The sequence below is a fragment of the Nesoenas mayeri genome (assembly GCF_963082525.1).
Source record: "Nesoenas mayeri genome assembly, chromosome: 1".
NCBI classification, from domain to species: domain Eukaryota; kingdom Metazoa; phylum Chordata; class Aves; order Columbiformes; family Columbidae; genus Nesoenas; species Nesoenas mayeri.
In genome coordinates this window covers 130,150,725-130,222,813 of record NC_137541.1, presented here as the reverse complement: position 1 = coordinate 130,222,813, position 72,089 = coordinate 130,150,725, and the positions used below count along the sequence as shown (strand labels likewise).

General features: G+C 41.8%; 3 protein-coding genes across 3 annotated transcripts; 1 reads left to right on the top strand and 2 right to left on the bottom strand.

Moving 5' to 3' along the window:
* Positions 1 to 22,343: 22,343 nt before the first annotated feature.
* Positions 22,344 to 29,089, top strand: PDZK1 (PDZ domain containing 1; the record flags this gene model as incomplete). The annotated part of the gene is made up of 8 exons (XM_080363651.1): positions 22,344 to 22,553; positions 22,859 to 23,108; positions 24,167 to 24,303; positions 25,603 to 25,798; positions 26,055 to 26,251; positions 26,732 to 26,926; positions 27,729 to 28,028; positions 29,015 to 29,089. The coding sequence occupies 8 exons, from the start codon at positions 22,344 to 22,346 to the stop codon at positions 29,087 to 29,089; spliced, it is 1,560 nt and encodes a 519-aa protein (XP_080219777.1).
* Positions 29,090 to 30,134: 1,045 nt separating this feature from the next.
* Positions 30,135 to 48,779, bottom strand: GPR89B (G protein-coupled receptor 89B). The gene is made up of 14 exons (XM_080363904.1): positions 48,693 to 48,779; positions 45,475 to 45,534; positions 44,501 to 44,604; positions 42,805 to 42,911; positions 41,858 to 41,959; positions 38,619 to 38,739; positions 38,297 to 38,377; positions 34,952 to 35,061; positions 33,587 to 33,675; positions 32,925 to 33,017; positions 32,475 to 32,570; positions 31,822 to 31,911; positions 31,178 to 31,243; positions 30,135 to 31,016 (listed from the first exon to the last, which is right to left on the bottom strand). The coding sequence occupies exons 1-14, from the start codon at positions 48,732 to 48,734 to the stop codon at positions 30,810 to 30,812; spliced, it is 1,368 nt and encodes a 455-aa protein (XP_080220030.1). The 5' UTR covers positions 48,735 to 48,779; the 3' UTR covers positions 30,135 to 30,809.
* Positions 48,780 to 58,092: 9,313 nt separating this feature from the next.
* Positions 58,093 to 59,295, bottom strand: GJA8 (gap junction protein alpha 8; the record flags this gene model as incomplete). The annotated part of the gene is made up of 1 exon (XM_080363806.1): positions 58,093 to 59,295. One exon carries the CDS (start codon positions 59,293 to 59,295, stop codon positions 58,093 to 58,095), a length of 1,203 nt encoding a protein of 400 aa, XP_080219932.1.
* Between the last annotated feature and the right edge of the window lie 12,794 nt (positions 59,296 to 72,089).

Sequence of the window (72,089 nt, the reverse complement as noted above, 5' to 3'; positions counted from 1 at the left end):
ACAAGTATTCAAATATGAACAGAAAAGAGATGGTTTACAGGTGAACACTTAACTCCCAAAAGGCTTCATTAAGAATTGGTACACATCTCAAGACTCCCCAGATGAAAGTTTCTTCCCCATCTTTCAGCTAGAGGTATTGGCCTCCCACTCCATAGCCAAATGTGACTGAGTTGCACCACACACCCCAAACTGCACCTAAAGCAGCTGCAAATCCCAATTCCTGCTTTAAAAAGAGCAGAAATAACAGAAGGATTGGTATATGGCAGAAATAAAACCTCAGGTTGTCCTTCCTCACCCATCAGTCAATCTTACATGTAGCCACAATAACCATGGTTTAAGCAGTGCCAAGTAGGGGTAGAGACATAGGACTACCAGGTCTCTCTCCTTTAGCTGTTCATTGCTCCTCTTCCTTCACACCCCAGGGAAGCTAATGCCGTCTGAAAGCCACAGCTTCCTCCTCTCATGGAGAGCTGTGGACATCCTGCAAGAAGTCCCAGGAACCTCCAACAGGCTCAGCTGTGAGTCAGCTACTCCAGCCTCAATGAGCTGCATACTCAGCGCTCCTCAGACATCCCATAGAAGCAGATGGAGTTTGTTTGGTTGGATTTGTGTGTGCTTGTTTGCTTGTTTGTTTGTAGAAGAGAAAACCTTTTCTGCTGTGTTTATAGATCAGTTAGATCAACACTTCCAAATATGAAATCCATACTGTTATCACACGGCAAAGGGAAAGACTCAATAGTTTTCTTTCAATGGCTTGCATTTCTATGATTTTTACATTAAGTGGAACAAATCAGTTGTATAACACAGCATACCTGAAATAGAAACCCAAATTGATAATGGAAAAAACTACACATCCCAGCTCTCAAATGCAAACTAAAGTCGTGACACCAGTGTCAGGATGACATTTATCACTGCCTACAATCTTCTGATGCGGTATGATAAACCAAAGGGGATGCTTCTGCTTTACTTGTTTCCTTCCTCACCAAGTAGGCTTCAGTGTCATAAACTCCCTTTCTTATGAGCCAGCTCAACACCTATAGACCTGCATCACTTCGGTTTAGAAAAATTCTCCACAGTGGTTTCCAGTCAAACTTCTCACCCCATTTCTTTCCTGTATTGCAGCTGGTTAGCAACACTTCTACCAGATTTTATGCTCAATGTGAGGGAGTATGATACGGAAGGGTGGAGTTGCCAGGGGAAGCCCAGTCCTACAGCGTGGTGTTATTCAGGTTTGTGCTGTCTGAACTGCCTGCCCTTTTTGTAGACCAATGGTCTGCAGCTGCAAAATGTGACATGGAGTCAGGTCAGCTCCCACAAATGTTGATGCTATCATGGAATTGTGTGCATTGCTATTAAAAGGTCTTCATTTTTCTCCTCTTCCCATAGTGGCTCAAAATATAGCCCAGAGCGGAAGCTCCTGAGAACAGGGGTGGCAAAGCAATGTCTGCTTCAGGCCTGGAGAACGTGCACATCAGGATTTTTGGCTCCTTATTCAGTGTTCTAAGGTAGTATGTGAAAAGTTCAGACAAGGCACTGTAGAACAAGCAAGAGAGAGAGAAATAAGATGCACAGAAAGAGTCATCTAGCACAGAGAGTGCAGGAAGTGTCAAGAGGCAGACTCAGGAAGCCTCCTGCTCCCCACCGCGAGGCCTTTGCTGCGTTCATTCATTCTGCAGACCACATGAGCCTTCTTCCCACACCCTGCCCCCAGGCCTGCACAGCCCCTCCCATGGTGTACAGATATGGACCCACTTAAAATACACGTCAAACATCTTAACTTGCTAAAAGTATCTGCGGTGTGGCTGTGTCTACGCACGCATGTTGCAACATGTACGTGTTTATTAGTATAAAAATGAATATATAGAGACACAACTTTATGTTCACATTTTTAGAGCTGTTGCATTTAAGAGACAAGGGATGCTCAGCTAATGAGGTTGCACCACTGATTATGCACCTTTTTCCCTTTTAACTCTCTTATTAAAGTGGACCCTTTCAATAGAGCAGCTGCCAGGGAAGCACTCCCGAAAAGCCCAGCTTGCACAGGCAGGCACAGCAGTCCCTCAGCACTGACAGCCCCCCACATACAGCAATAGGCAGCCATTAAAACTCACCCCATAGCAGGGCATCCAGCCCCATGGTGTGGCCTACACTCAGTCCTCCTCCACCACCTTCCTCCTCTCCTGAAAATGGGATGCCTCCTGCCCTGGGGCCCATAGTCAAGTAGGTATCTTCAAAACAGAGATAGGAGAGCAAAACAGCGCTGGCAATCCTGTCTCACCAGTTTTCTTCACCTCTCTTCCTCCTCAGTCTCCTGCTTGGAGAGCCAAGAGCTGCATGTCTCACAGCATCCCTACACAACAGAAAACGTTATTTGGCCTGTTTGCATAGTCTCCATCACTAGAAAACTGGGTTGCACATTGCTTCTGTATGGTTTATTGCCAGAGCTATTTTGTGACTTCTGTAATGATAAATAGCCTCCGGCTAAAGGAATTAAAAAATGCATCCAAAGGGATACACCAGAGGCACCTCTGAACTGTATCAGCTTCCAACAAGCCCCTTTGAACAAGATGATGTTCCCAAGTGAGGCAATGAATCATGTAAAAGAAGACAAGCTGTGGATCCTGACTGCAGCTTCCATGCGAACCCCTGCAACTGAACAACGACGAAAACAACCTCATTCAAAAGCCAGATTCAATACTTCGGAGTCCAGCACCTCTACACAACCAGGCTTATGTATATGTGCTACAAAACTTCTCCAAACTAGCTTTAATGCAGTTAACAAGGACAGAAGCAACAGGGATCTCATTATGTTTTTAAGGGATTCTGGCTGCATTCATACTTGGACAGTTATCTTGAAAATCAGTTTTCACTGAAAAAGACATTTTCATCTGGAAGTTTTGGTCTAGCAGTGTATATTTCTTTATATGTTCTATAAATATGTTTTTCACTATCTATTCAAACTTGTGTTCTTCCTGTTCACAGAGGGCAGTTCTGAGATGACTACCCAAAGGACTTTTGGTGTTTGCTGCAAAACAGGCAGATGGCATTGACCAAGTAAAGAACAAGAAACAGGCACTATAGGTTTCTGATCATCTCCTGAAAGAAAACACAGCTCTGGCCATACTGTTTTCAGGGAGAGGTCAACCTGACTTGTGAAAGGTATTTTTATTTGTGAAAATTAACATTTTCTTATTACTAAAAGTCACCTCACAGAATGCCCACAGTCTCAATTGTGTGTCCTCCATAGCAGTATGTTCCTCTACAATAATTGTTGTCCTTAATAGAACAAATGTATAGGTATTTTAGAGACTGGAGTTTCACTAAGTGTGTTCATGTCCCCACTTACCATAAACATACACTCATGCTCCCTGCCTCAATACAAAATGTCTGTCTGGTGTCTTTATTACTTACACTCCTGCTGCAAGCACCTTGTATTTATGACTTTTCAGCTCAAGCATTCATTTTCACAGTAGTTACAAAGCAAACTATTTGGAAACAGCTTCTGTGTTTTTACATAGCATAGAGCACTGAACTTCGAAGAGTTAAAAATCTCTTTGAGCTCAAGAGAAGTACCTCTTTAAAATTCCTACTTCATCTTCTAGTGTCTAGGAAAAATAAAAACATAATTCTCCTTAGTCTCTTCTCAGCTATTCCTTATAGTTGCCAGGAGGTGGAAACATAGCTACACCAACCTACAAGAGAAGCATCATGTTGATGTGTAATTGTACAGCATGCTGCCTGCTGAAGAATAGTGCTAAAAATATCTGCAGTCTGATTTGCCTCAGTGGAGCCCAAAACATAGGATCATACTATGCTCTTCCTGGCACCCCTACCTCTCCCTTCTTCCAGGCTAGTGAGACATCTATACTGCTTGTTACTGCTTTTCAGCATCGAGGATGCCCTTTAAGCAGCTGGTTCTGTCAGATGTGACATACTCATTTATGTCAACAAGAATCCAAAATCAGGCTGCTTTTGATGGAAAGGCTCACAAAGCAGCAGTGATTGCAGCCCTTCAGAGCTGATAAACAGATACCTGGCAAAGTGATGAGGAGATAAATGATCACTTATTTATTTATTTAGAAGATATATGTCTGCTTTGAAATTCAAAAACCTTACACACATGCCCAATTATCAAAAACATGGCAGAGGTCAGAAGCATTCATCAGACAAGCTTTGGTAACCACAGAAACAGATACAGATGTAACCATCCTGTCATTTGGTACCAAATTTTAAGTCCTAAGAGAGAACCCCTTATGCAAAAGGCAATTTTACATAAACACTTGGAAAAGAGGAGTGGGGACCCACAATGTTAAGAGACTGTAGACAAAATAGCCTTTCAAAACATCCCACAGTTAGGGTAAAACACTGTGCCTGTTTCTGGTTTTTGTTTGCAGGACAGTGAGTTTGACACTGAACTCATTTCTGCTTCCTGTGCATCCCCCCATTTGAGCTCATATTGCTGAGAGTTGAAGCTTCAGGCTTCTTCAAAGCAATTTGAAGAGCACAGAGGATAGACTAGAAATACGTCAGATGACATTTCAGAGGGGAGAAAAACCCAGGAAATCCTTTGCATAGAGAGTTGTAGCAGAAAAGGAAAACCTCCCTGCACAGGAGACAGGACCCAGAAAGTACAGCTGGAAAGAAGCCATCTCTTCATTTTAAAGAGCACAACAACTGTCACCTCAATGCCGGCAAAACCTGAAACAATTTCCATTAGATGCAAGAGAATTTCAATTCTAGGACTAGAAAAGGCATGAAGAAATTCTTCTCTGCCTAGGAGGTAGATGGAGTGAACGGGTAAAGTGAATAATCCAAATGAACCAATACCAAGAAATCCAGAAATAAGTCCTCCAAAAATCTGAACTGTGCCATGAAACACAACGTGAATCACAGGCATTCATCATGAGCAATAAAATGAAGCTGCTTAGACTTCACAAACAGTGTCTTCATGGTATGAGTTCTTGGATGAATAAAAAGACAAACACATACACAAAATATATATAAATAGGTAGATAAATAAATATAATCTTTTTTTTAAACATAATTGTGTTTAGGAGCAAAATATACCAATCCAAATTAATGAAACATTAGCTTATTAAAAAAGTGACTAATGCAAGACCACATCTCAGAGGTTATATTGGGGGTCACCTGGCCAAGAAGAGAGATTTTCACACATCTAAATCAACTGCCCGATCTCAGGCTCAGTATTTAATTTGCAAGATACCTTGTGTTACGTTATCACACAACTACATATTCCCAAAAGGCCATACAGGAGGCACCTGAAGTCCATAAAACAATGGTCCTGTACTCATTTGGTGCACTCGGTTTTGGCACAACCAGGAATTGGACACTGAGCCAGGTGACTTCTGTGAATGTTGGCCAGAATCCAGCTCAGCTGCAGCTTCTGCAAAATCACTCAAAATCAAAACCAATGCAAGTTAGTTGGGTCATTTTAGACTGCTAATCTCTATGGAATTATTACAGTGGGAAATGGGGAGTCATTAAATAAATATAAGGGCCACTCCAGAAATCCACCTGTGAAACTTGTGATTTTATAAAATCAAACGTAAGCACGGTCTTCAGAAAACATGTCTATGAGAGATATCTATCTTCTTACTTCTGACATGCACAATTATCCAGGATATCAGGACCACAGCCCACATCTTCTCCAGCTCAGAATCCACCCTCAGAGCTTTGTTCTGTTCCTGGTCACCCTCTGTCCTCTCTGTGGCACTGGCAATGCTCACACCTGATGTAATGATGACCAACATGCAAATGAAAGTCTGCAGAACTGCATCTTTCCTTACCTAAAACTTAATGGCAAAAAGGGTATATTTTTTGTTTTATTTTTATTCAAAATATGTTGGAGAAAACTTTAAGAAGTCAAAAGATTAATATAATCCCTATGTCTTAACAAAGTTGGGAGAACAGCTTGGAAGGATTATGAGCTGGTTTCTCAGCCTGCCCCTGATCAGAACCATTCTACAAAGCTTTAGTAGCTCACCATCATCACAACCACCAGTTGAGAACCTCAGCTAATCAAGCCAAATAGATAGTCCCTTCTGCTGGAAGCCTGGCATTGAAATCACTTGGCACAAGTAGAAGACACCATACTATATGATCAGTTAAGACTTGTATAGAAATGATTGCACTAGCGCACTGCCACTTTATGTTTCAGCCCTCCCAGACTTTCTGAACAATATTTTTTCTCTTCTAAGTAATGAAGCAAGAAAAAAAAATCACCTCAATAAGAACAAAATAATTCATAGTGGCAGCTACCGTATCTCAAGTCCCACTCCTTCTAAGCTCTAATCATCCCTGAGGTCCACATACACTACAGTGAATTCAAGAGGCGATAAGGCCAGACTGTTTGCATACACATAGGTCTCCATTTAAGAAAATGCATAGGCCTCTGGTTTAGAGAAAATAACTTTACCACCTGTGAATCTAGCTCTGGCTATAAACCCAGAACAGATGCTAGGTGAACTGGCGCAGACCTGTGTCTAACCCAGGATGAACAAACATTTTCCCACACTACTTTTCCCACTCAATTCCTTTCAGCTCTGGTAACAGTGTTCAGAGTAGAAATCCTATGGGAAACTATTCCTATTAGCTCAGAGAGATCCAAAGCTAATAAAAAAAAAATCCTTAACATTTTTCACAAGCCAGTCTTGCATTTCACATGCACAGACAAGGGGACAGAGAAGCATGAAACTTACTCCACGTCACAGTGTGGCAGCAATCATTTTTAGTTCCGCACCCTAGGAGGAGGTAAAAAAAGAAAAAATAGCTGTTTTTACTAATGTTACTGTTACTATGTTTGTACTCCAAGTAGGAGAATTTTGATGTGTCTATCAGGAAATCGTAGAGAAATTGTGAAGAAATAAAGCAATGCTTACCACAACATCCTTCCCTTTCAGACTAGTGCTAAGAGGCAGGAGAGCTTCTTTCTTTACCTTAGAATATAGGTTTTTCCTTTTCCCTAGGAAACAAAGCTGTCTTTTAGAAATGCCTCTGAGTGCCAGACCAAGAAGTGGAGCTTGGCACACTGTTGGGAAGAAGAAAAGCAAGAATGATTTTCTTGGTCTCAATTTTCCAAATGGATAAGTGCCCTGAAAGATTCTGTGGTTAAATAAATAACCAAAAATAAGAAACTTTGGTTTTGTTTGTTTGGGGTTTGCCTTTTCCCCCTCTTACCAACCAGCTTAAACCAAGACATGGAAGAAAGCCATGGCAGAACTTCCGGTTGTTCCACATTGTGTAGTGGTTGTAATTTGTGTACTTGTGTGAGTCAGATCCGTCATCTGTGCTCTGATCTTCCTGTTGGTAGGGTAGGACAGCAAAATGGTGGGGGCAAAAACAACAACCAAGCATTTATCTGCAGTTTTCTATACAGAAATAAATTTCTGTGTAGGGTATACTTGCAATAATTTGAATGTTCAGTTAGTTTTTGTGTTATTTTAACTACAATATCTATTCTTCACTTGTTCTTATTTTTCAGCTCTTTATTGTCTTTCTAAAAGGAATCTCCGTACATGTTCTGGTGTCAAGCTTTCAAATATGGGTCAGCTAACCAGAACCAGGAGATTTTATTGACTTTTACCAGCTAAGGCCAGCTCAGCTAACTTTTGCTCTCCCAGATGACCCAGTAATTTTTGGACACAAAAGTCTCAGAAGATGTTTCATTTTCAGAGCGCAGACAAGAAGCATGGGGTTCAGTTGCTCTTTTAACAGCTTTTGGGATGCATAGAACATAGTGGTTAACGTAAGAGGAATAATCAGAGCTGTGTGACAACCTTGAAGTGCTCCCCCCCTCCTTCACAGAACAAAGGGCTATGTTATTCCTTAAATGTCTGGGGTTTTGTTACTTTGGGAGGAAAAGATAGATGGCTGTGGAGGTTGACACATTGTAAGATAAAGGCAATTAAGAGTGTTGCTGTGAAAGGCCTCATGGCCTAATTGGGACGATAGAGACGAACCATCTGTTGGACAACCAACTACCAGAAAAAAACATGAACCAACAGCTATCCCTGATGGGCAAAACAACTCACTTCTGGACAGTACCATGAGCTTTCCCCTAGTTTGAAGACCCCAGACCCATTTCCAGAAGAGTCTTCCTAATTAGCATGAAGAGCAAACAGAGGGAGGAGACGAACCGCCTTCTCCTATCTCACATGTAAATGAGCTGGGTTATAAAACAATCTCATGCATGATACAGGTTGGTGGCGTGTAAATCTTCAACACGCGCCTTCCACCCCAGAGGACATTGCAGGATCGATTGTCCTGTGGAGGGCTGATATCTTTCTCTCTCTGATATCTTAGTTTGCCCTCTCTCACTCTTCCTTTTCCTTTTTCTTGAACATATAAAGGTAATATCATTGTAAGCTCTGCCGCTAAACTCCTGTTAAGTTGTGCATTATAGTTACTAATTGTTGTCAATCCACCGTTTTTAGAAGGGTTTTTGCTGTCAATGTATTGATAAGTTTTGTGATATTATAACATACTTTTGCCAAGTCACTAATCACTGAAATTTGTATTCCACCAAGTGCTTTTAGTAAAGTCATTATCGAATTGGACCTCTGGAGTGATTGTCTGTCATTCACTTCACATTACTGTGCAGAAATACCCAGAGTTAACTCACACCTGATCTCATCTGCTGGGACAGGGCGCATGTTGCATTCAGAGTTAACTCATCCCTTATCTCATCCGTTGAGATGAGACAAGCTGCCAGTTCACAGCTTCTGCAACTCATTAAAGCAATCAAAACTTTTGCTATTAGCAATGTAGTTCAATGTCTTGGGCATGTTTTCAAAACCTGCCTGGACGCCTTCCTGTGTAACCTCATCTAGGTGTTCCTGCTCCGGCAGGGGGATTGGACTAGATGATCTTTTGAGGTCCCTTCCAATCCCTGGCATTCTGTGATATTTACTAAAACTGTACCTTCTCCATGTGGCAAAGCCATTCATTTTCAGACTTGGCTCCAAGCTTCCTTAAGATGACACTGCATCAGTGACAGGTCAGACACAAATGTCAGTCATTCACAAAGTATGCACAATTCAGAAAGCAAAGCAAGATTCTTTTTTTTCTTTTTTTTCTCCTTCCACTTTCTCGTGTATCTCAGGCCAATCCCAAAGCAATGACTTCTCCCATGGAGCACGCAACTTGTTGTTTGAAGTCCATTCAACATCAGGTCTGTCAGTGGAGCATAATCCCAGTTACTCAGCTGTCACAGTGGAGCCTGTGGATACATATTCACTAGCAGACCAAACATGTCTCTGAGGTTTCTCCTCAGAAACAGGGCAGGGAACAGACTTTTTATTTGAGAAAAGCCTAGGGAGATTTCAAGCCAGGACCATGAACTGCACCTACATTCTCAACAGACATCTGAGCTGAGCAACATAGGAAAATACCAAGGGTGCAATAGAACACCCTCTGGCATACCCAGCGTACCCACCATGTTACTTCAACAGGGCTTAAGAGAAGAAAATATTCCCTATTTCAACCATACAAAAAATATATATATATGTATATATAAAAGCAAGTAGCAAAGTTCTACTTGCTGAGTAAATCTGAATAAGTGTCCATTTGTTTTAAGGTAAGTGAAATCTTGTCAGATGTCTCAGCATTAGTAAATCCATCAGATTCAATACAACAGCTAACAAATTTTCATTACAAGATTGTAAGGCAAGGATATATTAGGGCTGGGAAAAGCATAGATCACAAGATCAGAAAACATATTCTCCAGTGGTCTCATGTATCCCCTATGTATTCCCTGCTTTAGGAAACTGCCTCCTCATGAAAGCAAAAAAAATGCTTTCAGCTCTTTTGTGTGTTTATATTAAATCAAAAGATAAAATCAGTGATAGATTATAGCTATTGCAATCCTGATATTTTCATACTTCATTTAAAAAAAAAAAAAAAAAAAGAAGGCAACATGGGAGAAACACATAAACATGTTCTAAGGCTGCTTTGGACTACCATCTTCACATATACAGACCTATAGTAAGGAAAGAAAGATTGCAAATAAGGCAAATTCCAGGATTCTATACTGAATTAAAACATAAGGCTTATTTCCATAGTGATCATTATTTTTATTAATCATGCTGTGAAGCAATTTAGAACTAATTTAGAACTGAACACAAAGATCTTACAAATTTTGTATCTCAACATGTACTTTTTGTAACTGTAAAGAGAATGGATCAAGGTACCAGTTAGTGAAAAGATGCACCTTTCTTCATTTTTCAAAAATCAAAATAATAAAATGAATAATATCAATCAAATTACACAAAAGCAAGCAAACCTTGAAAAATCAACATTCCACTGTTTTCTAAGCTGATTAAATATTTAACTTCACAGTATTACAGTGAATCAACAGACTAACATAGTCAAGTGATTAAACCCACCAAACAATATAAGATTATCACCACTCACGAAGTTGACCCTAGGAGAATTTAAGTCAGTTACAACATCCTTCAGTTTCAATTCCTTTACTTAATATAAATGCCTACTTGATTTAAGTGTCCATTAGCTACTTTTTCCTTACACCTTACTGTCACTAAACACAATTACAAAAGGTACATCATCATCCTCTTCTTCAAAAAGAACACAGTGGGCTTTAAAGAAGATATGACAATTAAATTATATAGCAGCCGCTTAAAATGCAATCATTAACACAAGAGAATATGACCCTGTGACAAGCTGTGGTTTAAGTTTAGGGAATCATTAAAGGACTCTGTTAAGAATCTCTCACGTGCAGAGAGAAATGAAAAACAAGAGATAACAGTACAACTGCCCCCACAAAGGTGAAACAAAAAGCACAAGAAAGCAGAATAAAGTGCTGCTTAACTTCTTGGGAACTTATCATTGACTGTATGGAGTCAAATACTGTGGACGTTACTGCCACACACACAAGTTTCATTGCTGCCTACCCCAGTGACATAAGTCTTTGAATTCTTCCTCCCCTGGATGACCCACCTAAGGAAACAGCTTAATGTAACTTCAGCTGTGGCTGTGGATAACAGAATTTTTCTCTTTCCTTCTCTGGTCTTTAGAAGGCATGTCCCACTTGCTTCAGCTCCCAATCCAATTCAGCATTTCAGGATAACTTAGCCATTTAGGCCCAGATATAGTCACATCACTCAGGATGATCTTCAAGACAGGCAATAAGCTAAGATCTAGGTGGGTATTTCCTAGAAAGTTTGAATGTCTTCTTCCAGCTGAAATCAGGGACACAAGCTCTGTTGCCACCAAAACCAGTTTTACTCTTACAATCAAGCCAATGTTATTTCCATGTATGAGTTTTAAGGAGATTTATTCTGGCCTTTGTACTTAGGCACAGATTTCTGGTAGGATCTGTTGTTTGTTTGAAGGGGATTTTAAGTAAATAAATATAAGCTCATAACCAACTCTACTGGCTTTTACGCCACATTTAAATAATTTTTTACTAATTTTTTTTTCTCATATTAAAATAATCTTGGGTTTACATAGTGTCTAGATTTATATTCCTCCCAATGCTTACAATAACAGTTTTCAGTAGTTACCCAGGAAAAGAGCTGCATTCTGCATTTCTTCAGTGCCAAGCATACCGGTAGCTGTTTCCTTTTTGTGATAACACAGGACAAGCCTTTCAAAGCCACAAAGTGACAAGAACTAATAAAGAGCAGGCATTACCCATCTCCACGTTTCTGTTAACAGTTCTATAAGTATCATATAAGCCTCATCAGAGCAGAACACAATAGTTCCCCCAACACAAAACCAAATATACAGTGACTGAGAAGATGGAAACTTCTGCAGGAAGGTTGTATTTCTCTTTGCCTTCAAGGTGGCATTCATACTTTCCATTATGATCACTTATCTCAGAGAGAAGGGTAAATGAATGCTATTCCAATTTAAAGCCTTCCTGTATCAAGAGTGGATGCACTGAGGAGGCAATCTGAAGCAAAAGTTTCATTCCTAGAATACAGAAAAGAGTCAAAATTATTCTCCCGTATTCCATGAAGCAACATAATTTATATTTGTTGAGGTCAAATATCGTACCCCTCCAGGATGAGCTGAAAAGGATCTTTAATGACAAAGTGAAATAAACTACTCAATAATGCAGAGGTTAATGCAGAAATTAGGGATCTTTCCTGATGGATTACAGACTGGGGATCATGACACAAGATGGGATACAGGCAGCAGAGAAAGGAATGGAAAATGGGAAGAGAAAGAGACTCACATCTGCTGTTGTCAAAACCTTAGGTCTGGATACTTCCTGTCCCACAGAGCTGTATTTTGGATGAAGACTATATGCTTTCTATAGTGATCGTGTAAGCATCTCTTCCTCATGCTCCTTGAAGAAAATATTGAAGTTGACATAGTACTTATTATTTATACATTTGAAAAGCTTAAAAGAAAGGGAAAAGAAACAGAAAAGGAACAGCATCTACTGTCAGATTCAGAAATCCATCTCCAGAGGGCAAGAAATGAACATTCAACTGAAATCTAAGTAACTTATTCTGTTCTTTCGCAGATGAGAAAAAAACAGTTTTATATGGATACATATCCTAGGAAACAGAAGGTTGCATGTGCTGAATGGAAAAAGCCAGACTTGTAGATTTATGACACTCTTTTTTGTGTCTCAGCATTTTGCATGTCCAAAGCCTATTGAATGATACGGCAATTAAAAGGCATAACTGAAGAAATGCAAGTCCAGAAAATGCCCAACAGAAGCAACTGGAAAGAAAAGTCTTCCCACATGTTAAAAGTGCCAGATGAAAGAAAATTCCAAAAGGTGCTGCCATTTGAGCAGCATTAATCAAATCGGCTTCAGCTGGTGATACTCAAACAGTCCTGCAGATAGCCTGATTTCTGTGTGTGCATGTGAGTATACATACACATGTACAGCTATTTACTATGAACAAACACATAGCTCCACTGAAGAGCCTACTCATCTCACATAATTCCTCGTTCTTTAAGACCTTGTGAGACACAGTGGTTCTGAGCATGTGAATTATTTCCTCAAAGCTTGCTTGCTGAAATAATATGAATTATTGTCTCAAGGCCTGCTTGTTCTGGATAACAAGACAGGAAAATGCTTACTCATGGTGCTTGCTTGTTGGGCTTGCTGTAAATGCTTAACTACAGTGAGTTGAGGCAGAAAATGCATGATCACTGTGAGCTGCTAAAATTCAAAAAATGCTTAAAGCCTGTGTAAGCTCAAGTGATATCAGCCATCAACATCTGGGACCAGGCTGGCAGTTTGTCCAGGCAACACCTGCCACCAACTGCAATAAAAGCCTCATGACAAAAGACCTGAGTGTGGCCACCCACCACCAGGACCCAAAACCTGAAGACTGAGACCAGAGCGCTGCCAGAACTACCAGAACCTGAGAGCTGAGACCTGACCAGCAGAAGACAGCGACTGGACCCAGGTGTTGTCTATCTCTTGCTTATCTTCTTGCATACTTGTTTAATTTTTCTCCTATTTTTTCCCACTTATTCTATCACTCTATTTTCAGGCATAAAAATAAAACAGTCTGAGGTCATTTGTGTCTTAATTTCACTCCTGCGATCATTTTGAAACCTTCCCAAGACCAAAATTGGACCAGGACCCCACAGACCTTCAAATTTTTGCTTCAACAGAAATTTCCAACTTTTAACATTGATTTTGGCCTGACATGATAGCAAAAGAAGCCACACAGACACATCTCACAGTTAATTCAGTAAAAAATTCTGCATCTAAAAGCTCAAATTCATGATCAATACAGAATAGTTGTTGAATAGCTAAAGAAGAAAGCATTGTTTATAGTTTATACTCTCAAGTAAAAAGGACACTAGGGAAGAGAAATCAATATTTAAAGCACAAAGAGCAAAGCCTGGGGGAAGAGGACTTCCACTATAATTCCTCACTGGCAGATCCAGGCGATAACAGAATACCTTTCTTTGCTGAAAACAGAGAGACAGCAACTGATTTTTCTTTCTCCCTCATTTTTTAGGAAGACACAAGGCCAAAACACAAGAAGGATGGACGTTCTTGCCTTCCTCTGCAAACCAGCAGGATTGCATTGTCATTCCTGTTTGCTTCCCCTTTATTTCCCTGACTGTCTTTATCGCATCAGGAGCATGTGGTCACCAGAAGAGAAAGAATTAATTACCACTTGGCTATGTGGGGGATGGCTGATGAATATTCATTTGGTAGCACAAATGGACTTTGCGTCATGATTAAGGAGGACTTCAGTGAACCAAATATTCCTGTTACCAAATCACACAGGGTTTTACATAATACTTGCTGAACTAGAGTGGAAAACCTGTCACTGGCAAAATTATGGGAAAGGGCCATACTGATTTTCAACAGCTTAGATACAAGAATAAAAGATGCCTTCATATTACTCTACTGAAAGAGACTTTCAGTCCAAATCTCTGCTTCACAGTCCCTATCAGACTTAGCTATGGAAGGAAAGGCTTCGCTGAAGAGGTCACTGACCCTCGTATGGGAACAGCAACTTCTTCAGGGAGCATCTCTCTACCTGACAGAGGTTGCAAATCACAGCCTTCGGCCATCACAGTTCACAGCCTTGCAGTTAATATAAATTGAAAGCGAAGTTACTTCTTGTTAATACATTGTGATATGGTGATTAGACCAGGCGTAACACCTTTCCAGAACTCAGCTGCAGGGGCATTATTTTCTGCAGGGAGGAGGGGACAAATTTACAAATTGTCCCAGCTGGAGTCAGCTGAGAACAGGAATAAGAGCCTGTATTCTCCCAAAATGCTGCATTTGAAAATGAACTTTCATTAACTAGTTTGTGTCTTATGAATCCAAGTAAAGTGCGGCACTGCAAGGAGACCAGTGAGCTTGTGGTCAGTGAGTGTATACTAAGCAACATCAGTAAACAAGCACTATGTAGAAATCCTCATTACATAGATTTTTAAGGGCTGCGCATGCTCCCAAGCAAGAAAGTCCAGCTGTGAACAGTATAATTGCCACCATAAAGATTTAAAGAGAGGGAATATTTTTACAGCAGAACATCCATATAACCCTTCTGTCAACAGGACATTGCTGGCAGTGAGACATATCATTTGAGCCTCGAATCAAAGAACCTTCCCCTCATCATTCATATTTACTAACGTTTCATAATTCACTATACCAGAAGCTTAAGTATTCTGTTGCCTGTTAGACCTTTCTCCCTCAACTTTATTTCCAAAACCTTTTGAAACTGCTGCACAGTCTCCACAGGCTCCATTTGGAGCATGACCATGATTCCCCCTCTAGAAAGACAGAATGTTTCTGTGTTTCACTAACATTTCATATTTGTGTAGCACCTTATTCTTGAAAAATCTTGTCTGGATCCGAAATGACCTCAAGTGATTTCCACAGGGGCTCTACAATTTTAAAAAATACATCTTGCTTCAAATGCTGTATTTTTTCCTTGTATAGTGACCTGAGATCCTTGTATGCATTCCCATCCACATTGTGCTGAGCTGAAAAACTATGAGCCACTGCCATTCTCTATGTCCCTCATTATAAAGTCTTTGCCTTACTTGTCTGAAAGATTGCAAGCAGAGGACAGGGCAAGGTCTGACTCCTCTGGTGCTTAAAACATTGGGGTCACCCACTTAGTTTTTTAGATTGTATATTATACAAAGAGGAACAACTCCAAGTCACAACAGGCTTGCAAATCCACTTAGAGTAAGTGTATTACACTAATGTTTTTATAACATTAGTGACTGTTCTGTTGCAGGATATTTCAGTTATGCGTATTTCTATTACCTTTCCTTTGAATTAAACAGTTGGAGCAGACAGCCAAGGAAAACACGGGCATTATTTCCAATAATCCAATTCCACCACAACTTAATGAGGGAAATAAGTAATTTTAAAGCTTTCTAAAACCAAATGAGATTTTTTTTAACATGAACTTCACATAGCAAATTGATTAAGTATTTTGGTATACCAAGATCTCAAATTTGGAGGCTTCTCTCAACACCATCAGTTCAGTCTGTGTATGTAAGCATATCCTGCACATGCCTGTGGCCAGTGGATAAGATTTGCCCTTGCAGTGGGTTGACCCCAAGCAACAGCCGAATACCCACAGTGACTTCCTCTCACTCTTCTCCTGCAGGACGAGGCAAAAAATAAAAAGAAGGCAAAAAGACTCATGGATTGAGATAATGACAGTTTGATACAGGAAGAAAAGCTGCACATGTAAGCAAAGAAAAACAGGAACTCATTCACTATTTCCCATCAGCAGACAGATCTTTAGCTACTTCACGGGAAGCAGCACCTCAACATGCACAACAGCTGCTTGGGAAGACTGCCATAACCACAAACATCTGCCCTTCCTCCTCCTTTCACCCAGGTTTTAATGCAGAGCACAACATCAAATGGTATGGAATATCCCTTTGGTTAGTTTGGGTCAGCTGTCTCAGCTCTATTCCCCCCAAAAATCTTGCTCATCGCCAGCTCACTTGCTCAGGAGGACATGGAGGGAAAGGCTTAAAAGAAAGCAAACACTCTTCAACAACAGCCAAAAGAGTGGTGGTTTATCAACACTATCTTAATCACAAATGGGAAGCACAGTACCATGTGGTCTGCCATGAAGAAAGTTAACTCCATCCTAGCCAGACTCAGTACAATCTCAACTTCTTATTCCATACCATTCACATCATGCTCAGGTCACACATTATCTGATACATCTAAATATCCTCTGTCCCATTCATAGTCTTTAATTGCTATACCCTACTCAAGCCTTTCCATTCTGTCTCTCATTCCTGAGATTCCTTCTTACCAACACTTACAACTTATACTACATATTGAATGATCTTTACATCCAACAGTCAGGTTTATAAATCCTAATTAACCACTATAACTTGTCCCTTGACATACATACAGATATTATTCCCCTCATTCCATGCTCCCTCTCCCCCAAATATCCATCAGAAGAGCTGATGACTTCGGTCTAAACTGTCAAGAAGATCAATCAGGACAGGAGCAGCAGCATGTTGGATTGTTGAGCACCAGGACCACTTGGACTGGGTCAGCGCTGCACTCATGTGGTTTCTTGTGAGGCCCATTCTCCCTTGGTTCAGGTGATTCCTGCTGTATTTGTTCCTATATCATACAAGTCAAACCATGGATTAATTTCCCCTAAGGATAAATCTCTTTGAGCTACACACCAGATTTCCACTTCCTTCTGCACTACCCACTAAAATGCACCTGTGTCCTTGAGCAAAGACAATCCCACAAAGGGGCTTTCATTTTCCTAAGGAAGAGCAACCCACACTGCCTTCCTCATCCACTTACCTATGTATACTACGGAGACTTCATCTCCTCCTACAGTACGTAGGGGCTTTGTTTGGGCAGAACCAGGGCAGTTGGTAGGTCATCCGGTCTTAACTAGCCAGGTGGCTTCTGCTAAATTTACATTCCAAAGCTTCCATTCCCCAGCACCCTATGGGCTGTCAGCATAGTCTTTAACAGTCAACTGTGTCATTCAGTCTTTCCACAGGGTTGTGTGTGACAGGGTACATGATGCACCACATCAACACCATGTTTCTTGGCCTAGGAGCACATGAGGTTATTTCAGAAATTCATTGCATTGTCTGACTCTATACTTTCAGGGGTACCCTGACAGAGAACTTTACTTTCAAGGCTCAGGATGGCATTTCAAGCAATGGTATGTTTTACAGAGGATGTCTCCTGTCACCCAATTGATGCGTCCACCATGCACATGCCTTGACAGGTTCAGAGCAGTGGTCCAGTAGAGCCAATTTGCCAGGCCTCGCCATATTGATAACCCAGGCACCTTCCTCCCTCTGTTCCAGAGGGGCTTTACTCACATGGGTCACTTGATTGCAGTGCATGTTTCACATGTGTGATGGCCTTAACAGTCAGGGCCACCCCTCAATCACCAGCACATTTTTTCCATTGTGTCTCTCCCAGTTAGTGTCCTTATCTTGAATTCTACAAGCTTTTTCATGCTATTTTTTCCCCCTGTCCTGTGGAGGAGGGGACTGAGAGTGGCTTGGTGGGCACCTGTGGCTGCTGGCTGAGGCTAATCCATCACAGTCCTTTATTTAACAACCAACATGGGTTGCACAGGTTTGAATCAGCAACCTCTTGATCTGCAGCCAAATGCTGCTGGTCCAGGTCAGTCCACCAGAATCCAAACCTGCTCCCTTTAAGACATTGTCTCCCTTTAAGACTCTTGTCCAGAGCAAAGATCAGGCTTGCCTCAGATGACCCCTTTGATGAAATGTTTGAGTATAACTATCAGCAGAACAAAACTTAAAGCTGTTTAGAAATGCAAGTGATTAGCACTTCTGCAGGCAAGGACAAGGCAGCTTATCAAGGTGCTAAACTTATTCAGTGAAACTTGGTTAAATAAATCATCTTTTAAATCAACCTTTGCCCAATCGAAGTCCAGCCTTACTTATAGGTACAGACACAGGAGGGACAGCAAAAAAGAATCCCTGTGAAGGTTGTTCTGCACAGACATACAGGTAAGAAATTCCTTTTTTGCTAATCTCTTTCCTTAGAAAACTCCTTTTTAGGACTTAAATAATTTTGCATGTAAAGCTTTCATGGATTAAAAATAGTAGTGTGCAGTGCACTGCAATCTTCCCTTTATTTCTAAATATGAAGAAATAATCTTTCCCATAAAAGCCTTATGTACTACTGGTTTTGTATGTTAACTTCAGGAATTAGCACAGATTCTCTGTGTTTGCCAAGAAAAACTGCTTTGAGTTGTAGTTGTGATTGATAAAATCTGATGTGTTCCAAACAACGTCCAAATAATAGGGCAGTCCATCCCTATATGGAGTTGATTCCAGTACAACTACAAAGAGATTCAAAGTCCAAGTAAGGATCTCCAAGGATGGAGATTCCACAGCCTCTCTGGGCACCTGTTCTAGTATCTGACTTGGACAGCCCTCAAGATGAAAAGCTGTCCTTATGGCTGCCTAATTGAAATTGCCCTTGCTGCAGCCTGTTTGTTGCCTCTCATCCTACCACTATTAACTTCCAAGAAGAGTTTGGCTCCATGTTCTCTATATGATCCAGTTAGGCAGTTAAAGACATCAGTAAGACCTTCCCTTTACTTTCTCTTCCCAAGAGTGAACAAACCCAGCTCTCCCAGCCTCCTTAAACATTATGTGACCCAAACCCTATGCCACCTCAGTGGCCTAGTTTCAATATGCTGAGGAGCTCAAAACTGGAGACATAATCACATGTGGTCTCACAGGTGTCAAAGAGAGGGGGACAATCCCTTCTGTTGACCTGCTTGGCTACATTGTGATACCACCCAGGATACAGTCCACCTTCTTCACCCCCATGGTACACCACTGACTCATGTTCAACTTGGGCACTTGAATGTTGCCCAGCAACGCTGTCTTCTGGCCAGCCAGCAGTCAGCCTGTATTGCTGTGCATGGCCTAGATATAGATTTCATTTTTTTTTCCACTTTTCTTTGTTGAACTTCACAAGGTTCCTGTCAGCTCATTTCTGCAACCTGCTCAGGTCCCTCTAAATAGCAACCCTAACCTCCAGTCTGTTGACTGCCCCCCCTCAATTTGGTATCATCTGTCAGCTTGTTGAGCATGTATTCTATCTCACTAACAATATCATAAAGATGTTAAACTGTATCAGCATCAGTATCAGCTCTAAAGAATGCCACTAATAACCAGCCAACAGCTGGATTATATATCACTGATAAAACCCCTCTGAATCTAGTGGCTCAACCAGTTTTCTGCATCATCTACTAATCTGCTTATCCAGTACGTATGTCATCTAATTGGCTACACTGACTACACTAGAGACTGTTATCTGTGACTGTTAAATCATTGCAAATGTTAAGGTGAACAGCATCCACTGCTCTTTGCCCGTCACAGAGACAATAAAATTATCAGGTTCATCGGGTAACATAAAAATCAGTAAATCCACATCGCCTGATCCCGAACACCATCCTGTCCTTGGCATATGTATCATGATACAGCTTCTAGGAGGATTTGCTCCTAAACCTCCAGAGGACAAAGATCACAGCATAATAGCAATCTGCTGGCAATCCCCAACATCAAGTATACTCTTTAACCAGCTGGCCTCAAGTTCTCCAGAGAGGTAACACAGCACCCTGGAGACACTGACTGGAAATTCTGCTCCAGTTGTCACCAATTCATTGAGAAATTATTCAAATCAAACTACTGCAGTTACTTCAGCAGCCTGTCATTACTACACCAATTTTAATTTCTTTCCGTTCTAACACAACATCACATTTTCATATTGATTACATCTCATGTCACTGTTAAAGTCACCAGGGTTGGAGACAGAGTTTTAGCCAGGCAGCAAATTGAGGCTTCATGGTCATTTCAGGATTCATATGAGAACTGCAAGATAAGCATACTGTCTCAACTCCTCTGTTCTGTTTAATACAGACCAGGCAGTATTAAACTACCTCAGCTGGAAGCGATTACCTGATGGCACATTCACATTGTCAGTAGGTTTGTTCTTGAATATCCTACACTTTTGTCAGACCTCACAATACCTCCATTCATATCATACTCAAGTCTCACATATAATTATATACCGAAGTGAAATAGCTCTGTTGGCTCCTCTTCATAGCAGAATCAGTGTTTAACTAGGATTCAGAGGCAGAAGAAAAAATGGACTTTGACTCTATCGGTAACTTTTAAAGGATACAGAAATAAAGCAAGTGTAACATTTTGTTGAAAACTGGGATGCAGAGATATCAAACCCAGCTAGAAGAAAAGCAGCTTTGTAAGTGGAGACAAGGATCCCCCTAGTGCCTTTGTAGTCCTTGCTTTCCAATCTCCAATACAAACCCTCCACTCATTAACACTCCAGTTACAATGTCTTTTCCTGAAACTTAATTTTGTTTAGCTAAACTACATGACAACAGAAAAACCCTGTTAGGATAATGAGGTCCTTCCTTGATCCTACCTGCTCCTAAGTCCATCTGCACAGGTTGCCCAGAGAAGTTGTAGAGTGTCCATCCTTGGAGATGTCCAAAAGTCTGAGAGAGCTGGGACTGCTCAGCCTGTAGAAGCGAAGGCGCAGCAGAAACTTAGCAATGTATAAAAATATCTGAAGGGAGGGTGCAAAGAAGATGGAACCAGACTCCTTTTGAGTGGTGCCCAGTGACAGGACAAGAGGCAATGTGCACAAACCGAAACACAGGAAACTCCATCTGTATATAAGGGCATAAGGACACTTTTTTTTTTTTTACCATGAGAGTGACTGGGCACTGACACAGATTGACCAGAGAGGTAATGGAGCCTCCCTCCTTGGAGACTGTGGCAGAATGCAAAGCCCCCTCTCTCCCCCTCCCTCCTTCAGTAGGCGCCAGTGAGCCGCTGGGCACCTGCGGCCAGTGTGGGGGATGTTTGGAGGCTTCAGGGGCACCCACAGCCAGTGTGGGGGTGCAGAGAAGCCTACAGTCAGATCTGATCAGCCAATAAAAACGAGATTCTCGTTGAGACTTCGTCCATTGTCGTGGGTCTCTCGGAGACTGAGAGCCCCGCTCCCCAAGACTGAGACTCCGCTTGCCGTGCCGCCACGTGTATCTCTTTAAAATAATCCCGCACCGTGTTCAGGCAAGCATGTATTCGTCTTGGACTCAGGGCTGGCTCCAGCATTGTTTTGAGTGAAGCCACGTGCATGCACTCTGTGGACCGCCTGCTGTATTAGTTGCTGCCCCTTAATAATTTTCCTCAACTGATACCCGAACCTTTATTTAAGTCACTTTGGAGTGCTAAAACCCTGTTTCTCACTGGTTTAATAAAAGTTGTTTTGACCCTGTTGTCCCTTAAACTAACCTCGGGGTGCCTCCATGACAGAGATACTCAAATGCCATCTGGACGTGTTCCTGGGGAACTGGCTCTAGGCGGCCCTGCTTGAGCTGGGAGGTTGGACCACATGACCTCCAGAGGTCCCTTCCAACCTTGACCATTCTGTAATTCTGTGAAATCCCATTTTGTCACATAACTTCCCTATAGTGTTCCAGTATTCTTGTGCTGCCATTATTTTTCTTCTGTAAGACTTAATTTTGGTATTAAATCCTCACCTCAATCTTCACTATGTTACCATAGGCAGACATTTTTTTTTTTTTCTTCCAGTTTTGCATCTTGCTTAACTTGATTAGACAAGAAAAGCAAGGAGGGGGAGGGAAAAGGGATTCTTTTCTTCTCCCTAGCCTTGTTAATTTGCTTTGCACAGGTGGATTTCCTGGAAAACAAAAACCCCAAGAATTCTGAAGCAAACTGTCTCAATATATTATATATTTAGAGAGAATATATTTAGGGAAGCTTACTGTTTTTACTCACACATAGCTTTTCCATCCTGTCTGGCAGAGATGACTTCTCTTCTCCAACCCCGAGAGTGTAAAGTGACCAAAAAACCCAAAAAGAGCTATGGATTCTACCTGCGTATTGAGAAAGACACAGCAGGGCATCTCATCTGGAACGTGGAAAAGAACAGTCCAGCTGAAAAGGCTGGCTTGAAGGATGGAGACAGAGTCCTCAGGGTTAATGGTGTGTTTGTAGACAAGGAGGAACATGCACAGGTACATCTCTGTTTAGCCTGGGATCCACAGCACTCCTGAATTACCCAGACCCACTGCCACTACATGAAGCTTTCTCTTCCAGTTTTTACAGCGTCTTCGGCTAGGAAATCCAAGAACTGAGTCAACTGCTCAGAGTATCTCCCTGCATCATTCATTACTCACCATGGTGATGAGATGCCTTTGAGGTGCCTCCATAGTACATAAGATGAGGGATGACAAAATGAGTAGACAGTGCAACCCTTCCTGGGGAGACCTGTTAGGCCAGTCACTAGCACTTGCTTGCCATTTTACCTTGTCCACTACAGGTGGTGGAGATTGTCAAAAACAGCGGAAATTCTGTTGTACTTCTTGTTCTGGATGGCGCATCCTATCAAAAGGCAGAAGAGGAGGGAGTGAACTTGGAAGAGGTGGGTCAAAAGGTGTCAACAGGACAGCAGGAGCAGCAGTCCCCAGCGACCATGGCCAATGGAACAATCACTGCAGTTCCACAACCACGGCTGTGCTACCTAGTGAAGGAGGAGAAAGGCTATGGCTTCTCCTTGAAAACCACAGAAGGTGAGAGCTTGGGAGAAGAAATGGGGGGAAGGGGGGGGTGGGTGGAGTATATATATATATATATATATATATGTGTGTGTGTGTGTGTGTGTGCGTGTGTGACAGCAGGACAGCTGGTACAGAGGCAACCACAGTTGGAGGCCAACAGGGACACACAAAATGCTCTTGCTAATAGAAAGAAACTGAGAAGTAGGAAGATGAGTTCAGGTCCATCTCTAGTCCACTTCTGCACAGCAGAAGTGCATATTTTTCTGAGGACCACATTGCTATGGGGTGGACAAAAGATTTTATACACACACACAAATATATATATATATATATATATATATATATAAAAGAATAAACTATTTTCTGCTTGTTGTTTAAGCCCGCTTACCAAAACTAAATTTGCAGTCCCTGATCAAATGCCAGATATACACTCAAGTTGCTACATTAACTCCCGTTCCATTCCTCCAAATCACTTCAGGAATCAGCACACAAGGCTCTAGACAGCTGCAATAAACACTTTTCCTGATTTTTTAAAGTTATTTCATTTAGAAAGTAAGGGACTTGGAACTTCTTCCACATGCACCGTTCTTCCAAGGCCAGTGAACAGAATAGGGAAGTCTTCTGGAAAGCATCACCTCTAAAGAGGGTATTTTGAAATGCAATGTAACTGAAAGATCAAACATGGAAGCCTTCCAAACACAGGAAATTATGAAGTGTATAGAACAACAAAAAGAGCAGCTCCTCATTTCACATTGGAGGGGGAAGGAAGGCAGGAAAAAGAAACCCTTTCAGCTATCTTAATCATCCTATTTGGCACTCTTGGTAGAGAAATAAAGGATTGTTTGAGTTGCAGATAGGAACAAATGCCTCCCTCCCCCATGGAAGTGATTTTTCCAGGAGAGAACAAGAGATAGTTATGTACCTGTGTGGAAGTTTTGTGGTGCCACTGTAATCAGCATGTAAGCATAGACCAAGAATCTCTAAGGACATCAGTGCTAAGTTTCCTTAACCATTAAATTCAGGCATATTTCAGTGACTTACCCTGCATAATGAGTTTTCATTTATTTTAGGACAGAAGGGGTTGTTCATAGTAGAGCTTTCATCACAAGGAGCAGCTGCAAAGGCTGGTGTCCAAAATAATGATCGCCTGATTGAAATCAATGGAAAAAATGTGGAAAATGACACACATGAGGAAGTGGTGGAAAAGGTACTTGTTTGTATACTGATTCATCTTCTGTTCTGGCCCACTTTAAACAGCAACCTATCAGGGTTACTGAGGAGGCAGGTCTGACCCATTTGAATGCTTCACAGTGCATCTTGGAAGCTGCTGTTTATCATCAACATGGCAGAGCACCTCTCTGCTTCAGCTCTGTTGTCAAGCAGCCTCTTGAACTGACTCTGAATGAATACTGCCATCAAGACAGGCCAAAGAATTTTAAATAACAGAAATACACTGCTGCCAGGAACCCTATTAAATAAATCATGCTCTGTTCCTAGAAGTCCTGGGAATACTCCTAATGGTAAGAGGGCAAGTCATCAAATGTGGTTTTCAGGGCAGGAAGAGGGTGAATTCTCTGATGGTAAAGTTAGCATAGAAGAGGAAAAATTCATTATTTTAGACAGTAGTTCCCTTCTCCTGTTAAAAAGTCCAAAACTAATTAAAATCACTATGCAAGTATTTTCACTACCTGGCCTCAGCTGCAAAAGAACATCACTAATGAGGCTTCCAGCTTTCCCCTATTGGCACTACTAAAAGGCAGCTGGAACTGAAGAGATTTCAGAGACCCATGAGACACGCAGTACGTGTTCCAGCTTTCCAGCATCACAATTCAGGGCACGCTACTGACTATGCAACCATGCGCAACCTGTGTGTTGCTGAACTGCAATAACATCAGCAACAGGATGACATTGGTTAAGATGAATAAAGAGGCCACCCATTACACTAGAAAAGAATAAGAGAAAGATGGATTTGGAGAGGTTGAACCGATAAAAAAAAACCCACCCAAAAACCTCGCAATTGGTAATACAGGGAGATGGCGGAGGACCAACAGTGACATAAACTTGACTCTTGTCCCTGTTATCTAAAATAGTGGTATAGCTGGCATGACATGTCTATATTCTAGAGTTCCACATCTAGGTAAGCCAAGCACTATGTACTGAGGCTCACTGGATTCTACCAGCACTGTGTGTCACCCTTCATGGCACTCTACTGCTAATTCCCTAGAGGTCAAGAACACAGTATGAAACACAGAAAGTTTCCTCATACATATGCTGTATCTTATGCGACCAAGATCTTGTCATGGCCCAAATTTCTGAAAAAACAAAACAAAAACCACCACACACACACACACACAAAAAAAAAAAAAAAAAAACCAAACCAAACAAAACACACACAAAACCCCAAAATAAACACAACACACAACACAGATAGCTACTTCCAAAGTATCTACAACTCCCATACGCTGTTGAAAGGGTGACATCTAAGACTCTACTTGTACTATTGCAGATAAAGAAGTCTGAAAATCATGTTATGTTTCTACTTTCAAATGAAGAAACAGACCGCTATTACACAAGCCAGAAGATGGTACTGAGCAAAGAGAGCGCCGACCTGAGATTGCTTCCCCTCAAACCACGACTTATTGACATTCAGAAAGGAGAAAATGGTTATGGCTTTTATCTACGGATGATAAAAAATACTGGTGGTAAGAACCAAGTTAACACACAGACCATGATAGTCATTGCACAGTTTCTTCCTGGACAGGGTTTGCAGACCTCATTCTCTTTGGCCTCCTATGGGCCATCTAGGAGAAGTCCTCCTGTTGCAAACAGGGCTCCATCAAGGAAATGGTCTCAGCCTGAAGTACCATTCTGACAATTACCCTTTGCCATGCATTTTAATGTCTTTAAACTTACCAAGCATACACCTTCACATCAATATTTTTTCCCTTCTGATCCTAGATCATACAATCAAGGATGTTGATTCTGGGAGCCCAGCAGCCAAGGCAGGTCTCAAAGACAATGATATCTTAGTGGCTGTCAATGGTGAGCAAGTGGATGGTCTGGATCATGAAAGCGTGGTGGGAAAAATTCAGCAGTTTGAGGCAAAAACCACACTGTTGGTAGTGGATAAGGAGACTGACTCCATGTATAAACTGGTAAGATAATGAAAATTGCTGTTAAGAATTGATATGTTATCATTATGAAGAGACATATGACACAGTCAGTCTGCTGTGACAGACTTCTTCAACTTGTGCAAAATGTCTATAATACCCATATTTCAGCAGCTCTCCTTGCACTTGCACAGCAAATCACTAAACATCCAAATTTTTGGCCTCTTCCAGCTTTTTATAGGCACTAGTAGAACAATTCTAAATTTAAACACACCACAAGAAAGGATAGAAGACAGCAAATTCAGAGCTACATGGCTGTGTAAGCATCTATGAATAACAAAATTCCCTTCTCACACAGACCAACACTGTAGTTTCCCACTCAGCCAGAAATTAATAGTAAAGAGTTCTTCACTGTAGCTCCAAGTCATTAAAAAGGTTTCAAAATATGCTGAGCATGAAAGCCCAATACAGATTTCACAACAGAAGATTTTACATTAACAAACTTCTACTCGTCACTTTTTTCAGGCTCAAATTTCCCCCTATTCGTACTACTACAAAGAACAAGATCCAACTCCAGCTAACACGCAAGAAAGAGTGGAGTTGCACACTGAGCAGCAAGTGAACCACAAGCCAAGAATCTGCAAGATGGTGAAAGGGCCTAGTGGATTTGGCTTCAGTTTAAACATGATCAAGAACAAGCCTGGACTGTTCATCAGTGAGGTACTAATGTAGAATGAGGAACAATGAAAAGCTCAAATAGTGTGCTGGACAGCCTCCTAGATTCCGTTCTGCAAGTACATTCAAGAAAATCCACAAAAGACAAGTCTCTTCTCCAGTGGTCTCAGATAAGGGCTGTGATTGTTCAAACCAGACTGACATTGTCAGACCAAGATTAAAAATAAGCACCTCATTCTTTTAGAAATCTAGAGAGAAGGGGAATCCAGCTTTTGCATCATTTTAGTTTTATTCATGAGGCTAGCATGCTAAAATTCGTATTTTAAACATATATGGGTTGGAGTTTTTTTGGTGTAGAACATCCTAAATGTAAGAGAGACACCTTCACCCCATTCTACCCCCCTTCTCTGAATTCCACAGCTGGCAAAAGTCAAACCTCTACTGTTTCAAATTCCGTCTGTGCCTTTATCTTTCTTCAGGAGAGGCTCCACTCATTACTAAGAAATCTGTGAAATGTGGTAAAGTTAACTTTAAAGTTAATAGGCAGGAACACCCAAATAATAAGAAAATTTGTTTTCTACCTGTCTTCATGATTCTACCATGCCACATTTCTATGTCTATCAAAATCAAGATGCATCTTAAATTAGACACAGATGGGTTCCATGTTTATCGTGTCTATGCCTATTGCCACTCCCAGTTCTTTTCTGCCCCACAAATCTCTTTTCCTCATGCTTATTTTGCTTTCTTGTAAGGGAAGCTGTAACACAGTAGCCTAGCTAACCAATCAGTTGTTAATGCATCTTTCCAAGTTTTAGGCTAATATCACAAGTTGAACTTGCCTTTGCAGGTACAAAAGCACGGGCCAGCTGACACAGCAGGTGTAGAAAACAACGACTATTTGGTGGAAGTGAATGGGGTGCGTGTGATCGATGAATCCTATGACAAAGTTGTGGCAAGAATCCATGAGAGTGGTGACAGGCTTATGTTACTAGTGTGCAGCAAAGACGCTTACAAACACTTCCAGGGCCAGAACATTCCCATCACAGCCTCCATGGCAGATCCAGTCCATGACACTTCTGAACCTCCTGCTTATACGGACAACCACTCATCAGAGCAAGAGAGAAACTCACCTGAACCAAGGGAAAGGGTGAGTAAAACTGTGTTAAGTAGATGTTGAGGGATTGTCTAGGGGACAGGAATTTTTTTCTACTAGTACATATACCTGAGCTAGGATTTTTGAGTCTGAATTTTTACAACTCAGTCTAGGTTGTCAAAAGGGAAACCGTGGACAGATTGCAATAAACAACTCTTCCTTTTCCCAGACATAATACAGACAAGTATCTTTAATGCGAGGCTGAATCATGGAAAGGATGGACATACAAGAGATTTTATGGAATAAGATAATCCAAATACAATAATCCTTAATGAAGATGGGAAACAGGCAATACAATCCTGAAAGTGCAGGAGAAAAAGTGCTTAAATACACAAAAAAGCATAAAGCACTTTTGAGAAAATCAGGTGAAATATTTCAAAATAGATCATTTTGTAGAAGGCAGAGTAGTTGATACATTATGATGTTTTCTAGAAACTGTGCCTGTTTGAAGTTATTTTATTCACTTTATGCCATCAGAAAGAATCTAAAGAACGACCAAAGTCAGAAATGTAGAAATTTCTTTGTGAAACAGTCACTTAGAAACCTCTGCGTGGTCAGCCTGAAATATTTAAATGCTTCTTTTCTGATCATGCAAAAGAGACAGGCAAGGAAGAGTGAGACCAATAATCTCTCCTTTCATTTTTCATTAGCCTTGTCTGCAAATGTTCAGCTACAAGTTTTTTTTCAAAAGTTTCTTAGTAACAAAGCTGTGTTTTACAGATCTGAACTATGCACCTGAAGTGCAAATTCAGCAGGTTTGGGAATTAAAAAATAGGAAACATCTACTGAATAAATTTATCTCTAAATGTGCTTAACCGAAAAGCACTTCCACAACAAAAATCAAGTTTTTGGCTCATTCCGCTATCCAAACAAGTACATGATTAGTGTAGATGAAAGTAGGAGTCCTTCATAAAACTGCAGGCTATCAAGCATGTTTACAAACTAAAAATAATTAGAACGTATTTGTTACTCCTCTGCAGGCAAGCTCATCCTCCTCTTCACAATCAGCTGCCTCTACAAGAGCAGACAGTGACAACGATGACACAAAGTTGTGAGGAGAAAAACTACACTAAGAATGAAAAAGAAACCTTCCAAATGCACTTTCTTCAATTGCTCTTTTCTACTACACCTCCCAGAACTTGTCTATTCCTAGGAGTGCCATACCTGTAACGGACTGCAGTCTCTTGCTGAAATGCAACTGCTTGAAATAAACACTTTGGTGTAACCTCCATTCAGTTAACACACTGCAATCGTGCTTCACTGGCTTCCTGCTTTGTAAAGCGGGTCAATTCTGCAAAGGCTTAAATAGCTAGAAGTATATAATTAAGTACACTGCAGCAGAAGGCAGAAACATTTTATAAATTCATAAGCATCTTCACCTTCTAAGGATAAGCTCTTAATAAAGAGCAATTGATTTCTCCCCCTCTCCCAGGAGAGGCACTTCTGGACCTAATCCAACTGCATCAACTCAATCTCTGTGGTGACTCTTCTATGCTACACTTACAGCAGCACAACCACTGTGAGATGGCATAAGCCAACGTACTCTGTGCATTATGCTCCCTTCTCTTGCTAACAATGCAGAAATTTCTTTCAAACATTAAGCTAACTTCATAACTCAAGACATCTAAGCATATTCTCTCTCCTCGGCCTACAGCTGTGGATCACGGTAGTTAATACATAATTTAGTCATGCACATTTCTCTGACTCCAAGTCAACACCATGTTGTTGTGAATGAGACATAAATAGCTCTGTAATACCGCTGCTGTATACTTTGCCTCCTTGCTGTACACCAAAGACAATACAGAAATAAATTGTTTAGATTGGCTGTTTTTTTTCCCCAGGTCTTACTCTTACCACCTATGATTTGTGTTCCAGAACAATTTTAAACCAAGCCTGAGAGTGTATATAGGAAGCTACAAGTTTAAGTCATGTGAATAAAATTTACTTTTATGCCTTGAATTACATCAAGAAGAGGAAAAGGGCTACTGTAGAAGAATACACAGGTTGTGGGGAACACCAAATACACAGCACATAAGGTAAACACATTTGTAATGTATAAGTTAAATAAAGCATAACAGTAGTCTTTGGCTTCACACTCAACTTTAAAAAAGAGGAATCCAAAACCTCAGTTCCATTTATGCAGGGAGAGAAACAAAGATGAGACTCAGGACAGTAGGTACCAGTAATACACACTCCTGTACCCTCCATACACAAACGGAATGAAATTCTATCCACTTCTGCCAGGCAACAAATCCTGGCCACTTTCTAGCTCACTTCCAGCCAAATACTTGAGGCTGACAAAAGTTGAGATGCTTGCATAAGATATTACAAAAACTTCTTTAATTCCACAAGCTCAAACATTCAACTACAGAACTGCCATCCTCTGAATCCCAATTGGGAGTTGATTTTCAAAAGAAAAATCACATTTCCTTGGTGCCCTCTATGAAAACATTCTTCTAAAAGTCAGAGGTCTTACCCAAGACAGCCTACTCAGAAAGTTCCACTCCCCCTAGATATTGATGTACCAAGGAGTGCACTTATTCCTTGGCAATGAACTATCTCACATTCAATACGTGCATCCCCTTTCCTTCAAGCTGTGACACCTTAACAAAACGAGCCACAGAGCTTGATGAAGACACACATGAAAGTTCCAAGAGCCAATTACACTGCTGGAACATACAGAACAGTCCCGGCTTTCTTCAAGTTTTGTAGTCCACAGGAGTTGCAGGAGTCCAGCTCAAAGGACAAAGTCCAGCCCGTGACTCCAGTCCTTACTTAGGGGGTCATGTGCTTTTCTGGGGCTTGTTTGTGTGCTAAATAAAGGAAGAGAATACTGGACAGTGCACTAACTAGGAATATCACATCAAACCAACGATGATAAAAGTTGAACTGGAGTTCTCCCAGGACTTCGGTAATAATAGTGCGATACTCTAGAGGCATACTCATCCGGATCAGGAGCACTGATGACACAAAGTACATACCCTGTAAATTGAAAAAAAGAGAAAGTAGCAATTATTTCACAATTGGCTATGTGGCTAAGATAGGTCAGCATACAAAGACTTTTGTTATGTGTATATGTATATACACAAATAAGTATGTATGCATAAATGTATATATGTGTGCCCGTAGTTCTACATACTCACCATGATCTGTGCTAAAAGCAGAACAATAACATTGGAGGACTTGCTGCTGGAAATGGCATAGAAGAACTGGAAAGAAAAAAAAAACACTGGAAATAAGACATCAGCTAAGTCCAATGTGCCTTTCTGAAGGAGTGCCTTGTATCCTACTTTCAGAAACCTCCAGTCTTAGTATTAAACATCAACCTCCCTAAGCCAATGGCACCATTTTGTAAAAGTCCTATAAGGACACATATTAATGTTTAAGCTTAGGCACCAAAAGCCAGGCCCACACAATGAGTCGCATGTCTTTTGAGTTAATGCCTTTCCAGTTCTACCTAAAGAACCTGAAGCCGAAATTAAGCAATCTAAATTCTTTCAATCATCATCAACCTTACTAATAAGCCCTAGCTACGGCATCATTTTGAATCCTGGCTTACATTTAACATCTGCACCTCTTCCCAAGAGTAATAACAATAGAGACTGAGTAGGGAAACACACTACAGAAGACATTTTTCCTCCTTTTCTCCCTCTGTAAGGGTTTATATTCAGATATCTAAAACATAAATATGTATTTAAGGTTTATACAGTATTTGCCCTGCCTAAAGTTAAAGATCTGGTAATAGCTTTCCTGGCCCAAAACCACACAAGTGTGTCCTGGCTCTTACCTTTGTAAGTGTAATTAGTAATCCTCTGATAGAGGTGACAATGATTATTCCAACAAGAATAAAGGAAATGTGCTGAGACCAGAATTTCACCTGTATCAGCAAGAAGAATACAGTTAAATCTCTAACACTAATCCTAGTTACACCACACTGTATAGCTGCCAATTCTTCAGGGTCTTTTTATTTCCTAGTTGTACAGATATCCATTGCAGATAGGTTTATATAACAGACATTTTCACAGATATATTAGCCACTGTTTACTCCAAACGCATGAGAAAAACCAGATTTAGTTTATACCAACCACAAAGAACTCTATATTCAGAGATATTTTTAAGAAGTGTAATTGACAGAACATCTATGAGTACAGGCAAAACATAGTTACTCTGTAGAAAAATGTATTAATCTAAGCAAGTTGACCAACATGTTTCCATTTGCCCAAAACAAACACTGCCTCTTCTGGTAAGATCACATTATCATTCTGGCATAAAAATCAGTGTGAAAGCAAAGTTCATGGTGCATTTTCCCTTCCTCCCCAATAAATCAGAAGTCAAAGAGACATTCCCAGAGTTCTATCACTCTCTCCCTATCAGCAATAAGATTTTATTTAGATAAGATAGGAACTACTGAAAAGGCTGTAAGAAGGAATAAAGTCTCACATCAAACTGGATTCCCAGATAATTTACAGTGATCTCAATTCCTCTTGTGACTGGATCAGTCTTCCCCACACGGTCAAATACAATATTGATGGTTGCCTGCAAGGAAGAGATGGATTTACATTCAAACAAGAAAATAAAAAGCATACCTCACTACTACACATGAGACATATGCATGACTCTTTGTATCACCCAGGAAAGGGGCAGAGGATTATCAGATTTGTCAATGAAGGTGCAAAATGCACACATGGAAGAATTGCTTGTCTAAGGCTATATACAAACACACAGACTCAGAGCTTTATTCCAACCAAGGGCGAGTTTGTTTCAGAATTTCCAGAAGCCAAATTTTAAGGAAACAAGAGCCTTACTTGACAAACTGCATGTACAGCATAATCTACACAGGGTGTTACATTTGCTTATGCACACTTAAAATGCAATAAAATGCTTACATACCATGAAGATTTTCCAGACACAATAGATGGAGAAAAAATAACCCAAAACATTAAAGTATTTTCCCTGGAAAGTTTTAGAATACTCTATTCTCTCCTGAAATACAAAAAGGGGCAGGGGAAACAGAACACAAAAAAAATCATTTCCACAATCACCCACAGCACAAAATTCTAACAGAGCACCAATAGTAGCAAACACAGCTTTATCCTTCTAGAACTTTTTAATTCACATGTTTCTGAACTTGAAAATTTCAATTCAAAAGTTTCTGAATGGCTTTAGGGACATGCACCTGTATGCATGTGAACTGGAGAAACTGCCATCTAGAACCCAAATTAAAGAAACAGATCCTCACTCCACCACATCACAACATTTCAAGATTTACCTGCTGAACAGCTTTCAATTTCTTCCCAGGGGTGTCAAACTCATTTTCACCAGGGGCCACAGAAGCCTCGTCGCTGCCTTCAAAGGTCCAAATGTAATCTTAGGACTGTATGAAACTATTCCTATATTTATACAGTCCTAAAATTACATTGGGCCCTTTGAAGGCAACTGTGAGGCTGCTGAGGCCCCCAGCGAAAATGAGTTTGACACCCCTCTAATATAAATTCTCTTTCACACTACCCTGGAATCCCAACACCCATCTGGGCAGTTTCTTTGCTGTGTACCTTTGTTGCATGCAGGTCAGCAGTTTCCAGAAAAAGCTGCCGACTCAGCTCTTCTAGGGCATCCACTTCTTGCTGAATAAGGGACAGATCTGGCAAACCAGCATAGTCAAGGCTAGAAGAGGTCACAAATTCTTACTTAAAAACAAAGCATCCCCCACAAAGCTCAAGGACCACCTCTAAAGGGCTTGACCACTTTTTTGATCCAGATCAGGTTTTTTATTCAGTCTTAATGCCCCTTGTTAATACTGCAATCAAAGAAATCTCAAGGATATATATGTATTGCACAATACTGTATTTTAAGAAGGTAGGCAGTACGCAGTATTTACGCAGTCACGCAACAAGCTCTTCATTCTTCTGCCTGGGAAACCAATTGCGCAAAAGATCCTTGAAAACTGATGTCCCACTTTGGGCAGCATCCCTTGCCACTGAAGTGCATCGTCATATGTCACTCTCACATCACTTTCATAAGCAAAACTGCTGAGTAACTGCTCCAAGAGATTAGTGGTTATTATAAAGAGACTAGTCAAACAGCCAAATTCTGATTTTAACAGGTAGTGGGAGAGGAAGAAGACTCTTCAGCCTTAAAGATGCAACCTTTGCACTTTTAAGTAGTCCAGCAGAAATAGTTGGTAGGCAACTGTAAGTTAGAGAAATACAGACTCTTGTAATTCCCAATCGATTCCTTCTATCCCTTTCACATTGGCAGAACAACTTCTCTTCACCTGTTCCTATCAACCTTCTTGTCACACTACTATAGCACCAGTGACCTGTATCATAAGAACAATTTATTTAGTCAACAAGCTGTTTCCTCCCTTTCTTTTTCTCACAGCTTTCCAACATGGCCAGAAAGCCAACTATAAGCCAGGTAAATTGTTCCAGCACCTCAGCCAACCCCATTGTTTGCTCAAGTACGTCACAGGTTCTCCACTCTGGAAGAGCATATTTCAAGTTATGAGAAAAATATGCATGCAGGTCATTCATATGAGCAGAGGATACATCAAAATAGAAAGTTGCCCCCCCATGTCAGTGATGTGATCACATCTGTAATGTGACACCATATGTGTGCACATCTGTCCTGTGACCTGCTGTACCCCTCAAATGGTGACGCAACAACCCATTTATAGGGCAGGGTAGTAGCATATGACTCCCGTCTGGGTCACAGTAAAACTATGTGTTCAAACACCAGGCAGGTAGTACAGTGATAGTGAGCAAACTTGCAAGGAGTCTCAGCGTTTTGCTGAGACTGCTGAAACATGTTGAAACACAAACACTTTGTAACTGGCTCAGCCAACACTCTTCCTCTCAAAACAGAATAAAGTTGGAGCCACCTCTGGAGGCAGGTAACAGCATGCAGATGAAGGATACTTTCACTGCCTGAAACAGATGTTGTGACACTTTTTATCATTCCCCAGAAGCCAGTGGGTTTGTTATGTACTTCTCCTCTCTGGAACATTGTCCTATGAGCCACTGCTATCCTGAAAGAACAGAAAACACAAGTCCTTAAAAATAAAGTACTTTTATTAAAAAAAAAAAAAAATCAAAACAGAAAACAAAATTTAAAAAAAACCCACCCAAACAAAACAAAACAAACAAATAAAAAACACACAACCAAGAAACAGTTCCTTAGAAGATACTGTTAAACTAAATCCACTGCAAACAGATGCCCCCCCTTTTTTTTTTTTACCCCCTCAAGCACCAGTCTTGCTTCATAACATTATCTTGATTAGCTCTGGAGTAGAGCCCAGATCTAATCAAGCAAGATTCAATGAGACTCTTCTCAATACTTCCATTCAGGATCCTGCTTCAATCCTTAAAGGGATTTAAACCCAATTAAATATAAAAATTCGAAAGGATTTCTCAGTCATATGATTAGTCGCTTTCTTTTCCTCAAACATATGACTCTGCTATCTCAAGTTCAGGAACTGGAAGGCTTCTCAAGCTCCCCTCTCCCCTTGAACACTTCTTCTTTATCACTGCACATCTGCCTCTTCCAAAGAACTGTGAGTGCTAGATGGTATGCAGGAGCACTCTCTGATATGCTGTCACTCACTACTGGGCTGCATGACAAGCTGTTATGAAGCAGAAACACATAAATCCATTATTGGCCTGAACCATTAGATGCTTCAGGCAATCTGAACGTGACTCCTGAAGCTAATTCCAACACTACAGCAGCAGCTGCATATTGTCCCACACACTCCACGTGCACTGCAGCATAATCCCCATGAGCAGCGTTGACTTCTGGCCTCATTCCCTCACATTTCTACCCATTGAAATTTGTGAGCCAGTTATCCACTCCTAAGCTGAAAACTATTCATAGGACTGTCAAGGCAATCCATGGTTCGACAGTGTTTAGGCCCTTTCTGGTATCTGCAGCCAGTATTGCTACATTTGGTACTGAGTGCTCTTCAAGCAGTGTAATTAAAAATAAATAAATAAACTACTCCTCCTTCACATCCAGCAAAAGAAATACACTTGGAGCACTTCACATAACACAAAAAAGCACATACAGCCACAGACTACAAATAACAGAGATCTTGGAATGATTCAATTCATCCTGACAGCTGCCAAATATAAGAACTGCATTTTTAATCCCTGTTTTCCCAATTCACACATTCCATCCCAAACGATCCAGTGTTGCAGTAATGTCAAAGTGAAGCACAAGGCTGTAAGTATACAAACATGAATCTTTTCTTTTGAGAAGTGACAGGGATCTCTGTACCCACACAGTAGAGTCAGGAGTTCTGGAGATGTCACAGAAAGGATCCACAGACAAAAATCACACACTTTGCCTGTGTAGATAGGCAATATACCTACTTCAGGTAGGCTGATTTGACTCTTAGATAAAGCAGAATGAAGCAATGGTGTCACAGAATCTAGGCATTTCAAACCTGAGGCTTAGTTATGTCATACCTGCAAGGATGAGTATAAAGAACCTGCCAACCTCAGAGGCGAGTTTCCATATGGAAGGAGACAACAACAATTCCTGTGCAAAAAGCATCAGGGAAACAGCTTTCAACAACTATCTCGCACTGACAAGAAAGCCAGTATGAATAAGGTTCAGTATGGGAAGAAATGTCAAGATTAGGAAAAAAAAAAAAAAAAGCTTTATGTTCTATATACCCTGGGGGGCATTGAGAAGTTCTGAGTTATCAGCAGTACTGAAAAGGTGGCCAGCAAGTAACTGACAATTTATGGAAGTATAGCGTTTATCCTACACTAAAATACTGCTTTCCTGCTTGTTCTGTCAAATAATTTGGCTTGCATTTGGACTGATACAAATCTAACTTCTTAAACTCCATTTTATATGAGCAAATAGTCCAATTATGCAAGCCACTGCTCTCTGTCGAAGCAAAAAGAGACTGAAATCTACAGAGCTCGAGCTTTTGCTATTTCTTGCACATTTCTTGCACAGTGTTTTGGAGTTTGTTTGGTTTGGGGGATTTTTTAAACATAAATACATGAACTTCAGTATAACTGTGATTAAGTCTCTTTATGTGGCTCTTCATAATGGTTAGAAAGTTGCTACATTCAGATTTCCTGGCCATAAGAAGAAAGTACTAGCCAGTTACGAGCCCCAGACGTCCTTACTTTTACCCCAACATCACTCTACCTGAACCAGAAGTCCAAAAATGCTGTACAAAACAAAGAGCACAGAGTCAGAAGCTGCACTACACAGTATCTTTTAACTCCAAAGCCAGTATTTTAGTATGCTCCCAGTCAAATCAATTAGACCTGAGTAATTAAATTCTCTCACTACTTACCACCTCATATATGACCACAAATATCAAGTTAACATTTGTTCACCACTTCACATTTTCAATGGGGAAGAAAAAAGTTATGCTTTACCTACACTTTTATATGCTAATGCTGATCAACAGTTAGGCACACTGGTGACTAATTCAGCAAGGTTAGACTACCAAAAATCTCCATCATCATACATTAGAAGAGTAGATTAAAATAGGAGTGCACCAAAGGTAAAGTTTGGGGGAATTTAGTGTCAAACAGTTAAACCTTTGAAGTGACTACAGTAATTGTATTTATTCTGCACAACCAGTAGGTCAGGTAATACGTAATTTGGAAGAATGACAAAAATCTTTTCAGTGTAAATGAAATCGCATTGTTTCCAAAAGTAGTTTTTTCGCTTGAGGTGCATGGAATAAGCTAAACCAACAAAAGCAGAATTCTGATGGCATGCTTGTGCACTATGCTACATTCTATTTGGCAACATGAATTTTCATTTGCAAGAATATAGCTGTGTCCACACCAGCTCAGTAGCCTGCTTCAGCTTTGACCAGGAAACAGCAGATCCACAGAGCAGGAGAGGGTTGACTACGTATGAACCAAGTGCCCTATTGAAACCACCAGTAGGAGAACCAGCTGCAGTGGTTTAGGGGTCACTTACTCATCAGGAAAGAAAGGTGCCCATCTTGCAGAGTAGTCACACTGCCATTAGAGAGTTACAATTTATTTGGAAACCTCATCTGTGCCACTGTGGCAAGGGTGCTATTTAGTGTACATGCCTGGGAAAAAATAAGTTGCATGTCAGGCCAGAGTGAACCACCACACAGCTCAATGCAATTCAGCCACTTGCTTCACTGAACATGTAGCCCTGACAAGACTAACAATTTTGTTAATTTCAAGAACCATCTTATACCATATTGACTGAAAAGCCTTGAAATAAATAATTTCACACTACTGCTGCCTTCTCACCTTTTTTTCTTGCTAATAATCATGTCCATAGTTTGAAGGAGTCGTCGCTCCAAAGCCAGAATATCTGCATCTGTCACATTCCTGCAAAATGAAGACACCCAATTAGGCCTGCTAGCACATTTTTGAGGAAATATGCACATGCTCATGAAACAAAGAGAGAAGCCTGTATAAACAGCTTCAGCAATGGAAATGGTTCTAGCATGTAGACATGGTAATAGCTAGATTGAGAAAAAAGTTATAGAAAAACTTGAATCAATGCCACAGGAAAAGCAGGAAAATAAACTCAAAATATGGATGAAATATTTCACAAGGCTGCAGTTACCTGAGAAAGTAGGACATGTAAGTGTATGGACAGTTGACAGCACCAAATCCTGAGAGCAAAGCCATGAGTGTCACCCCAATCACACCCACACGGCTGATAAGCTGTTCTATAGACAGGATTCCTGAGAGAAGAAAAACACGGCATTAGAAACCTTGCTCTCTTCACTCTGCTACACACTTGCTGCCTTCACAACATAACACACATACAGAGCTGCTTAATGAATCCAATTGCCTTCCCACTGCAATGCCCAGAGGTATTATAACATGAAGTACCGACAGAGACTACAAAAAGATAGAGGTAGAAAGTCTCCCTCAGAAACCACATTACCCTGCTTAAAAAAAGGGAGAGCAAATTCTAGCTATGAGGAAGCTGAAGGCAGATCTGGAGGGGACTAACAACATTTTGGTTATAAATCAATAAAACACTAGGAATTGTACTTCGCAGAGGGGAACACAGATCATCCACACAACACTATAAAGAAGGCATATTCTGCAAAGCCACTTCTGCAATAACTAGGATTAGAGTTACTGAACCAGTTAGCCCTGGCAAAGTGGCCCAAAAATGTCTAGACCATAGAGAGGAAGGCCTATCCTGTCAATTGCCATTAGAAGTGACCCCTCCAGATCAGAAGCAATTCGTGCTTGTAGGACAGAGGAGTTATGACAGCACGAATGGGTACGGTATACCCACGGCTGTCCTGTATTCATCTTGTGCACACACACATTGTTGAGGTGATCACTAATAAGGCATTCCACCTGAGCACCAAGTGCAGTCGAAAGCACATGTTCATGTAAAAGAGCATGAACATCAAGCCTGTGCTGTAACCAACACCAAGCACTGAAATTGCATTTATTCTTGTCAGTCATTAAACACAGACATCAACCTGTCTTCTCAGGATATAGTGCCATGAGCTACTAAACATCACCCACTTTTTAGGGAGCTAGTTATAGAGCAGCTGCCACGCACAGCACATTTGGAGCTTACATGACTGCAAAGCTGAGATGGCCAAGCGCCAAGTCACATTTCATGCTTCAGAGAAGGGGAATAAATGATGAAAAAAAGGCAAAAAGACTTCACAAAGGGGGACCGAGACACCCAGTCATGTGCAGCTGCATAGAGATTTATACCAGCTACAGAATATGCTACAATACATTGGCCTTTTGCCCCATACATTGTCAGACAGCAGCAGTTAAAACAGAGGTGCCTTCAAAATGACATGACATTCCACTGGCTAAAGCAATGTTTCCCTACAGCACTCACAGCAACCCTCTTGTGATCAGGTCAGATAAAATGAATATTTTACCAACATAGATAAAGATGAGAGTTTTATTAGAATACTAGTATGTAACTGAATAAAGCATAACCTTCCTTCTACTACAAGCTCCCAAACTGAGGGCTGTTAAGCAAATTGCAGAGCAACCAGGGCTCCTGATTTGGAGCTCTGATCAATGGTGCATTTCCCAGCTGCAGCAGGCAGCCATCACCATCCCCAGGCAAGGCACCCCCTGGCACAGGATGTCAGTGAAGGTATTTGAAAGGGCCCCAATAGTCAGAACAATTCCCCAGCTGCAGCACACCACCATACCTGCAAGGGAGCCGGGGGGCAGGCACACTGAGAAAGGCACTACAGTGTGAGGCGCCCACTAAGCACAGCCTTCTATCATATCTCCCTCCACAACAGGACCCTATCTGTCTGAATTAGGCCACCACCACATGACAAAGCCCTGCAGAAGCCTTTTCAGTACATGCAGGACAGCAGCAACCAGCAGGACAGCAGCAAGGAAAAAGCCTAGAATCCTTTACTCTAACCTTAGGTCTACACCTGGTAAGATAAGGCACTGTGCAACTGTTAAGTGGAGGTATCATCCTGTAAAGCAGAAGGTAAAAAGAGAAAACATCCCACTAACAGTTCTGGAAATCTGCAGCTATTATGCAGCTGCACAAAATCTTTTCAGTGATCTGAAGAGGAGTACATAAACCCCATAGCTAAGTTCCCATTGGGTTAGCATATTCTGCCAACTCAAGCACTTTCTGCAACTCAGAGTGGCTACATGTTTTTCTTGGCAATGAAAAGTGGGCAGAGGGATCGGCACTATACAGTAGCTTCTGTGTTTCAGTGGCAAATGACACAATTGCAAAATGAAAGTTAAAGGACCACAGATGGAAGAGTGAGCAGACCCTACAGCAGCTGGTATCCTTCAATTTTTCTCTTACAGATTAGTACAGAGTAAAGTAGCCTCCTAGAAAACAGAAAGATTAAGTTGACATTTATCTATGCAGACAGACATATTCACCAACTGGAAACAAACTGACTGAATTTCACCTGTTGAGAACAATATATAAATAATTTTCCAGTGCAGCAGATAATGACAATATAAGGTACACAGGAAACCCAGGAGACAAATAGTTCTGTTCTTATAGTGTTACAAGACACACTGAGGTACCCAAAGGATTCAGTATAGTTGTGCACATGTTAACAAACTCTTTTGCACTCAAATTAACCCAAGTGCATGCAGTATCCTCACACTATAAATACTCTTGGTTCTGTGACTGCAACACAGAGATACCCAAGCTAATTCGGAACATAAATAGCTCCGGCATCTAGCAGGACTTACCAAATCCCATTCTAGCACCATACAACCATACTATCTTTAGGCTCAGGTGATGTACAAAGCTGTTCCGAAGCTAGAACATGCTGCCAGACATGTTGCTGGCTACAGTCTATATAGCTCTGGTGTTTAGGCACCCTGCCATGTTTTATCAACTAGACAGCCACCTATGTTAAACTGATCTGATTTCAGTCCCAAGAAACAATCTGACTGAAAAACATCAGATGAAGGATTGGTTGTCAATTCTCTTCTTACATAAATTAGTCTTAGTCTCCACAGAAGAAACAAATTAATAAAAATTGTGATCAACTTTTTGTGCAAATGAAGGAAAGTCCTCAAACAGTACACTGTATTCTTACGTACTCTAGGTTCTGTTAGGACTAATTCACTGCCCTGAAGCTTTCTTGTGGCATTGGAAGAAAACTAATGCAAATAATTCTAGGTATGCCCACCCATTTCTGTCAATCCAATGATCTTCAGATTCAAAGCATAGCAGACCCTCAGTTGCAAGAACCACCTCTACAGTCTCAGCTGTAGAGCTGAGATAACATAATAATAGCTCCAAGATAAAAGTGAGACAACAAATCCTACTTTCAGTAGAGCAAGAATGAGCAAGAGTATGAAACTCACCATGTTTTGGGCTGAGGATAGGAAATGGATCTCCCAGTTTCCAGAAGAAATACATGAACGTCAACCAAAGAACACAGGCAAAAAGCAGCTTCTGTCTGTGCACTAATGGAGAGAACAAAAAAACACAACAGTATTTTATAGAAGTTCTTCCTTTAGGGCTTTTTCAAGCTTACAAAATTGCTACACTGGTCTGAAGGCTGCTTTGAGCACAGGTGGTCAAAGCAGGTGTCAGCTGCTGGAGCCACAGCCAGCAGTATGCACCCCTTCATTTCCTACAGAACCACCTCTTTGAGACAACACACTTTGCAAGAGCTAACACAGCCACGCACCACTTTGGCTTTTCCCCATGGATGTGTGAAGGGGGCTCCACTATGAACAGGGGATCACTTAGCTGCATCTTTCTTGTCTGACCCTGAACATGAAACTTCAATACCTCATCTTCATGCCCAATCTACACATTAAATAGTCCCAACCTACATGCTGAAGCTTAATACAAAAGAGCAATGCATATCAATAGCTCAAGGGTAAGCATCCATTAGCGCATGGAAAAGGCCTCATCCAGACAGCAGTAAGCAAAAAAAGCAAAGGTAATTTATTGAGCTTTTCTGCCTGAGCTGCTCTGGCTCATTTCTTTTAACCCCTAGCAGAACAACACAGCCTTGCCAAGGGCTCCAGAGTTTGGCTACAAGCTTGACATTGGAAAGGAACAAATTCCAGTAATGTCACTCTAAGGTGCTCAATTTTGTCAAAACACATAAAGAAAAGCTAAATTTGTTGGGGTAAAGTATTTCCTACCTGCTCAATAACAGTTAATGCTAAAGCATTAAGTTCCAAAGAGAAATTATCCAGCCAGAACAAAGCCAGAGGAAGAAGGGAACTATGGGCATAGCGACCAACACATCTCCCAGAAAAATTAGAAGCCCCACTGCCATAAACCAAGTACTCACATAATCTGATATTGCTCACAACAAAGTAACCAATGTAGAAGGGTACCATGAAGACCAGGATGAGCAAAATGACACACAGGTTCAGCTTCCAGTGAAAATACCGAGAGCTAAAATAAAGTCAAAACACTGATTAGCACACTATCATGATAGAACAAGTTTCTCTAGGACAACTGTATGTCAGTGCAATCCTTTCAACTACATCAAACATCGGATAATATTGGCCTAGCATACAGAATATTCTGAATTTTGTTTAGTGTTTTGGATTGTTTTGGCTTTTTTGTTTTTAATACAGAGCTCAAAAATGTGCATGTCAAAATCAACAACTATCCAGAAAAACACACTGAGTTATTTTATCAGATACTGTATTCTCTACAGTCACTAATATCAGTTGCAGCATGATTCTTTTGATTTACTGCTCATCTAGTTGAACGGTAAATGAAAACTACATATAAGCAGTAATTTTTTGCTATGAGTGGCTGAGTCAAAAAATGGCTAATTCAAGTACAAAAGATTAAGAATATTTAATGTTCATAATTCAACGTGTTTCACTTCAAAGTGAGTTGTCTCCTGTCCAAGACACTGCAAAGCAAGAATTTTAAAATATACATGCATACCAAAATAATCTATACTTCTCTGACTAAAGGAGATTATTCAAATGCAGATGAGATTCATCTTGGCCAAAGTGACTTTTCACTTAGTTTGAACAGAAAAATACATGTCCTGTTCCCAGTATTAACATTTATCCTCTTTATGCCTTGGGCAAGGAGAAATTATGAGGATCCTTGTCACTTTTTCCTAGTTAATTCAGAGGCAAACATTTCCATCTATATTGATGTCCAGCCCTTTATTGAAGCTTATAAAAGCATTCTCCTCAGCGATCCCGCTGGCTTGAAGCTCTACAGATTAATAACATACAGTCAGAACTAGCATTACCTTTTATCAGTTTTGTACTTCTTCCCTTTCAACTCCTTTGACTGCTCTCTTGCAGTAGTATGATGAGAGAGAATAAATAGGAAACCTCAGCTAGCCTCTACATGTTACTGTTCTATCTTCTCTTTTCTACTGACTTCTGAAGTAGACAGCGTTTAACATCCCCTTTATGTAGAAGTCCTCACCCTATGTCAAAGGAGAATCAGTCTTTGATTCACAAATATCGTATTATTACAGAAGTAGTTCTGACTCCACAGTTAGCTTCCCATCTTATTTTCTGCTCTGACCACCACAGAAAAACTAGTGCTTACAGTTTCTTTTGTCCTTAACATCTGGAAAGTGCCCTTCAGCATGATCTGAAGCCTCACAACACTCCCATAAAGCAACTGTTTCTTTTAACTACACAAATGGAGAAAGCCAAAGACTAAAGCCTTGCCCTAAGGACCTAGACCAGATTAATAGCAACTGCATGGAAAATCAGGAGTTTATGTCTTCTAGTCCCATGTTCTGCCAAATAAACAAATCCTGCTGCTCACACATCTTTGCTGAGCTGTTGACAATTTTCTCATACAATTTCCTCAACCCAAGACTAATCCTTTCATTTAGAAGTTGGACTGAAGCTGTTGAACACAAGGCAGGCTAGTCCTTGAGTGAGTACCCAGACTCACCTTCTGTTCAGCACCCCAAAAATCTCAAAGATGATGAGTTCAAACATGGTACAAGAGAAAGCAAAAGTCACAGAGAAGATCACCTGGACCAGACTCACCTGCTGTTCAGCACCCCCAAAATCTCAAAGATGATGAGTTCAAACATGGTACAAGAGAAGGCAAAAGTCACAGAGAAGATCACCTGGACCACATACTGTCGTACCTGCAGTGGAGAAAATAAGCCAGAGACATCAGGCATTTACATTTCCAGAATGGCATTCTGATATTCCTCAGGTAACAAAACGAAAAAACACAAGGCACAATGGCACACAACTGGGTCTCCTGTTTCAAGGCACCTTGCCCTTTATCTAAACAGGAAGAAACCAACAGCCTGTTTGAAAGCAGAGGGCAAACTCATAAGTTGCTCAGTATAACACTGATAGCAGCTATCAGCACATTTAACAGAGATGCCTTACACAGATGAGATGTCAAGCATGCAATGCCCTATGTCAGCATGACTAATGATAGACCCTTGCTAACAGAGCTCTTTCATCTTAACCTTAGATTTAAAAATGAGATCTACATCAGAAAAACTTTTGGGGTCTGAATTTGGCTTGCACTTAAGGCATCTCTGACCTAGACTATATTCTTTCATACCCCTTTAGGGATAAGAGAATTGATAGTTTTATCCTATCTGATCCTCACAAACAAGGCAGCCACACCAAATATACCTCGCTGAGTTGAAAGTTAACCACTGAATTTGATTTTGTCACAAAACTTTTACAATTACGTAAGGCAGGCTTACTCAAGCATAAGGCAAAAGAGTTTCCTACTATCCCTGCACCTCCTTCACTTTATTTTCACCTTACAGTACCCAATATGGAAACTTTCAGTGGTCTCAGAAGAACCCATTTATTCAGATATCTAGGAGTCTTTTAAATAAAAGCACAAGAGGAAACAAAAGTAACAGTAAAGAAAATTAGAAATAAGAGGGCTTAAAGAGAGAAAAAAGGCCAAATGCAGTTTCAAAAATATTTCTGTAATTGGAAGTAACATTTGAGATACAGAATAGTAATGAAAGGCTCCTTCTCACCTCATAATCCTTGAAGAGCTTACGCATGAAGAACAGCCACCCAAATCCAAAGAACAGCACCTGCAGAAGAGATGAAGCACTTAACATTTGTATCCAGCAACTTGCAAAATACAAAGCTATTTCACTACTGACCATAAATGAACGAAATGGAAGGAAGAGAGCTAGGCCAGAGTACCCAAGATCCACAGAAGACTAAAAGTTGCCATGGTACCATGGATAGAATAAGATTTTAAATGTTCTAGTATAGCAGACACAGAAAGCCATGACCTTCCAGAAGATCCAGTCATGACAGCCCATTCCTATATTGCCAAGTGCTCATAATTTTTCAGTTCCTAGCCTGCTAGAATCCTTGGCACGGTTGTTTCTTGTTTCACTCTTCTATCCACAGAATTAAAGTGTATAGTTTTTACAGGAAACACAGTGACAGAGGAAAAGTAAACACCTGAAAGTCCACAATACACATCTTCTAGGGATGAGCACATTTTATAAAAATATGTGCCATTTCTTTCAGACTACAAGTGCATTTGATTTTTCTGGAATGGTCTTAACACTGGATCTGGTTACACACCAATAAAATGTGGGAGAAATGTTTTAAAAGCATCTCTAAGGCAGGGAAAAGGCAGAGCTGAATGCCTCAAACCACAAGCCAGAGTTGCAGAAAGCCACACAGAAAAGGTACGTAAAGCATGACAAGCCAATAATGCTTTGCATTTCCATGGCTCTCAGATCACTTGACAAAAACTTAGTTAAGTTTCAACATACACACCTCAGGAGATGGACTTAATACCACAACTATTTTGCAGATGAGTTACATGAAATAAATACAACTTAAACAATGTGGTCAAAACTATAACTACCCATCTTCAGCCAGAAAATGGAGACTGGGCTATCAGGCCTTACATGGGTAGCCCCATCTATTCCTCAAAACACTAAAAACAAGTGTAACAATGTAAAAGAATTAAAGCAAAAAGATAATTCAGAAGATACTAAATATTTTTATAAAGGCAGTTTTGACCCAAGTAAAGAGAAAAATCACAATATGCTAGAAAGCGCAAGACAAAGACAGTATTTATTTTCAAGAGCACATAGAGAAGGCCAGAGCATCTGGCCTCCTGTGGACACAGGAAACTTTCAAAGACAAAATCACAGGAATCATTGTGGACAATTCCACTCTGCATCAGGAGCAACTCGTAGAAGCAAAGGTAACAGAACAACATGATTTACAGACATGGAATACCTGGAAAGCTGAGCAAGGAAGATCAAACATTTGCCTCAAAAGAAGAACTAAAATAATAATAAGGTCTAGTGATTGGCAACAGCTGGTAAAACTTGTTTGAGGAGGACTTCAGACCTGAAAGTAACTGATAGCAAAAAGATATTCCACAAGCCTCTTACCTATAGGTCATAAGTCAAAGTAGTATGATATGTGATATTTACATATAGTAATTCCTCACTTAACGCAAAAGAGGAAAAAGGTAGAGACAAACACTTCAAAAAGAAATAAGTAAAGAGATGAGGAGATAATCAAGTGCAATAGTAACAGATGAAGTTATATAAAGATTAGATTTTCAGTGTGTTAAGGACTGTACAAAAGCATAGAAAGGCACTACCTTAAGAATTCACACTCCAAGACACTCCAGGTGACCATAACACATTAAATCAGAAAATTCTTGAGCATTTGACAATTACATGCAGATATTAAATATCTAACTTGATACTTTTGAAGATGATGGGAAGATGCAAAGCTATCATCACAAATCAAATAAATGTAATTTGATAAGTTAGATCTTCGAATACAAAGCAAATGATGGGAGCAAAAATCAAATCATTACCAAGGAGGACACTATACCTCTAAGAAATGGCCAAAAGCTGTCCTGAAAACTGTCAAGAAAACCCCATAGTTGTGCATGAAAGTCTGTACATGACTTCTGTTGAGAAAGGAAAGGTCCTCTTTCCTCAGCTCATCCCTCCTCATTAGAGAACAAAATTTCACACCAGCTCTGAAGCTCATCAGATCACTCTGTGATTCAGTTAAATTTATAGAAACCAAATATGGGAGAGACCACAAATAAAAGAGTATGACTGTGCAGCAAAGTGGAAGTGAAGAGGGAGCAGAACCTTGCCCTTTGGGCAGATGCAAACAGTTGGACCACCTCAGTTGCCACAGAAGAAGATGGGAAGAAAGGGTATTTAGATGCTTACTGAGGAGTGAGTGAGGTAGCAAGGAGAAGAGGCAGGTCAAAGACAAGACAATGACAAAATAAATTAGTAGCAAAGGAAGTTAATGAAGAAGAAGAGGGTATTTCCTCCCACAAAACAATAAGACAGCTTCAAGTATGTTAAGATGACAGCCCACTTCCTAATGATAAAGAGTGAATGGCAGGAAATGTTTTAAAGGGCTTCTAGGTGAATTCAGCTGGTGTAAAGCAAAGACGAGTTGAAAGATGACTTAGTTGGCAGCAGAAAGAAAAAGCAGAAGGAAGTTCCAAATCACAGATGGATCAATGGAGAAAGAGGTTTTCATGGTGTCTTTGTATATTCCTTAAAGCAGATAATGAAAAATCTTCCAAAGCTGTAAACAAGCAAACTCCTCAGTAGCAAACCAGGGCCTAAAGACACAAATGGGAAGGTTTCTCGAAAAATATCAAAACCAAAATTAGTACAGAGAGAACAGAAAGGTGAACTTCCCTTTCAGTTCCAACAAAAAAAAACTTAAATGTATAGAAGTGATGCAGTATTTACAAGAAAAACCCTATTCCTCACAACCTTATTTAATGAACCTCTTCATGCATCACACTCTGACTTGACAGTTAACTGCACGAGGGCAACGGCCACCGTGACACGTAAGAAAGCCGTCCAAAGATGTATACACCTTATCTTCTCCTGCCACAGGAGCTCAGGCGATAGAAAAAGGTCGGGCAGCCACAGTGACACAAAGTAGCCGCTGAGCCGCGGATGGTGAACGGCACGGCGCCGTTCCCTCCGCTGGCTACGCGGAGCCAAGGGGACCCGGGCAGCAGGGCCGGTACGGCGGGCGGCAGCACGGCCGTTAACGCCGGGCCGTGCGCATGCGCGCCCGCAGGCAACGCCCCCAAGCACTCCAAACGGCCGATGCCGGAGGGGTGGCGAGCGGGCCACGGCCGCGGTATGACCCACTTCGTCTCCCCGCCTCACCCCCTCTGCGAGGAGGGGGTCTGCTCCGCGCAGCAGCGGGGTACCTGGGAAGTAACCATGATGCTGGAGTCGATGAGGAAGCTCATGGCTGCTCACCGGCGCCGCCGCCTGCCCCGCTTCCGGCCCCGCGCTTGCGCCGGCGGCTACAGCGCGCAGGCGCTTCCCTCAGCCCGGCGCAGCGCCCTCCCCGGGGCGGGCACAGAGGTGGGGCGGGAGAAAAAGTTCCGCCCCGCAGCGGGGTGGGCCTCGGGGGCGCCCACGTGCTGCTGCGCTTTCGGGGCGCCACCCGCGCGGGGGAAACGCGAGTGGGAGCAATGGCTGGGGTGTGGTGCCGCAAGGAAACTGCGGAGTGGAGCCCCTAGAGGGCGCCTGACCCCTTGCCCTGTGTGCTGTGGAAACTGGGGACAGGTGGAGCCGCACAGACCGCCAGGGGAGGCCACGGGGAGGGGAGAACAGGGAAACTGGGGGAGGGAGTGCAAACACCTTCCTGCAATTTCGCCAGCGTTTTGGGCTCCTGTGCGAGGGCCCCTATACCTGGCGCTGGTGAGGCCGCACCCTGAATCCTGTGTTCAGTTTTGGGCCCCTCACTACAGGAAAGACATGGAGGTGCTGGAGAGAGTGCAGAGGAGGTGACGAAGCTGGTGAGGGGCCTGGAGCACAAGTCTGATGAGGGAACTGGGTGGGGGCTGTTCAGCCTTGAGAAAAGGAGACTGAGGAGAGACCTTATCGCTGCCTACAACTACCTGAAAGGAGGTTGTAGCATGGAGGGTGTTTGTCTTTTCTCCCAAGTAACAAGCAATAGGAGAAAGGAAATGGCGTCAAGATGCACCAGAGGAGGTTTAGGTTGGATATTAGGAAACATTTCTTCATGGAAGGGGGCGTCAGGCATTGGAACAGGCTGCCCAGGGAAGTGATGGAGTCACCATCCCTGGAGGTGTTTAGAAGGCATTTAGACAAGGTTCTTAGGGACATGGTTTAGTGGCAGAGTTAGATTATGGTTGGACTCGATGATCTTGATGGTCTCTTCCAATCAAAATGATTCTGCGATTCTAAGAGCATGCAGCAGTGGAGCATGGCACACAATTGCTCCAGGCCCATCTTCCTACCCAAGGGGAGCTCCATCTCCCACATGGGGCCGTTTCTGTCCTCCTTCTGCACAGAAAAGGGGGCTGGGGATGCCTTTCAGGCCTTGCAATAATAGTGTATCAAGGAATGGTGCCAGAAGGGAAGTAAAAGTTCAAAAAGGGAATTTCCTGATGCTTGTTGATGTGGGATCCAATCCTTCATGTCACAATCATGTCCCTGCTTGAACTTAATGGTATCTCTTTTTTTTTTCCTCTTAAAAACACACCTAACCTTTGCCACTCAAAACCCTCTATATTCAGAATAATAAATCATACAGGAAGAGAAAGAATCCAGTGGGGTTACTCGGGAGTTTAACAAAGCACAAAGTCACTGCTGATTGAAAACTGAGAACCTTTATTAATTACAACTCATTTCACTATTAAAATGAATCTAAGTTTGGTTGTGCTGAGTCACCAGATTAGTCCCACAGTCTCTTTGATTGTTGGGGTTTCTGTCTCGCGGTCAGTTGTCTTGGTTTGAAATTTGTCTCCTTGTCTACAGCATTGCAAAGAGAAAAAAACATTCAGCTTTCAATGAACTGAGGGAGCAGATTATTGTATCTGATCTGAGGCCTCTTTTTTTACAACTTCTGGTATTGCTGCCAATTAATGCAGAGCTGAGATCTCAGCTTCCCAGTTCTTCCTTTGTGTCTCTGCTACTTAGAAACTGATCTTTCCTAAAGTGATGAGATTCCTGAGTTTAGAGGGATTTGTGGGTGTTTTGTTCTGTACTGGTAGGTTGTGGGGCGACGTTAGTTGTTTGTTGCTCTTTAAAGACAGAAGTTAACAGGAAGTCAGTTTAAAAATAAATTATACAAAGCTGAATTCTGTTCTTGTTTATACCTTGGCAACTCCACTCACTTCAACACAAGGTTAAAAAACAAGGCAGAGTTTGGCCATAGCTCCTTAAACTTTCTTCTTTGCACATGTTTATAAATAGGCATGAAACATGCCTCTACTTAGCTGTAAATTACTGGTCCTTTAGCCTTGGGAGAAACAGACAGGGAAGAAGATAATTCCTACCAGGAAAATTCAGATCCACCTCCAGCCCCAGAACTTCTCCTTCAGGGAAGACAAAACGTGTAAAAAGAAAATGGGAAATTTATTCCATATTGTTCTTCCTTAGCCACCGATGTGCGTGTGTGGGGAGAAGGGTCCATAGCACTTTGCAGATACAAAGGCAACTTCTCAGTTGTGAGACGCTTGTAGTTTCATTAAATAGAATACAGAGCGAGGTAGCCAGAGAGGCAGCGCAGGAGGAAGAAGGGCTGGTCAGTACATTGGTAGGTTTCTAATCAGTTCCATATTTTATTCTTCCACATGTCAAAGTGTGAATGTAGCTATTTTATGTTCAGTTTGTAGAGGTAACTAAAGCCTTTCAAGTAAAACGGAAAGGTGGAGCATCTTGTATTAAACAGTTTGTTGGCCAAAAATGTATTTAGAGATAGCGTGGGTTTCCAGGAGGTGCTACAGGGCATATTTATGACAAATAGGCTTAGCTGGCAGCCATCCATCCATTTCCTTTTCTCTCCAGGGGTTTCATAAACAGGATCTCTGAAGCTGGGAGTAATCTGACATCATTCTGATTTGGAATTTCTTCTGAATGTACTTGTGATAAGTTCAGGAGGATAATGCTCACTGACAATAGATTGATTCCTTTATGGGGCTGTCTATGACTTTCCTTTGAACTAACATATATGTATTGAGAAACTTACCTGAACGTATTTGTCCCAGTAATTCTCCATATACTTAGGTAGAAGGATCGGGGGAAAAAAAAAAAAGCAAGCTTTGTGTATGCTAGTTGTGGTTCTCGACTCTACCAGGTAAATAGAGGAAACAGTACATAAAAGTTCAAGTACATTATTTTAAAGTTGCTGACCTTCTTAAAATCCAGAAATACCAGATTTGGTAAGAGCCTGGGTTTAATTCATGTCACAAGTTGGCTTGGCTTAATCCACCTGTTGAGCTGGCAGGATTCTTCACTCTGGCCTCTGCCTGCAGCCTGCCCATCAGCTGGCCCAGAGCTGCCTCCTGCGCAGCCACTGCCGCGCAACTGCCTGTCACCTGGGATTTTTTGGTGTGCTCATTGGTAATTGGGTTTTCGTACCCCGATCATCCTTCAATCCAACTCTCCCCTGAGAGAAACACCATAGAAACCAACTTTTCTGTTTAATGTTTTGCTACCAATTCTTTCCTGTGTCAACGTAGAAGTTTTTTGGTAGACTACTCCTTGACTTCTCCAAGCAATATAGCCTTCCCTCCCTGGAAACCAATAAATGGCTTGTTTGGTGAGATCCAGGCTGGATCTAGCAAGGCAAAGGGCAACAGTCTTTGGTTTGTTGCTGTGTTTGTTGGTTCTTTTTTTTTTTTTTCCAAATGTTCTGTCAGTAGCTCTGTAGTCACCATTTCTATTCAGTTCTGCTTCATCCCAGATCAGCAAGCTTTGAAATACACTGAATTTTGTTGACAGAATGCTAAAATGCAGCTCTCTGCACTTTCAGATGGATTTAAAGGCACATTTGACACTGAAATTAAAGGGAGCTGGAAAGACATAATCCCCTTATATTTCCATTATTTTCTCTGTTGACAAGCAAACTCTTTAAAAAAAATAATAATAATAATTTTTAAAAATGTAGTGCTCTTTCCAAACCAGTTACATGTGGTTCTGGCCTAAAGCAGCTTTTCTAGCTACTGAACATCAGTTGACTGTGTTTGTGCATCAGCATCTGCTGTGGTGCCCAGTTGGTTGGTGTTGCCTGCTTGGACAGTCTAAGCAAGCTCTACCACAACACCCTAGAGAGGCAGAAGGTGCCCACACCTGTTGTTTCACCACACAGTGGCTCCACTGAGCTTTCAGCCTCCCATGGGATGGATAGTTGGGGCTGGAAAGGACCAGCTGATCCAACCTTCAGCTCAATGCAGGGCCAACATCAAAGTCAGACTGGGGTGCTCCATGCTTTTCCAAGTCAGGCTTCATCCCACCATGTCTCTGGGCACCCGCTCCAGTGCTGAACCACTGTCCCTTTGAACATTTTTTTTCCTTGTTAGATTTTTTTAGTCAAAATTTTCCTTGCTGCTCCTTGTGATTGTTGCCTCTGATCTTTTGCTGTGCACCTCTGTGGAGAATGCGCTCCCCATTAGGTACCTGAAAACAGCATTTAGGGCTCCCCAACCCATAAATCCTCACTAGGCTGAACAAACCTTCAATGTCTCTTTGTACATCGAGCTGCTGAGAGAAAAACTCAAATTGTTGACAAAGTCTTGTCAGTTCTCCTGAAATAGGTGCATGCCAAGCTAGTTGCAAGGAAAGGATTGTGTGCCAGGCTATGTCTTGGTAAGTCAACACACATTTATTTGCCATGGTTACTATTCAACTGCATAAGCACATTTGGTGTTGGCAAAAAGCCTTTCCTGAGCCATGTTAAAAGGTGTAGCACACACAGAGCCTAAAAACTGGTAGTGTCATTCTGTTGGGGGAAAAAAAATTACCCCAATACTTGGACAAGTCCCCTGATTTTGGTATGCCTATCTGACCCTGGCCTTCAGAAAATCTGGCACCATGTACTGTTTTATCACAACTGCCTCAGGCTTATAGGAAGGCTTTAGTGTAGTTCTCATGGATGTTCCCATCTCTGCTAAGCAAAACTATGCCTAGGCTAGGATTACTTTCATTTGTCAGCCTGAAAAGCCATTTTCTGTACAAAACAGCTAACTGCCACCTTTTTTTTTTTTTTTTTCAGCATTGTGTGACACAGATGCTCTTTAAATGTAAAACTGCACAGTCAGGGAGTTACTGCGTAGCAAGAGAGACTGGACTTTCTTCCCTCAGTAAGTAGATTTCATGCCCACACAGACCTAGAGAGCAGAGATACCCCCAAATCTCTCCCCTCATACAGGAGGAGGAATCTGTACCTCATTGCGTTTCAGTGTGAAGAGATCTTTCGTATCTGTCTCACTTAAAGGAAAGAATCAGTATAACATGATAATTTGTGTGTTTGCATTCATGAATGGTGCCTCTTTTCCTGTGCACCATAAGCTATGGTAAACTCTTTCATGGAGATTCTGGAAAGTTTACTTGGAGTTTGCACTGAGTGGTTTAAAAAGAAGCTCAGCAATATTGTGCATTATACATCTCCCTCCCCACGTGCCTAGTAAGGCCCTTAAAACTATTAGAGCTCCACCAACCTGCACCCCTTTCCAGGAACTGTCTTATTTAAGCATAAGTGCTTCCCCAGAATGGATACTGAGGGTGGTGAAGAGTGGTCCATGCAAACACACTGTCACTGCTGCTTTGTGTGGCCAGGCCAAGGCTAAGGTGAGAGAAAGGGGTGTGGAATCAATGACATCTTTTTTACTCATGGCAAATCCACATCTGTGTTGATGTTGTCGGTGCAAGGCAGTGTTCATATTTTCAACCTACTGCCCTTCTGGTTGAGAAGTCATATATTAACTAATTTAGCAGTTCTGCCAGGAAATAACAAAGATACCATGCATTTCAGCAGTGCTTTTCATCAGATCATTGCTACTTACTTTACAAACAGAATTAAGGAAGCCTCACAACATCCCTGTGAGGTAGGTGAAAATTCTTACACACATTTTACAGGTGGAGAAAACAGGCACTGAAAGGTAAAGTGATTATCACAGCAAGTCAGAAGCAGAGCTGGAAATAAATCTAAGATTATTATCCTAGGTCCACTGCTCTAGACACTAGAGAACACCAACTCCCACATGCTATTGTAAGCTAAGATACTACCTTTCTCTTCTACTTTCACCTCCTTTGGTGATTTTGACACTTGCATCTTATGCTCCTTGCAGAGAGCCATGTGATCCATTAGTAATTTATTTGCACAGGGTGCCAATGGGGAACACACACCTTTAAATGATCCAGGCATGGCTCTAAAAGTCCAGTGACTTTCCCCTTCCCAAGAAAATATTTTTGCTGTTCTTTACATATATATCTATGTTTTGCTTAATTATTTTTCAAGGAGAATCATACACTGAATCTACAACTCTGAGGCTGTCATGCAACTTCACTAGGAATTTCTTGAATAAATTATTGAATTTCTGTCATTGAGAGGGAATGAAACTCATTTATATGCTATCACATCCAGATATAGTAATAATCCTTTGCTCATCCGTAGGGCCTTCCATCCAAGGACCTCCCATTCTATTACTAACAAAATATATCGAACCTCACATCATCTTTGTGAGGTAGGAAATGATTCTCAGTCGTACAAGAAGGAAGAATGACTTGCTGACAGTCCCGTAGTGATTTCATTGCAGAGATGAGGCTGAATGCCAGAAGACCAGACTGTTAAGTTCCCTGCCCAGTTTGCTGAGAAGTGCTGTCTTGATGCTGTGGCTCGTACTTGGTGGCTACATATTTGTTAGCAGCCTGGCAGGGTACTTGAAAAAAAATCAACAAGCAGTTGACTGGATGCAGGAGGAAGACGCTGGATTGTTTCATTGTGCTGTCGTGACCTGGAGGATAAAATGAGCTTTCCTGTGGCAGCTGGGGAGGAACTACAGAGTGTCCATTGAGTATGCTGTCTACGGTGCATTTTACTGAGGCACTCCAGTGAAAAAGAATGACATATACTCAACATCTGATGATTGGAAACTGGATCACCTGACAGCCACATTGTGAACTGTATACCTCTGATGAATAAGTGCTCGTCTTTTAGTCCAGTGATCTAATGAAAAAATGCATGTCAGCAGTCAGGAACAGGGATGATTATTAAAATACCTGGTAGGTAAAAGGACTTGTCAAATAATTAGAAGTAAACAGGAGTTGGAGTGATTCTTCTAGTCCAGTACATTGGTATCTGGAACGGTCAGATGCTCTGAAGAAGGTAGAAGATACTTCATACTGAACCATTACAGGGTTTTAGTTTTTATCTACAGGCAAGTGTGTTTACAACCCCTTTCGACAAGTGGGCTGATTTATGCTTAGAACCATTAAAACTCTCTTATATCTTTCTGTGAAGAAAATAAAAAGTAATAGACCCCATCTAACACAAATGTAGTTATTTTGCTGTATGTCTAAATCTTTGCCCTTGCTTGAATTCATGTATTTTTAATGGGCACAGTGGACTCTTTTCCTGCAGAAAAACATTCTCTTTCCTCAGATGTCTTTCATTTGTGTTAACTGTTCTCCTGTTTCTGTATGAAGAGAGTAGATAAATGGTAGCCTCCAGATTCTCTCTCTGCATGTCCCTTCGCATATGTTGCTTTGTCATATTCCTTCCCAAAACTGAGGAGGTAACTTTCAGTCTTCCTTCACAAGGAAGGACAAGCTAACAGCTTTTGTCCAGGGAGCAAAGACTTTGACCTCAGGCTGCAAACCTTAGGAAAATACACAGGCCCAAGAGGAGCAAAAGGATTAATAGTGTAAAAAAAAAAAGTGGCACCGCTATGGTGCTGAAGAATCCCAATGCACCCTACAAACTTTCTACATATGTACAGCTTACTTCACTCAGCAGCGAAGTCCAGCCACCTTTGTGTTTGCACAGGGCAGCACCATAACGAGGCAGTGGAACTCCACTGAGCAGGCTAGACCAGTGAGTGACAGAAGTGACTGTACTGGTGGCTGCTTGGGCTGGGACATGGGGCAACAGGACTGGAGGTGTGAGCCCAAGCCTACCCAGAGCTCATTCAGCAACCTGGTTTGACATCAATGGGCTTGGAGTCAGCCCTGCTACAATGGGAGAGCACAGGGGGTCTTTTCTAGCTAATGGCAGGATGAGTTTTATGCATTATGCCAAAGACCTTTTTTTCCCTGACTGGGATTATAGCCTGCCCTGGGAACAATAGGATGGGCTGCAGCCTGGCAGAAGGAATTTGCTGAGCTGGCAGGGTCTGAGGTTTGCAGAGCAGAGCAGATGGGAGCGCATACCTGCACTTTTCTAGAATGAGGCTCGTTTTAGGGGGGCATAGCTGTTAATCTGAAGCTTTTGAACGCGTTGCTGCACTGTCCCTGCCTAAAGGTGCTGCTGTAGTCCTAAAATTAGACATTTAAACATTTGCAAGCACATGCTCCTCTGCCTTTTGTAACAAAAAAGATTTCGCTGAGGCTCTGAGAGTTTTGTACAGACCTGTTGGCACAGAAGGTATAATTCATCTTTTGAAAGGCCTCATTTCACTTGAGACTTCGGCATTTAACAGAAAAGTAGACCACTGGATGGCTCCCATCTGTCAAATTATAAACAAAGGTTGCCTAAAGACTATTATCAGATCAGACTTCAAACTTGAACAACCAGTTTTGTATTTTGAGGTTTAAATAGTCACATAGTTACCCAGACCCCTGGTTTAGGTTCACAGGTGTTTTCAGGACTCTGTACCTGAGATGTGCAGAGTGTCTGTAAGACTGGGAGCTCCAGGGACTGAGCACATGTCAGGATCATGCCCTGAAGGCATGTATTTGTGGGCTGTATCTGTTTACCCCTTTCACAGAAGCCTTCTCACACTTGCTTTGCTAAATCAAGTTTCAGATCTTTAAGTCACAAGTCTACAAGTAAAAAATATCATTTGAATTTACTCTTTCCAGTTCTCTGAAATAGGCTCAGGGCTGGATGACCCTCTTGGGAACAAATAATCCATCTGTGAGCATCTGCTAGATCCTAGTAGAGAGCTATTGTTAACTTTGTCCACTGTTGATGTCGCTTGAAGAGCAGAAATATTTTTGACAAAGGGAAAATATTTTCACCTAACTCAGATTTGCATTCACAGAGAAATTGGGGACATTTTGGCCTTTATTTTCTGAATATAGAGGAAAAATAGTGCTTACTATCTTAGTGTGGTGATGCTGAGCACAGAATTCACTTTGTGAATTAAATAACTGCAATCCCATGCCAACAGCAAAGGGGAGTTCTGCTCAGCATGCCACGGGTGGAAATAGAAAAATACTAGATGCAGTTGTTGATCAGTCTTCCCCATCACTGGCTGAAGAGACAGATCCTCCCCATGTTCCTAGAGAAATGTGGAACACAAAGCTTCCAGTAAATACATTCACAGTGGTGACATTTGGGTTTCACTGCCACGTTAGATTTTGAAAGACATCAGTTATGTGTACAGTGTAGCTATTACTGTAAAGAGTGAGCTGGCGTGTGGAAACAGGGAAAATGTTCCTTTTCAAACAGACATACAGGGCAAATAAGGCACAGCTACCATGATAGTACCTTTCCAGTTGAGAATCTCAAGAGGAAATAATATTCAAATGACCATTTTAGCACTTTGCTTAAAAATAGCTTTTGATTCTTTCTCCAACTCTCCTTTTCTCTTCAACCTTTTCCTTTTCATGTGCTCCCTATATTCTGCACCTTCATACAGTCAAATCATCTGACCTGGCCCGGCTGCTGGCTTTACTTAGCCTGCTGAGGGGTCTCATATCAGTGGCCAGGTCAGGAGGTGCTGAAGGCCCTTCCACTTCATCGCTCACCACCTCCTCCGCTGCTTTCTTCACCCCTGGCTCTTCTTGAGGTCCTGGCTGCTCCTCTTCTAGTTCCTCCTCCTCTTCTGCTCTTACCTTCTCCTCTTCTGGTTCCCTTGCTTGTGCATACGATGGTAACCTCTCATCGAATGCCCTGGAGAGATCTTCCAATGGTCCCATCCCAATCTTCTCCTCAAACTCATTGAAGGCTGATGGAAGGGGACTGGGCTCAACCCCTACTTCTGTGAGAGGGAAATAGTGGGGCACTGGCTTCTCTTCTTCCAGCAGCTTGTAGCCTTTGGCCTTGGGGATGGAAGGGACTGTGATGGCAGGGAGGGGCTTCTCGGGGACCTCCCCAAGCTGTTCCTCCACTGATCTTCTCAGAGCCCTCCGGATCCTTTTCACAATCAAGTAAGTGATCTCCACCAGGTTGAGGAAGAGGGACACAGAAGCCACCACCAGCATGAACATAATGAAGATGGTCTTCTCTGTGGGCCTGGAGACAAAACAATCCACAAGATTGGGACAGGGCCACCGCCCGCAGCGGTAAAGGGGGAGAATTCGGAAGCCATACAGGAAGTACTGGCCTACTATGAATCCCACCTCAAAGAGGGTTTTGAAAATGATGTGGAATATGTAGGTTCTCAGGAGGGTACCCTCCAGGCGAAACTTCTTGACCCCGTCAGGGTTGTTGCCTTTGTTTTGATTTGGAGCCAGGGGCAGCTTCTCTTCGTCCACCTCAGCTTGCTGACGCCTCTCAGCTTCCTCCCTCTCTCTCCTCTTCTCCTCCATGCGGACATGGTGCACTGCATGCCCAAAGTACATTAGTGAAGGCGTGGACACAAAAATGATCTGCAGGACCCAGAGCCGGATGTGAGAGATGGGGAAGGCTTCATCATAGCAGACGTTCTCGCAACCAGGTTGCTGGGTGTTGCACACAAAGTCTGACTGTTCGTCTCCCCACACAAGCTCGGCAGCTGTTCCCAGGATCAGGATGCGGAAAATGAAGAGCACCGTGAGCCAAACTCTCCCGATGACAGTGGACTGCTCGTTCACCTGCTCTAAAATGTTCCCCAAGAAACTCCAGTCACCCATTTCTTACTGTCTAAGGAAAGAAAAGAGAAAGAGAATGACCACAAATTATGCTAAATGTAAAAGATTTCAGGTTTTCCCACCGATGCCTGTTGTTGATTTCAACTAGTAAGTATTTCCCTGACACGCTTTGAGAACGGAAAGAAGGTTGCTTGCTTGCTTATTTGCCTGATCACAATGGTTTATGAGCAGAAGAAAGGCTGGGAAGCCAGAGCAAACTGCTTGCTAAATTCTTTATTCCCTAGCTCTAAATGGGCAATTACTTTTCAGCTGGGGAGTATTATATATTTAACTCCTTTCCATGTAAGATTCTTCTGTGGTGCCTTGTAGGCTCCATTGCCTGAACCTGCTTAGATTTTGTACACGTACAAGCACTTCACCAGCAGCACAGTAAAACAAATTTATCAGCATACAGCTGCAGTAGTTAGAAAAGAAAGTGAAGCTTTCAATCACTCAAGCTCTTCTGCACCAGAACCACACGCGGGTCAAAAAGATTCCAAATTAGTGCCCATTGTGCACCTACACAAACCTGAGTTCTCTCTAGGTTGCATGTGTTAATTCTACTTTAGAAATCACTCTGTTAGGTAAGAATAGCAATTAAAACACCATTACTATGTTAGTAATACTGTATAAGCTTAATAACTACCATATATACTAGTTTTGCTATATAGTGTGCGTTATATACAATATAATTATTTAGTGTTAGTGGAGCTATTCTTTGTATCCTCTTCTGAAGGCAGTTGCCACACTGACATTAGAACTAACCTGGATAAAAAACACAAAGGTCTATAACTCGGACCTAAAATACTATGTTCTCTCTCTAAGAAAGTAGTCCATTTTCAAGTAATCCAAGTCAAACATTACGTCTGCCATTATTTTTGCATGAGAAGAAATTATTCCTAGGCCAGGACTTCATCCTGCATATCCTAAACTTCCCACTCTGTAATTTTAGGCAGTGAAAAAAAATCTATGAATGAGGAAAATAAAGGGGAAACTTGTTTGGAATGGGCTGATTTAACACATCACAGCAGTCTGAAGTCTCTGAGGAATGCAGAATATTACAGTGATCCAGAAAGACTGACTTATGGACCATGATAAATGAAACAGAGAACATTATTCATAAAATAGCTGTTCACAGGGATCTAGAAAGTTCATCTCTTAGATGCTACCTATAGTTTCCAAATGGAAACACACATAGACCAGTGCTGGGGAAAAAAAAAAAAAAAAAAAAAAAAAAAAGAAGGTACATTCAATAGGATGGAAATCTGAGTATCTAAACTTCCCTCCTTCTTCACATACCACTGGGATATATTTGTAATGCCATATGTTACAACACACCAACACACACCAGTCTGTTTCAACTACTGTGTACACATATTCATACGTAGACAAACACACAAAATATTGAGAGTTCTATGGCTCTGGGGAATTTCACAAATTTTCAGCTGAAAAAATCCTTCTGACATCATTTTTCTAGAACAAGACGGATTCATTTTCCTTGCCTTGAAACCTTATAAAATTTTAAGCCCAGACAGCCATGTTAGGAAACGAAGAAGAGAACACAGTCCTTCAGCTTGCACAAACACCTTGCATGCATAAGCGGGAAACATATAATTTAATCGCTGAAGAAAATTGCTACTTTCCCAGTCATTAAAGTTGTGTAAAAGAGTGCGTTAATGTCAGCGCTTACATTAACAAGTCTAGCAGAAGATTATGCTGTTTACATACATTATCTAAACTGATTTAAACATTCTCTTTCTGCAAATTCACAGAGCAAAGTACACCCAACAGCTCCCAATCATGTGCAACGCTGTAAAAAACGTGACTACATACAATGTAAACTTCATTGTCCCCCAGACATAGCAGTTACATCCATCTCTTTCTTTCTTTGTGAGTCACACTGATATCCACAGCTACCATTTGAGCATTTCCACTGCAGCAAGCAAGAGCAACATTCTAGATGCGATAAACCTTATCATACGGAAAACCCACTGTACAAGAGAAGGAAAAATGTTTCCTAACTCTGCCAAATGTCTCGCTTGCAGCTTGCTACATTTGGCTAAACTCTTCCTGAGATCACTTCCGAACTAGTCGTGTTTTTTAAAAACCTGCCATGCCCATCCTCTCTATTTTCTGCTAGTGAAGTGGTTCAAGGTTGCTCAACCGGTTCAACTGCAATGAACAATTTCGGGTGGACTGAAGATAAGTGGTACAACCAGTTCAAATGTCTAGGATTAGACCTCCAAGCAGTCAGCCCCTCAAGTCTCAAAAGTGGTGCAAGCAGTGAATTTAGGCAGTCACCTTGTCCCTTAAACTGCCTGCCGTGAGGAAAAGAGCAGGAGAGCGCCTAAGCCCACTCAGAGTCAACAGACCCATCTTCTTAATTCACATGGGCTTGTTGCAAACCCCTGCCCTGCGCCTTCCAGATGTTGCAACCTGTGCATACTACCAGTAAAAAGACCATACAAGTTAAGGACATTGAGTAAGCAACTTGCCGCTGTGAAAGGTTCCACCGAAGAAATGTGTCCCCCTCCTCTCTTGGCACTCTGCAGGGAAGAGTGAACTTTTGTCTCTCTTCTTCCCTACCCTAAAAGTCCCAATCTTGTCGCACGACTGAGCAGATATGACTGAATTGGCTCTGATGGTGGGTTTTAGTTGCCCTGCAATATTTAAGCTCCGAGCCAGACAGCTTTATGAAGTGAGTGACAGTTAGTGATGTGGGGAACAATAGGGAGAAAAAAATAGAGAAAGAGAGGCAGAGACACAGAGGAGAGAATCCACTGAACATGAAAGAGCGGAGGGGGAGAGGAACAGGCGACAGGCAGTGAAAACCTAATACATGCATAAATGGGAGTTTGCACAGTTAAGCAGGGACCAGAGCATCTCTGCAATTCTGCCACGGTTCAGCACAGCTCTGTGTGTATCCCCACTCGCTAGTCTCTAGGTGTTGTGGTGTGACAGGTGAAAAGGGAGGGCCAACATATCTCATGGTGGCAGAATTAACTGAATTAATTTGTTACCCTACACCCAGCAGCCAAGTTGTGTTTCTTATTTCCAGCATAGGCATTCACTGAGGTACTGGGCCTGTTGTTGGCATTGTCAGATAGTTTGGACTGGTCTTTAACATCTTGTATCAGGAAGAAGCAGCAAGCATGGGAAAACTAGATCATCAGTCAATATTAATCAACGCTGAAAAAATAAGAATTTTACAGCCTCATGTTTCAGTGTCTTAGTTCTGCTTAGTTTTTCTTCCAAATGCATCTTGCAAATGCACATGCATCAAAAATGTCTAAAACAAACTGTTTTGTTAAGGACCATAGCCAAATTCCAGCAGCCCAGCAAACAGGAATGTTACCCCAGGCACAATTGCCTACCCCCAGCCACCTGAAAAAATGCTGGAGACCCTGCAGAAGAGAAAAATCACAGGCAAAGCAGTGCATCCACAAATACAACTAACTGCCCTGTGAGTTTTTGTTACAAGCCAAAGGATATGACTTTATTCTGAGGTGCAATTTTTGTAGTCTTTCTGTATGAATTGCTCAGTGTGCTCTTGGTACTCAGCTCTGAAAAAAAAGAGGATTACTGGAAGGAAGATCTGCTAAGCAGTGATACAGATACCAGCCTCATAAAGTGATGAAGCAGCAAGTAGCTGCAAGTAGCTCTTTATGCAGACTGAACATTGAATTTCATTCCCTAGAATGGCACCAGCAGATGCTTTGTCTCTAGAAGAGCTGTCATTTGAATGAGATGTTATCATATGAGTGCCACAAAGTTTTGTATCTTCAAACCAATGGTTTCAGGCCTCCCTTCAGTGTTTCTGGGCATTTGTGCCCATGTAAGTTGAGAGCCTCATTTCAGCAGTTGTCTTCCCAAACATCTTTTACACTGAGTTGCATAGCCCCAACATCCAAAGCACAACTGACGGCAGAGATGACGTTTTTCAAACTGGATTTCAAAAGAGCTAAAGGATAAGTGAGAGATGGAAAATATCACATTTTGCAAGCAGGATCAGTTTGGAGACACAAAAGAAAAATAAATCCCTATGCATGCAGTTGGAATGAATGTCATATTCTGAACACCTTAATAAATCACTCTCTTAATAGAGAAGTAGTAGAAGTCTATATGTGACATTTTTCGGCCTGTGCTACATAAAGCATGGGAATAGTCGTCCTGGAGGGAGGACAAACAGAGAAGACACAAGTCCCAAGAACCTGAAGTGAATAAGAACAGGCACAGTTTGATCAACAAGAGGAATAAATACAGTCAGGAAGAGTAAAGAATACCATTGTTGCTTTGTTTTGCTGTATGCTACTAAGATAAACTAGGATTATTAAATGAGTGACTGGTCACCACTGCTACCCTCATCTGCCTCTGGGAAGGTATAAGAGAGGGAGGACTAAACGATACCATGAACAGCAAACACCTTTAAAGATTGCCTGCAAACTGCTGCATCACAGAGGCCAGATGGTTCAGATGTTAAACTGCCTTTTCAGACTGAAAATGTCTTTTTGGAAAACTCAGCTCTGGTTGAATGTGCATATCCCTTTCTGGGCCTTGTCTCTCTAATAAAACAAGCCAAAACCCAAATCTGGTATGTAACTACATGGCTGTAGTCCATCTCTAAATTACATCCAGCTACTGTGAGAGACATTTCCCATTAACCTTCTGTCTGCCACTTGCAAACACTATCCAAATATCAAACACTGTGTGGCAAGTTGCAGAACAACTTGCAAGATGCATCTGGTGCTGAAATTATATTCAAGTCACTGATCATTTGGTATATGTTACCTTCATCCGAATTATCAGGATGACTTTCTTTGCTGTCACTGGGGTGCAGAACCTTTAACATGGAGCACACTGAGTTCACTGACATTTTTGGTTTGGGGAAAATCATAGAATCATTTTGGTTGGAAGAGGCCCTCAGGATCATCAAGTCCAACCATAACCTAACTCTGCCACTAAACCATGTCCCTAAGAACCTTGTCTAAATGCCTTCTAAACACCTCCAGGGATGGTGACTCCACCACTTCCCTGGGTAGCCTGTTCCAATGCCTGACAACCCTCTCCATGAAGAATTTTTTCCTAATATCCAATCTAAACCTCCCCTGATGTAACCTGAGGCCATTTCCTCTTGTCCTATCACTTGCTACTCAGGAGAAGAGACCAACACCCTCCAGGCTACAACCTCTTTTCCGGCAGTCACTTCAACTGGATGCCTTTTGAAAGAGCACCACTAAGCTCTCAGCCAGATTCTCCAGCTCACTGGGGCCTTCCTCCCCTGCAGGTGTACAGAAAATGGCCTAACTCAAGATGAAGATGGCCAGTGAGGAATTCCTCTAGTACTGGGGCTACACAGGGAAGCAGTTGTTTGAGATGGAGATTGAAGTGGAGAGGGCAGGAGGACAAAAAGGGGACTGGATTCTCTCAGGCACCAGGGTAATGTTGGAAGTCAGAGCTACCTTTGTAACATGAAAGCAATGGCTGTGAAAGAGAGGAGTAGAGACCACAATACCAAAGGTCTAGAAGATTGGACCTCACACACAGCATACAACATTCACTGAGGAACTGCAACACTGGCAGTCCCACACTGATAATGTTCAACACTTCCAACCTGTGTACCTGGTCCATCATTTACACTCCCATTGGGCAATCTGTAGAAGTGCTGAGTACTTCCATCTCCAAAAAACAGTAATAGAAATAGTAGCAGCTAACACTGTTACTCACAGTGCCTTTTTCTTGTCCTTGGGCCTTTTTTTACCTTCAAAGAACCATAGACATCTCCTGCACTTTTAAAATGTTATTTTCTTTGGAAAGAAGTTTGCTTCATTGCTGACTTCTCATCCTTTAGCTGCTTTGAGTCTGGTGGCTGAACTCCTGTTTCTGACACTGAGCCTGTAAAGTCTCCACTGCAATTCAGCCCTTTGCTCAGAGACTACAAGGTCACTTGGGGAATGTGGGATTTTTCATTCCAAATGGATTTCCAACACAGACATGATGTCAGGACAGGGCAGGGCCATGCTATTGAACAGCTCTGTTCATGCATGATAGCAGATTGTGCAATTATATAGCGCACAACCCTGGATAATGATACCTCTCCCTCAAACAAAGTTATCTTCTCCTGATCTGCTTAGCTAGAAAGTGGCACATGCTTCCTGTTCTTCTGCTGAACACACAAACCTTTTGCTCATGGCTGAAGCTGAGCACTAGATATATTCAGCCACCCGGCAAGAAGCTGGGAGCTTTACCCAACACTCTGGTTTGCTAGATGCTACCCAGCGTAGCCGACACCTGCTTTCTAGTAACGCATCTCTTTGTCCACCTGTCGAGGTGGACACCACCCTAGAGCCTAAGCAGTCCATCAGTCTGATCATCAGAGCCAGAGTCTCCTAGATTTCATCTTCTCTCTGCCACCTGCTGGTCTCAGAAATCATTTTAATGTAGCTTGGCCTGGGTGAATCTTTAGGCAGAACTTGCCATGTCCCTACAAGACCAGTAAATGTCACTGTCCACATTTTAGGGGCAGAGCTGAGACTTTTCCAGGACACTCTTCAGAGCCCTTTGGGCCCTGCATATTATAAATTGCCAGGGAATATATTTTGCTAGGGAAGTGCAAAAAAAACCAAACCATATAGAGAAGGAGAAAGATATAAAGCATCAAGAAGGAGGGAAATTGGGGAAGTATGTAAGTAAAAGAAAGGTTTGGGCAAGAAGACAGGAGAAAATGTGAAGTCAGGGTTGGATTGTGCTGAGCCTCAAGTGGAGGATAAATACTTATGGGAAATGTGTTTTTAATTTAAGGGATTGAACAAAACTAGACAATGAATAAAGATAAGCAGGGCAAAAGTGGAATGTCTTTCAATATCTATTTAACTTAAATGCAGTTTTTCTCTGAAAATTACTGTTGTAAGAGGACCTAGGGAATTACAGGCCAGTCAGCCTGACTGTGATACCTAGAGAGATACTGGAACCAATTATGAAACAATCAATTTATAAATAGCTAAAGGACAATAAGGTGATAAGAAGCAACCAGCAGGGAATTTTGAAGAACAAATCCTGTCAAACCAGGCTAATTTCCTTCTTCAACTAGCAAGTCTCGTAGATGAGGAGGAAATGGCAGATATAAAATACCTTGACTTTAATGAGCATTTAGAAAATGTCTAGATCACAAGATCCCAGAACAGAAAGCAAAGTCACCACGCAGAGGCTACACAGGTTGAAGTACCATAATCAAGAGTAATTATCAGGGCTTTGCTTTTCCAGCTGGGAGGATCATGTCTCTGAAGTTCTGCCTCCAGGACTGCTCAGTATTTATTTGCATGTTTTGGACAACAGACTAGAGGACAAAACCAAAAGGATGACAGCTGGGCTGGGGGAGTGTCAGTCTCTCCTGAAGGCAGGGGTGCTGGGGTGATGTGAATTTGAGGGGAACATGAGACTCTGGGGAGCTGAGCCACCCTCTGCAGAGGTGACTGCACCAAGACACAGCTCTGGAAAGGTGACTGCACAGACACCAGATGTGCTGGTCCAAACCACATTGTAACCGTTTTGGCAGCAGTACAGCAAAGAGCTGAGGTGGGACTGAATAGGAGCCTGTTAAGTGAGGTTCCCGCAGGAAAAAAAAGACATATCTCATTCTGAGATGCTTTAAGGGGAGTTTTGTGTATAAGGCAAAGGAAGCAATTATTTTGTGTATTTACTTGATACTGCTGAGCTCTCAGCAGGAACAGTGTGTCCGATTCCAGGCACTACATTTTACAGGAGATGCAGAAAAATTGGGAAGAGTCCAAAAAAGGACAGCAAAATGATAAGAAATGTGAAAAAACATGATTTATAAGGAATGGATAAAATAAGTGAGTTTGTTTTCTCTAGGAAAAGAACAACAGGAGGAGAGGCATGATAACAGTCTTCCAGCACATAAATATTTGTTATAATGGGCGGAGAAAGTAGGCAGTTGTCCTCTACATTCACCAGAAGTAGAAGAAGAAATTATCAGCTTAATTTGCAATAAAAATGATATAGCTAAACATTAGAAAAACACTTTGCAATGGCAAGAATAGCAAAGCACTGCAACACACTGCTTGGGGAGGCTATAGAATCACAGGAGGTTTTTATGAAGAGGTAAACAAACATCTGTTAAGGATGATCTTACCTCATACGCAGGAAAGCAATCAGGGAAGAGAAGGAAACTTTTTGAGGCCTTTAGCCCTACACAAAGCTGCAGAGCCAAAGACCTTGAGAAATCTCAGAGAAATATTTTAAGTTTTAAAAAATATATATATATATCTTGCCGCCAAACTGGAAAACTCAGCCTGGACATCCTGGGTTCTCTACACCACCCAGTGCAGAGCAGAGCTGGGGAGATACCAGCTCAGGCCTGGGAGCAGGTTGGCTGTGTCAGCAAAGCTTTCCACTTGAGCTAATGATCTCCTCTGGAGTGGGGCTACCTATCTGGAGCAGAATGAAGCACAATGGTGCCATGCTGTTTCCCATGCTGGTGCTAGATCACCCCAGGCTCCCAGAGGTATCTCCACACTGCTCTGCAAGGAGGGCTGTCCTCAGGGAAGCTTTGTGAGGATCACTGCTCTGTTCTTTGGCTTCAGTGATGGTTCTGAACATGCCGCATGTTAGGTGTTTGCTCATTGTAACCACACTTCAACCAGTTTGTTCTCTTACTGTAGTAAGGTTAAATGCCGTAGCTTATTTAGAGTGTTTCATCTGGACATTGACACTAAACATGAAAAACAGGGTGCAAACAACCTGCAGCACTTCCAGTAAGAACCTCTTTTCTCACTCAGTTCAGCCCTGACCTTTTCCAGAGCTGTTGATTTTAGAGAAGAAGCCATATGAGGAGCAGCTAAAGTCTCTGGGTTTGTTCTGCCTGGAGGAGACTGAGGGGAGACCTCATCATGGTCTATGGCTTCTTCACAAGGGGAGGAGGAGGATGGGAAGGCTCTGATCTCTCTGGCAGCCAAGGACAGAACCTCGGGGAACGGCAGGAAAATGTGCCAGGGGAGGTTTAGGTTGGACATAAGGAACAGGCTCCCCAGGGAGGCAGTAATGGCCCCAACCCTGTGACAGTGTTCAAGAAGAGACTGGACAACACCCTCAGACACATGGTGTGAACTGCGGGGTTGTCACATGCAGGTACAGAAGTTGGACTCGATGATCCTTGTGGATTCCTTCCAACTCAGGACGTTGTATGATTATATCTGAGGGCAGGAGGAACAAGAAGAGCCACCCACCTTGTCCCATTGCAGTTGCTGGAGTAGCATCAGCAGAGCAGCCACAGGGAGCAGCAGCCGCTGCCCAGCCGCCTCTCGGGCTGCTGCAGCCTAAACCACTAGCGGGCGGTGTTTTCTCATTCATGCTCTGAGCAGCACCAGGGGAGACTCAGAGATGCTAAGTGAGGAAGGAGAAGGCGCGTTGTGCCTATTACGCTGTGCATAAACCTTGCCTTTCTCTTCCCTCATTTCTTGAACTTTTTCTGCAAAACACAAAACTACAGCAAAGCAAACACAGGAAAGTTGCAGTGATGCAGTAATACCTATTGTGAATACGATCTTTAATAGTACTTTTACAACAGTTAAAGAGATGGAGCTAAGCTAACATGAAGGTCATTTTTATGTCATTGATTTTACCAATAGAGTCAGTGTAAACTTTGTTGACAAAGCACTCTTTTTCTAGTATTATCTTTATTTTCACTTGAATCTGCATCCCTTATCCAGCAAATATTTCTTATGCGTACCAGCTGACCTCCATGATTTTACCTTTAATAACAGCATGGTTAATAATAAAAACTGCACTAAACTTACAAAGAATATGTAAGGCAAAGGAGATGAACTCGCATATGTCAAGAATAGGTGCTATGGTACTGCAGCAGCAAAACAAACAAGGCTAGGAAAAGAAGAATCCTCTTTTAGACACGTGATTTCATGTATCAGAATGATTTCACTTAAAACTTGACCAGGCTGTTCCCAGAAATACAGACCTTTACAACAGGTTAGAAATTTCAAGCTTTTGTGACAGCACAGGTGCTATTTTTGAAGAGATACACTGGGAAAGGGCCCAAAGCTTGTAGGCAAGGTGTAGCACGTATATTATAGAGCCATCATGTACAACATGCCTTTCCTAGGTCCCCATATACCATCCTCTTACCTGTCCCTTTCTCTGCCCTCTACCTAGAATCTACCACCTGGTCAGACATGGATGTGGAGCACATCAGCTGGAGGACATCACTGAGAAGATGTGAGAATACAGGCAAGCTGCATTCTTAGGTGGTCCATGGACTCAGATTTCCCTTGGCATATATTCTAGATGATGGCTCTTCCACCACTATTGAGATCCTCCACAGAGAAATGGATCAACTGCTTCAGGAGCTGTGAGATGTTAGATCAGTTAGAGAACATGTCGCTTACAGCCAATCTGGACTATGTAAAGTGGATCCAGGGAAAGCAGTGACAACCACCTGATAATACTTCTGGTAATAATTAATTGCTGCAGGCCTGCCAGTAAAAGAGGGGCTAATAATATCTCCCAGCCTCTTGAGTGGATCTCCATATGTTTGTTTTATCAAGACCTTTTGTGCAATCTCTTAACATTCTCAGGGACAAGGACAAAGCTTCTGAAAGATCTGAACAAGTGAGTATGTCTGGAAACAAACCATGTTATTTCACTGCCCATGAGGTTTGTTGCCATCCAGTTTCTGATGAGTGTTCATTCCCTACCCTTTTCTCCTTTCTTCTGGGCTCTTCTAACACCACCAAGGCCTGCCTTGCTGAGTGGTAGGCTCAGGGCTCTCAGGAGCGTTGTCACCACCCACTCTCCACCTTTATCTCCCTGCCTTCATTTCCACAAGGCAGAATGACATGATGGAGGTGCGCTGTTCATATGAGGTGTGGAGGTGGCCCAAGAGAGCTCACAAGCAGGACAGGGGAGTGATGGGGATGCAAAACAGGCCATTATCTGTTCTTCCAGTCCCGAGAGATGTGCATACCTGCCACACACTTTGGCTGACCTCAGCTTCTCATTTCCCACAGCAGAGCCTGTTCCCAGCCTCTCTGGGGAGGACATCCGTGGGGACGGTTCCTGTTTCCCTGCCCTTTCAGTCATTTGCCTTCCTGAGCCTGATATGATTGTTTCTCTGGGCACAGCGTAAAGATGCCAGCAAGGAACGGAAGCCTCTCATGCCTCAGCAATTTATTAAGAAGAGGAGGTTATTGAACTTGGAAGCTGTTGAGCCAGTCGTTCTCTTTTCCTGATCAAGAAGATAACCCGTCCATAGATAAATCACCCATCCAAAGGTGATGAGATGACCTGGCCTCAAACTAATAAACAGCTGGGTGAAGTGAGGCAGAGATTATCTATGTATAGACCTACTAGAAAACATAGGTGGTGGGGCTGAAAGGCTTCCAATTTGGAGAGACCTGGGTTTGGTCTGTTTTTTTTTTCCGTCATTATTTACAGCAAACTTCAATCCCTTGAAGTCCCGTTACTGCTCATTGAATACGATATTCTTAACAGCAATATGGTTTAAAGCACTGTCAGGATGCTTGTAAGAGAAACATTAAGGCTCTTTGGGGGTCCCCTGTCCTGAGGGGTCAGACCTGGCAAAAGTTTCAGCAGCTGCTTCTACGGCAAGTCCCACCTTGGCATAACAACTGTCAGTGACTCCTCCATATGTCCTGTGCTACAAGGCCCCATTCTTGTCTGATTGATAAACACTGTCATAATGAAAGCAGCTATTACTACAGAAGCAAGGACGTGAACTCTAATATTTCTGTTGGCCACCCTGCTTTGGCCCAGGGTGCAGCAGGTTTGGTGGATTTCTAATCCCTCTGCTGCGTATCAGGTCGAGTGCTGGCTCTTCCTTTTAAAAATGTGCCTTCTTTTACAAAAGCACAATATAGAAGTCCATTCTAATACATCCTCTTTAGCTGTGGCATCCCTTTCCATTTTATATTCATGAAAGCTTTGCCCACCGTGGGACTACAGCTGTAAGACATTAGAAAAGACGCTGGGATGGTTTGTATGACTGAATGTTAAAATCAATGGGTATATCCCTAAGAAAGACTGAGTGGACAGAAGTGGGGTAAAAAGAAAAAGTATTACCTGCTTGCTTGTTTGTGACTTTGAATTGTAATTCCCTAGTTAACAATATTCCGTAACTGTGAGTCAGTATTCCAGTAACTGGATTGATGATTTGGGTCTGCAACAGAAAAGTGAGCAACACTGGAACATGGGAGCACTGGTTTGTTTGAGCACTAAACAAAAAAAAAACAAAAAAAAAACAAAAAAAACCATAAATTATTGCTTAGTTGAACACATACTGATGTTGCTGACTCAAAAACAACCTTGGGGATTTCTAAATGTTCTAAATAGCTTTCTCCTTTTGCAAATCATAAATGCAGAATGAACAAAACCTGTATTTCACCTCATCCAGATGGGTACAGTGATGGTAGAAATGGGAGGCTGGTAGCAGGTTTACTGATCCCCAATTAACTGCACTGTTCTATGAAGCAGAAGAAGGTCTAAAGTGGTAATGCAATGCTTTGAAAGACATGATACTTTAAAAAGTCCTGTTTCCCAGTCCTGAGTAGAATTCTGGACTAAATCAACACCAAGAAAGAATTTAAATAAGAAAATATAAATAATAATTCAGAACTGCTTTAAATTTTTTTACTAGGCACCAAAAATATACAGCTCCTCGGTAATGTAAATGAAAAAAAAACACAACCAGGTTAAAAACTGAAATGGGAGTGGCTTTAAGTAAAACATATAGCAAACATTTATAGAGGAGA

Excerpts from the sequence above, each read along its gene's own strand:
- GPR89B (XM_080363904.1), bottom strand. The coding sequence starts at position 48,734 with ATGAGCTTCCTCATCGACTCCAGCATCATGGTTACTTCCCAG. Across the intron at positions 35,062-38,296 it reads ATTATTAGCAAGAAAAAAAG|GATAGCAGTGGCTCATAGGA; the intron begins GTGAGAAGGCAG and ends CTGTTCTTTCAG. Across the intron at positions 32,571-32,924 it reads GTGTCTGGAAAATCTTCATG|GCAACCATCAATATTGTATT; the intron begins GTATGTAAGCAT and ends TCTTCCTTGCAG.